The 72,089-nt window shown below is 48.7% G+C and overlaps 1 protein-coding gene across 1 annotated transcript; it reads left to right on the top strand.

Annotated features, from left to right (window-relative positions):
• Positions 1 to 35,068: 35,068 nt before the first annotated feature.
• Positions 35,069 to 45,425, top strand: LGALS2 (galectin 2). The gene is made up of 4 exons (XM_078684032.1): positions 35,069 to 35,170; positions 37,628 to 37,710; positions 39,276 to 39,435; positions 45,170 to 45,425. Exons 1-4 carry the CDS (start codon positions 35,165 to 35,167, stop codon positions 45,314 to 45,316), a joined length of 396 nt encoding a protein of 131 aa, XP_078540158.1. The 5' UTR covers positions 35,069 to 35,164; the 3' UTR covers positions 45,317 to 45,425.
• Positions 45,426 to 72,089: the final 26,664 nt, after the last annotated feature.

Below are 72,089 nucleotides of genomic sequence, written 5' to 3'. Positions count from 1 at the left end.
TCGTTTTTACCTGCTGCTGGGTCTTTCTTTGTTTTTCATTCTGCGTCTGTGGAATTAAATCAGGTGTTTGGGCATTATCATCTTGTAAATAGGGACACTCGTCTCTCCAGTGTCCAATTTCCCCGCACTGGTGGCAAGGAAATTTCTTCTTAGCTTCCTCTCTACTCATTTTCGGTCTAGGCTTTCCTCCACCCCCACCCCCAGTGCTTTGGTTCGGGGTAGTTTTGTTCATCTTGTTTAACTGCTTTTCCTGTTGTTCTGCGAGCTTTACTTGAGCCCACATAACCTTCTCCTTGAGAGCCTTTTTCTTTTCTGCCATCTCGTCCTCACAGTACTTTGCGTATCGTAGGACCTCATCTATCTTTTTAGTATGCCAACAGATTTTATTATCTTTTATCCATTGACAAATTTCGGGCCTTAAACCGTTTACAAACCTGTAAATGAAGTGTGTCATATCCTTCATCTCGATGTTATCTATACCACTGTATGTTTTGAACACCTGCAACAGCCTTTCATAAAAGGAATGCACTGTCTCGTCTCTTTCTTGCATGGTTCTATCTATCTTGGTCCAATCAGTTTCCTTTGCGGGCACTTTTAGTTTCCGATGCTGAATTACCTGATCATATTTTCTCATTACTTCCTTCGATGGTTCTCCTGTTTTTTCATCTCTCGCGTATTCCTCACTAGGCCAAGCAATGGCTATTTTACACTCGGTCCATAGATCTACAGGGACCACAATGTCGAAGAACCCATACAGGTCCTTCCACAGGCATTTTTGCACTTTTACGAATCTTTCTACCTGCCTATACCAATCCACGGGCTTTTCTCGTAATTTCGTGAAATCATTAGTAAAGGATACAATATCCTGTCTGGACCATGGAACGTGTACATATTTTCCACCTGGCACTTCGCGCATAGGGCATAACTGTTCTGGTTTGTCAGCTTCCTTTAGAACAAATTCGGGAGTTGCCTGCCTGGCCTCATCCTTTTTCTTGGCCCATCTGGCTTTCCATCTTTCCACATCTCCCCATTTTTGTAATACTGTCAATAGTTCCTTTACCTGTGCTTTCTTCCCTGAAACATTCAAGTTTTCCAAATCCTTGTCTGAGAAATCTGCCCTATATGGTTTCTGCAGAGGTTTCGATTTTGAAATATCTATTCCCATGCTAGCAGCAGTGTCGGTCAGTTTTTCATGAAGTACTCGAGTATTTCGGGTGAGACTCTTGCAGATAAATAGCATTTCGTCTTCGGAGTAGGTATTTAATCTGTCTAATCCTACGTTTCCTGCCATCAATTCCTCTATTTCTATTCTCAGCTTGTAGAGATCTAAAGGTTTCGTTGGGGACGCTTGTTTTTCAAATTCTTGACTCCATCTTTCTATTTCTTCAGGAGTCACCAATGTGACACTCTTAGTACCTGAGGTCGATTCCATTTGAATTTCCCTCGCATTAAAAGGATTATGTCTTTTCTGCATCCTTTTTCCTGTATTTCTAATGGGCAGATCTAGCAGCGAGACCTCCGACTCGCACTCACTTGTCTGGTCATCTACAATTAAGGGTTCTGGTCTGGTCGGTGCAATGACAGGAGTAATTACTGGAGTTTTCGGAGTCCCTTGACGGTCCCCGTACAACGGAACCACTGGTCCGATAGTTACTGGGATCGTCAAGGCTTCAGGACTGGTATTTAGCTGTGACATTTTCTGTATTATCTCAGCTCTCTGCTTTGCTAGCGCTTCTCGCTCTTTCTCTTCTAATAACCTGTCCAAAGATTGGTCATGTAATACCTGTGGGGTTAGAGTGGGAGCATAACTCGGGGCAGTGGGATGTGTCTCACTCGGTCCTCCTCCATAATTAGGTTTTTGAAACAGACTCCCTGTGCCTAGAATTCTCGGATCTTCCTCATCCTGTGGCTTTAATAACGGCATTCCTGAACCTAAGGACCTCACCTCACCTCCGTAGGGGGGACGAGAGCAAAAATCTCCTTCACGTGAATATCCCATCTCCCCACCCACGGGTCTCCTGGGGTATATACTTCTGGTTTCTATGGGTCCTAGATTCTCAGTATAAGGAGGAATTAGATAACCCCCTCCTACACTTGCGGACCTGACCTCTTCCCTTTGTAGAGGTCTCCGGGGAATATCCCCTGCACTCGAAGGTCGGTGTCCTTCATTATAAGGAGGGGACTTCTCATGCACATGTCATCTAATAATTCGTCATCTGATTCTCCTAGGGGCCCCCAGTGTTTGGATTTCTCTGTCCTTTTTCCCTCCCCAGGAGGATCTTCTGCTGGCATCATGGGAAACAGTCCCTCAACAATCATACTCTGCCTCCACTGTTTCATCTTTTGGGCTCTGGCTTCTTGCTTCAGTTTTGGATAAAATTTTGTCAATCCTTTATCCAATCGGGGCTTGTCCCTTTCAAAAGCCTCAATCTCCCATTCCTCTAGTGCTTCATACTGCGTTAACCTAGGTCTGGGATGCAAATCATTCATTCGGGTTCTTAGATTAAATAGAATCCTGCTGTTAAATGTTCCGTCTAACGGAAAAGCCAATACTCCGTCATCTTTTGTGTATTCTGCCCAATTTTCCAACCATACACAGGTATTGTACCCTTTATCGAACATCATAAAAGATGCGGGAGTATTCGGTGGTGGAATGACAACACCTTCTCTAGTTTTAATCTGCTTGTCCTTTTTGAAATAATTCTTCACTTTGTTTACAAGGGACAATTTTCTCTTATTTCCGTACATAATGTCGTGCTTTATGCCTTTAAACTGATCCCTTTCAAATCCCAAATCTCTCGGATCGGGTCTAGTATGCGGTCTGTACGAGTGCCACATACGATTCCTACGCTTAACTTTGTTTACAAAACTACTCCCAATCAGAACGCGTCTTGTAATTCCGTGCGACCAATGGGGTGCACGAGTTCAAAGAATATCGACCAATGGGTGCGCGGCCCTTTCGTGAGACAGTTCTCACGCTTCGGTGCTCACCCGTCCTTTGCAATTCCAGCTCCACTACCAGCCCGCTGCGTCTACCAATCCCAGCGCGGCACGGAGTGACGTCAGAGCGGCTTCGCGACTGACTCCCTCCTTCACAAGGTAACGGAAACTTTCTTACTTTCTAAAGTGCTTAGTGCTTGGTTATTTGACAACGAATACACATTCGCCACTGTGCTCAAGTGTCTAGACAGGAAAGATTTGTTTTACTGCAAGTAAACTACTTCCATTTACTTTTCATTCACTACGAGTAGATCTTCTCTGCCTTCCCTTCCCTCTAGCATCGGAGAACCTGTTACTCCCCTAGACTCATCCACTTTACCGGGATATATCCGAGACTAAGGTTTCCCCAGCGAGCCCCTTTGCTTTCACCCAAGCTCCGATGAACCCGCTACTCTTCCGATGTGACCCTAAATAGGTTTATGCCACAATGGGAATTTTGCCAATGAACCTCGTTACTAACATTTATTCAAACATGCATTCGGAAAAACCCTAGTTAGTGCTTCCAGTTCTGCCTAACCTGCACCAACTTTCCTTGAAAGCCAGTGACCTCAAAGCAAGTGGATTCTATTCACCACTCGCTATTCAATTCCCCGGGGATTCCTAACAACATATAACAATTACGAACGAATGGGTTAATACATATATCAATACAATAATAAGAAAAACACTTTAAAACATCTCATAATTTTTCAAAGCAAACATTTCAAGTGAGTGATCAGTTCTCCTGAAGTGCCTACTCTTGTAGCAGCATCAATATACTAGCAGCTTCCGATTTAGCTAGACTAACTAGTCCTACCTAACCTTTAACTATTCCCTAACCATAACTCTGCTACCAGAAAATTACTGCTAGAGATCGCGGGTCACCCGACCAATAAATTTCGCCACTTCCGGCTTCGGGCCCATATATTTTAAATCACCAGATACATTGATCGGATGACGTCACAATCTACTACCAATAATTATGAGTTCCTTTTCTATTTATTCTAGTGTACCTGACTTACCATCCACTGTTACGGGTACCTATGACCACAATGGATCAGGGAGCTAGCTGTAAAAGGAAAGGCAGCAAAATATACTATTCAACATTTGACTTTAATTCTCATGAAATGACCACGGACAACTAGAAGTTTTATAAAATTTATATAAAGTTCAGGTCAGTGTGAAAATCCAACTTACATTGAGCCGATAGTCAGTAAGCAAGATAACAAAACATTTGGATTCACAAGAAATGCGACTGGGAACCTGCTAAGCTAGTAAACTAACCATACAAGAGTGAACATGGGTGATGAAGAATTTACTAGGGCAAGTATCATTATGCTATGGAATGGGAAAACTTAGAAATCTAAACAGTTCGGTTAACGTAGAAAATAGGATACGCTATAACTTCAGAAAATCTCTTCATTCAGTTTAGTGAGGAAATGTATAGAACACATCAAACAAGTTATAAACTGCAAAATGGAGGGGGAAAAAATGATTTGCAAAAGGAAGGGCAACATAGGAACACGCTATGAAAATAAATGCATACGTTTCATGAGAGGCAATGAGTTGCGGAAAGCATGGAAAACTTTTCATATGCAAAGATATGTCTTTATTGAAGCAAAGACAGAAAAATAGAAAGGTGCAGTTTCAAGAGATTCAGAGCAATATTTACCTAGACTGGTGTGAAAAACCAAACCCTGGCCACGGGTCAGTTAAGGACAGGAAACCCTCAAGGAAGGATACCCCTCAATGGACAGCAGGTGCAGAATGGACACCCAGGACAGGACAGGAAACCCTCAGATTAGGATCAGGACAGGACCACCAGGACACGACCAGCACCCGCAGTTTGGAAGCAACGCCTGCGCTCCACCCTCTCTGCAGCTATCAGTCAGGACCCCGATTGGGTCAGCGAACTCCCAGCAAAGTGCTCCGCCAGCACTTTTAAGGTTTAGTAAAACCTTAGTCTATGGTCAAATTCGGACAGAGTGCTCCGCAGCGCTCTGTATCAAGTCACCTATTGAGTGCGTTGGGTCAGTGACAGGTCAGCTATTCAGACAAGTCGGACAATTTCCCTAGGTGAACCCAGGGTAGATATACTGTTTTGGGACAGGGTACCACCCCCCAAATGTTGCAAAGCGTCAGAATCCCCAATTTCGATTGGTCCTAAGGTAGGATTTGGTTAACACACCAATCAGAACAGACTATTACAAGTCCTACTTAGCATCCTAGGGTGCCGCCTAGCAAGATTGGGGTTCGAACGAGAAGTCGCAGAGAATACAATGAAAAGAATACATTTCGTTACAATAGAATACAATCATGATGCCTTGGCTGGGTGAAGGTGCACGTTCCCATGCTGGCTCTGGCATCAACCTTCTTTGGCTTGGTTTCAATGTCACCACACCATGGCTGATCATGCGCGATGCTGCCCTCCAAGATGGACTCCCCAGCCCCATCACCCCTCAGTGTCGAGGATACATGAAAAGTAAGCGAAAACAAATTAATACATAGAAATAAATGAATGTATTACATGTTATAAGTTCGTACTTTAGTTTCATCATTATAAAAATATACTATGCATTAGTGAATAAGTGCAACGAATAACATCACAGGAGCAGCAGCACAAAGGTTCAGCACGTTATTGCTATTACGCATGCGCACCTTTTCCCTCTCGAATTCTGACTGCGTCATGTCAGCTGACTATGCCTCACGCATGCGCAGAAACGAAAAGCCAAGCAGCGGCCATTTTAGGGACGAGGATTAATCGTATTAGTAGAACACATAGGCAAGCTTCGCTACCTTTCACGCATCTCCAAAATAAAGATATTAATAATAACGTACGTTTGTTATGAGGTTATGACAAAATCAAGGTTCATGAATCGAGCAAGTCGCGATGCGAAATCTTGCTCTATCAGCTCCACTCAAAAACAAAAGGTTAAGGCCCACCCCCTCAGCACCTTGGTTCAACAAATCCCTCTTTGAAGAAAGGAAGCAGCTAAGATTCCTGGAGAAACAATGGAGGCAAGTGCCCTCCACCGATAACTTGTCCATGCTTCGCTCCGCAAGATCCAAGTACCGCAAACACATCTTCCTTGGGAAAGCGGCGCACTTCAAAACCCTCCTTGACTCAGCCAAAAATAGACCCAAAAAACTATTTGATCTCATCAAGAGTCCTGACTGCTCTCCCACTTCCTCCAAGCTGACGGATTCTGCAAAGAGAGCAGCGGATATCGCTATATTCTTCGACGAAAAAGTGAAATCACTTGTGAATCAGGTCGCTCATCCTACCCCTCCAGAGGAGTGCAAATCCTTAGCCATTTGGCAAAACTTTGACCCCATATCTGAAGATGCCCTTCTCAAGTGCATCCGCGAAACAAAGCCCTCCAACCATCATCTGGACCCCATCCCCAGTGCCATTGCCATTGACTTTTATACCCTTTCCCTCTCCTACTGGACCACTCTGGTCAACCTCTCCCTCTATCAAGGCTCCCTTCCTGTCTCCTTCAAAACTGGGCAGGTCACCCCGCTTCTTAAAAAACCAACTGCTGATGCGTCTGACCTCAACAACTTCCGCCCCATCACTAACTTACCCTTTCTTGCGAAGATTACAGAAAGATGTGTAGCGAAACAACTCTCTCGTCATATCAAGGACAATGATCTTCTTGACAATTTCCAGTCTGGCTTCATTCAAAACTGCAGCACTGAAACAGCCCTACTGCAAGTGGTTGATGACACGCTGAGGATCCTCGACCACGGGGGTCCTGTCTTCTGATTCTCCTTGACCTTTCTGCAGCCTTTGACACTGTCAATCACAACACCCTCCTCAACATTCTTAAACAGAGAATGGGCATGGAGGGCACTGTGCTTAAATGGTTTGCCTCCTTCCTCTCTGATAGATCACAAATGATCAAAATAGCGAACAATCTTTCATCTCCCATGGCGGTAGGTCAAGGTGTTCCTCAAGGCTCTATACTTGCACCCACATTGTTCAACCTCTATTTAGAACCACTAGGAAATCTCCTAAGTAAATCCGGGATCCACTATCATCTCTATGCTGACGACACTCAAATCTACCTCAAGGTTGCCTCCACTCACGATCTCTCTATCCTAAGCTCTACTCTCGACTCCATTCATAACTGGATGTTTACTCATCAACTGATTCTGAATCCCTCCAAAATCGAATTCCTCCTCTTCTCCTCTTCAATCACTCCTCCCCCGGTGCAATCATGGATGGATCAGTTGAATCTACTGAACACTAAACCCATCATTGCCGACAGCGCAAAATCCCTGGGTGTCATTCTCGACAAAAAACTCAATCTAACCCCCCACATCAATTCCATTGCAAAGTCTGCTCGATACCATCTGCGCCTTCTTTGGGGAATCCGTTGCTTCTTCCCCGAGCAGGACCTTATAACCCTGGTGCAATCGTTGGTCCCCTCCAGACTTGACTACTGCAATTCTCTTCTTACTGGCCTCCCCAAATCCCACCTGTCCCCCCTTAAATCTGTTTTCCATTCAGCAGCTCATTTCATTTATGGGGCCAAAAGAAGCGACCACATCACACCGATGTTATCCACCCTCCGCTGGCTTCCAATCGAGGCTAGAGCTATCTACAAGACTGCTTGTATCACCCACAAAGCTTTGCACTCCTCCTCTCCTCGCTACCTGGCGAATAAACTGAAACTCTCTGGAGGCTCTAGACCATCACGTAAAGCGGAAAATCTTCTGCTTGAACCTCCCACTTTCAAGAAGGAAAGAACGATGGCACAATCCTTTTCAGGCAACGCGGTGAGAATCTGGAACTCCCTTCCGCCGCAGCTCCGGACCACCACCTCCTACCAGGCCTTCAAAACTAACCTCAAAGTTCTCCTCCTTCAAAGACACTTCCAAATGTAATCCATGCCCTCTCTATTATCTGAAGGAAGCCCTTCCATTATAGAAACATCTACTGTACATGACTATGGAAGTGTCTTCCCAGTGTGTTCTTGTGGTATGAGAGTCTGCCATTTATTGCGGTATTATCTTTCTACCTGTGTTTGGTACTCGTGTGTAACATGCACCCGTCACTTTCTCTTGTAACACACTGTTTTCTACCTCTTACATTTGTTTATTTTCAAAACCTGCACAAGTGCCACCATGGCCTACGTAACATTTGTTCTTGTGCTTGAGGGCCCTCCATATATTGCAGTATTATACCTCTATGTTTACTTTGTACGCTTTTGTAACCTGCACACGTCACTTTTTTCTCCTGTAATGCACCGTTTGCTACCTCTTGTATTTTGTTGGTTCACGATTGTCACTTTTGTAATGCACCGTTTGCTACCTCTTGTATTTTGTTGGCTCACGATTGTCATTATTGCTTCATTTAATGTAACGTTTGCTTTTGTATTTTGTTCACTTGTAATGTTCTCATGTATCAGTTCTGTTCCTATTGTCAAGCGCTATGACACCTTCGGGTAAAGTCCGCGCTATATAAAAACGCACAAATAAATAAATAAATAAACAATGGCCTTTGGAAGGGGGATCGTGCGGCCCCCCTCATTTAAGTTTACTTTATTTAAAACAATATAGTGGCCATGCCTCGGGGGATGGGGTCTCCAGGGCCCAAAAATAATTAAGGTGAGGGGGGCCAAACAGCCCCCCTTCCAAAAAGAAAAGAAAAAAAGAAGCCGGCGTGTCGCCGGAGGCCCCGCCCCTTCCTTGCACCACTCTGCAAACACGCCTCCTGGCGCGTTCTGGGTTGGGGGATTAAGTCTCCTTGAATCCTAAGGGTCCTTAGGGGCCAACTAGCCCACCAGGTACATCCAGTAAGCCCTACATAGTGGGATTGCTGAGAGGTGTTCCTAGGCCACGCCCCTTTTTATACCACTCTGACAATGCACCTCTTGGCGCACTCCTGGTGGGGTGATGAGATCTTCTTGTGTCCTGAGGACCTCAGGAGTAAAGTGGACTTCATCCCCAGAGCAGCAGTACACCAGAGGCGTGTTTGCAGAGTGGTGTAAAAAGGGGGTGTGGCCCGGACCACTCTCAGTAATACAGCTGTATGGGGCTTACTAGAGATAACAGGAGGACTAGTTGGCCCAGAGGCACCCTCAGGAGGCAAGGGGACTTCATCCCCCAACCAAGAGCGCGCCAGGAGGGGTGTTTGCAAAGTGGTGGCGAAAGGGGACGTGGCCTGTGTCCACTTCTCAGCAATCCACTGTGTGGGGTTACTGGAGGTAACAGGTAGGCTAGTTGGCCCTTAAGGACCCCCAGCCGCAAAGGGGACTTCACTCCCCATCCAAGAGAGCGCCAGGAAGCGCGTTTGCAAAGTGGTGGGAAAAGGGGGCGTGTCCTGCTATGAGAACTTAGCAATCCTGCTGTGTGGGACTTACTGGAGGTCATAGGAGGGGTAGCAGGCCCCCAAGGTTGTCCTTGGTGGCAAATACCCCTCCTGTTACCTCCAGTAAGTCCCACACAGTGAGATTGCTAAGAGGGCTTCGGAGGCCACGCCCCCCTTTCTCCACCACTCTGCAAACTCACCTCCTGGCACACTTCGGGTTGGGGGATGAAGTCCACTTTACTCCTGAGGAACTTTGGGGACCAAAATGCCATCCTGGTTCCTCCTGAAAGTCCTTCGCAGTGGAATTCCTGAGCGCTGGTCAGAGGCCCGGCCCCATTTCTGCACCACTTAGAAATTCACTGAAAAAACATAGGTTTCAGGGATGTTATAGTTAGTTGGACATTTCACTCGTACAAAACCAGAGAAATTCGGCTGTTATAGTTAGTTGAGCTAACTATAACTCGGGCCCCCGCAATGCACTGCTGATGATGTCACATAGTATATCACTCATGACATGGTCAGTGACATCACTCATGACATCACTCATGACATCTCAAATGACATCACCCACTTAATATCTGATGCACCTCCTCACACCCGAATATAACCTTTCATACACCCACGCTAAAATACACACTACCATTCTCAAAACCATAGACAGACCAATACCAGTTAGTACATACCCATTCACTGATTCATAGGTCTACACACATCCACTCACTCACAGATACAGTAACTCAAACACACAGTCAGTCATCAATACAGCCTCTGATATATGCCCTCATACACCCATACAGATACTCACATTCTGTCACTCATCCACAGAGATATTCACACACCTAGTCAGTCACCCAAAGACTCAATGACACTGCCATCTACTCACCCATACAGTTATACACACACCACCTCACTTATTCAAACAGATACTAACACATATATACTCTTATACAATCACTGACACAAGCACACACTCATCCATACAGCCACTCTCACAATCACTCACTCTCACATATAGTCACTTGTATACTCCAACATTCACATATACTGCCTTTCACATATGTAGTTACTCACACATATACCACCGAGACATCCATTCACTCACCAACACAGCCATACGCACACTCACTCACCCATACAGCCCCCCTCGCAGACTCATACATGAACCCATACACCCACTGAATCACCCACTCACACATCCATGCAGAGAGTCACACACACCCCCACCCACACAGACACTCAGGCACCCATTCAGGTAATCAGACAACCAATCATTAAACCATATAGACACTCATGTAGCTACTCACCAACCCATGCAGCCTCTTACATACCAACTGACAGACTAATGCAGACATTCACACAGATTAGTCACTCTCCCATGCAATCACTAAGACATGTTTAATCACTCACATATACAGTCAGTCATGCACCCACTAAATCACCCATTCAGACATTCATACACCCACACATTCTTCAATACACCTTTGCGTATCTATATATAACATTCTTTAACTTTTAAAAATCACCCAGTCTCTGGATGATGCCATCAGTGATCTCATTTGAGATGTCATTAGTGATGTCATCAGTGATGTCATTGACCATGTCATGAGTGATGTAATATGTGACATCATCAGCAGTACATAACGGGGCGCAAGTTATAGTTAGCTCAACTAACTATAACAGCCGAATTTCTCTGGTTTTGTCCAGCTAACTATAACGTCCCTGAAACCCGTGTTTTTTCAGTGAATATATTATATGTATATTACCTACTGGCAATAGCCAGTAGACAATATAGTTAGGACCAAAGTTTCCAAAGAAAAAGCGTTTTCTGTTTTGTAAACGTTGGCGCCACCTGACAAATCTTCACAAACTTTTCACAAAACTTCCCTTTTTTGGTTCAACTGCTGTGTTGAAAGTTTCGGGGTGATTTGTCAAGTGGAGGCTTAGAAAAAAGAGGGTCCCAAAACACGTTTTCCCCATGTTATGTCAATGGGGGTTTTTCATTTTTTTAACACGACCACAGCCCGAACTGCTGAACGGAATTACACCAAATTTGTCAGAAAGCTAGATGTTGGTTCAGAAAGCGTGCTTTTTGTGATTTGGTGTAAATCAGTTCAGTAGTTTCAGTGATATTTAAGTTTAAAAAATATAGATATCTGAGATCCCAAAATCCGACTGAAATGTGATTGGCTGTCAACACTTCAACCCGGAAGTGTTGGCAGCCATCTTGGGACCAATATAAATGATTACATCCTATTGAAATGCATTGTACTGAATGGCAGATTTTGAGGGTCACAAAAAGGAGAACGTATAAAGGGTGATAACAGATTTTAGTTACAATATAAATCATTTGTTGATGGTTAAATACTAATTTTAGAAATTGTGGCGTGTTCTAAGGTGATTTTACCCTGTGGAAAAGACTTCTGCTGAAATTTCAAGAATTCATGTTTGAGAACATACTGTTTTCTCATGATTTCTCCATAGAGGTTATGGAAGGTGCTCCAGAAGCTAAATGGAGAGCTTGTTTTCTATAAATTCACAACATCTTTCTCAGCCATTTGAAAATGTATTCTATGTCAGGACCAGAGGCAAGGATTATGCATATCTTTCTTCACTCTTTATTAATAGAAAGTTCAAAGGTAAAAGTAAAAACAACACAGCAACAATACTACAACTCCCATGAACCGCAGGGTGTAACCATGGTCACCAATAGTCCATTCCAGGCTGTATAGCACAGAACACATTGTTGTCCTTCCTCTTTCTTCACTGCTCTTTGTTAGTTAAGTCGTCTTTACTTTCCTTACTGACTTTAGTTAGTGGGATAGTGGGGCATTCTGGCGTAGCATTATTGATACTAGTGTTTACTACAGATTTCTTTGCCTTATTAATGAGAATTTGCTCCGCTTTGTTATATTGATAGCCTACTTGCTTCAGGCTCTCCGTGCGGCAGGCAAACTGAGCGAGCACATCTCTCAAGTACCGCACAGGTGTGCTAGGTAGTGCTCTTTCACGCTTTGCAATGCATTCTTCGCGTCGCGGAGCAGCTCTGTCAGTGCTCCGGTGGCTGTGTAGCACCGCCGAGAGGTTAAGCAGTCTCCCTCTGTGTGGCTCCTTTCTCCAACCCTCCCCTGACATGGCAGAGGGGTTAGGACAACAGGGCTTAGCCCAATTTATTCTAGCTATCTGGTGGCATGCAGCGAGTGTGGCAAGAGGACTGAAATACATCCCTGAAATTAATTATTGCTACACCACTTCAGAGAATCGGCGCGTGGGCTGCCCATTTATAACAACTTAGGGCGTATTGGTGCTCTCATCTTTATTAAAAAATGCAACCACAGAGAGAACACCACTATGCACCCTCGTGTGCTTCTGAGGAGGTTTGGCCCCCCCAAAAACCCCCTTCCTGCAGAGGTGGATAAGTTCCTTACCCAAGCCATATCTTAGGCACTTACCCCTCTGCAGGATAGTGTCGCCAAGCTGCCGGCCCATGTATACAAGGGCACTGGTATTCTGGGGAACGGGGGCGACCTTGGACCCCACACGCAAGGGGGACAAACATGATGTGGGGCACCTGGAAGGTGTTAGCCATTTGACTGAAGTCTCCCATAAGAGAACGCGCACGTTGAAGGATGCACCCAACCAGGAGGAGGAAACACCGGGAGTAATGGGTGATGATGTTGTAACGGATTTTAACCCTAAGGAGGGGTTCCCCGATTTGGGGGAGGGTGATGTTGAGGATGACGAAACTTCCGCTGATGAGACCCAATACTCGCGCAGATTCTAGTGCCCACACGCCACCTGCTCAGACCCCGCAGAGGGAGACCCTGCCCCCAATGACATGTTCGACCCAGAAGGAATCTATCGACCACACTCTGCAGAGTAAGTCCTGGAGAGGGAAGTGGCGGAATACATGGCGAGCCAGATCCGCCAGCTTCTCAGTAAGGAAGTAAGGGCATGCCTACGGGTGGAATGCCCCAGACCTTTCTTGGCGATAAGGGGACAACGACTCCAGAGATCGATCGCAAATTATGCACCTTATTCGCCAAGTACATGAGGGATCGTGAAAAAGGGATAAACCGGTCTTAGCGAGTGTGCTAGGACAAACTCCTGGACGTGGTGGGGCCCTTAACCAAGATCATCGAACTAGCGGAACAGGCTAGACAGTCAGGGAACCCCCTCCCCACAAATGATGTGGCGGGCTGGGCGCAAAGGGCGATCTGCCTCTTGGGCAACACCAAATGCGCCCTCTCAGCAGAACGTCGCCAGTCCCTTCTGATAAAAATTGACCCCAAGCTGGGAGAACTTTTATCCTCAGAGGCAGGCCCGATTGCGCAGGGTTCTCTGTTCGGTGACCCTTTTGTCAAAGAACTAGAAAAGTTTGTCATCACATTTTCAGCCTTCAACAAAGTGACCAGGCCCTAACTGAGCCACGGAGAGGAGGAACAATGTATGGCACAACGACCATCAGGGAACCTTCTACCCCTCCCGCAGCAGTGGTTGAGGAAACAGAACCGACCACGAGGAGGACCAAACAACAATGGATACAACAGTTAGCCCTGTTCTGGCATCACCTCTCCATTTGGGGGGGAGGTTATGCCTTTTTGCGCACAAACGGGCAGAAATAATGGTGGACCAGTGGGTACTGGAGACCGTCCAGGGGTACCATATAGAATTCTACAGAACCCGTCACAAACTGCGAGACCCCGCCCTCTAGCCTTTTCCACCCAGGAAATGTACCTAATAGACCAAGAGGTACAGTACCTTCTGGCCAAGAGTGCGATATGCTTCTCCCACCTTCATCCCAGTAGCTTCCTCAGCAATTTGTTTCTGATACAAAAGAGGGACGGGGTATTCTGCCCGGTGATCAACCTCAGGTCCTTCAACGAGTGGCTGGTTTATCGGCACTTCAAGATGGATGGTATTCACCTCCTCAGGGACATGCTGCTTCCACAAGACTGGTTGGCATGTTTGGATCTAAAAGACGGCTACCTGATGGGCCCCATATTCCCACCTCACGGCAAGTACCTCCAATATCGAATGGAGAGGGCATATTTTCGAGTTCCAGACTCTCCCGTTTGGCCTACCTTCGGCAACTTGGTGCTTCACGAAGCTCCTCAAGCCAGTAGTGGAGTACCTCCGGACTCTGGGCATCAGGTAATGATCTACCTGGACGACATCCTGCTGATGGACCAATCACGGAACTGTATAGTAGCCCACCTGAACACCACCAGGTCTCTTCCCGGGCCCATTACACTACCGGGCTCTCTAGAGGCTGAAGGCAGCTCACCTTCAGAGGGGCCTTACCTATTCGGAGTTGGTGACGTTGACGTCAGAAGCCAGACTGGAGATGCAATGGTGGATAGACCACATGGAAGGCTGCGTGGGCAATCTTGGGATCCCGTCCAGACCTGGTGATAGAGTCGGACGCCAGTCGTCTGTGTTGGGGAACCAGATGTGGCTTGATCTCCATGGGAGGCAGGTGAACGGAGGAGGTGCTCACCCTCCACATCAATTGCCTTGAGTTTCTGGTGGGCTCGTTTGCTATTCAATCCCTCAAGAGGGACAGGATATCCTGCTGCATACTGTTGAGGGTAGACAACACGACAGCAGTGCAATATGTCAATTGGTTAGGCGGTACCCGTTCACGGGATCTGGTGGAAGTAGCCAAGGACATCTGATGTTTCAGTGCTCCGTCCATCATCTCCTTGTGTTTGCTTTGTACGCCCTAAGTTGGCAGGGTATGCCCAGACGTGGGTCCCTTGCTCACTTTGCCACTGGATTCAAGCTAGCCTGGCTGATGAAGGGTGTTACCCAGAAACCGGTCCCTGGATGCTTGTTTCTGGTTCAGGGAAGACCTGGCTTGGCAGTTCAGGCTGGACTGTTCCCATGAGGCACACGGTCAAGACTGATTTGCATATAGCTGGGTCTGAACTGAGGTGGCAAAGTGAGCTAAAGAATGATGATGGATTCAACCCAGATCTGTGACTGGGGGTGAGTGCCTGAAAAGTTTCAGCGCTCCGCCCATCAGGAGCTCACCATGCCAGCCCCAGGAGGACCTGGCCTGGCAGTTTGGGCTGGACTGTTCCCTTTGGGCGCAGGGTCAAGACTGATTTGCATATGGCTGGGTCCAAACAGGAATGGCATGGTGAGCAAAAAAACGACGGATTTAGGCCCAGATCTCTGTTCTGGGGGGAATGTATGACATTGTTCTGCATTCTGGCCATTAATTGTTCTTTTTTGCATTTGTCACCCTGAGTGGGACGAGTATGCTCAGACGTGAGTCCCGTGCTCTCCATGCCACTGGAGTCAAGCTATCCTGGCTGATGAGGGCTGAAAGCCTTAAAACGGTCGTAGGATGCTTGTTTCCAATCCAGGGAGGACCTATCAGTTCGGGCTGGACTGTTCCCATTGGGCGCAGGGTCAAGACTGATTTGCATATGGCTGGGTCCAAACTGGAATGGCATGGTGAGCAAAAAAACGATGGATTTAGGCCCAGATCTCTGTACTGGGGTGAATGTATGACATTGCAATGAGCATCTTTTTCCTATTAAAAAAAGCCTTAGAATTTCACTGGAAAAACCAAAGGTTGCAGGGGCGTTATAGTTTGGCTCAGATTCCACTCATACAAAACCAGTGAAATTCAGCAGTTATAGTTAGCTGAGCAAACTGTAACTCGCGCCCCCGCAATGCACTGCTTAGGACCTCACATATTACATCACTCATGACATGGTCAGTGAAATCACTGATGACATCTCAAATGCCATCACTCATGACATCAATGATGACATCAACCACAAAATCACCAATGCACCCACTCATACCCCCAAAGAACCTTTCATAAACCAACTCTTACACAACGATTCACAAACCCCTTCACAGACCCATAACAGCACTTACACACCCACTCACTGATTCATAGATCTACACACTGATCCACTCACTCACCCATACAGACACTCATGCACCCACTCACTCACTAATGCAGCCACTGATACATCCACACATACACCCATACAGACACTCACACACTGAGTCAGCAACTCATAGAGCTACTCACACCCCTACTCACTCACCCATAGAGTCAATCACACAGCCACTTACTCACCCATACAGTTACAGACACACCCACTTACGTATTCATACATATGCTAACACAGCTGCAACAGGTGTGGAAAGCAAAGAAGGAGCAACCTTGGTACCAGCATGGTCCAAGGGACTCGCCACAAGCAGGAGAGTCAGACTAGGTCTGAGCAAGCAAGGGAACTCACTGGACAGTAGAAGACCCTCGAGCGGACCCACAGGCCAAAGGCACAGGAGTCCCAAGAGGATCTTGAGCAGCTCCCCAAAGATGAATCCCACAGTGCAGAGGATGTGATGAGGATGCTGATCTTGGTAGGAAGAGATGCTGGAGGCTGGAACCTCTTGTAGCGTGAAGATCTCTGGAGTGCAGAGCCAACAAGCCTTGGCAACGGCAAGTTGATGCGGTGCACAGGGGTACAGTCACAGTGGTTCCGACAAGAGATACAGGCCTCAAACTTGCTGAGAGGACAGGGCAGGCCTTGAAGGAGATGCAGAACCACCCCCTGTGTTGTAAAGCCTTTTAAAATCCGTGGGACATCAGGAGCAGCAGATCGGTCAGCTTCGTTGCGGTGACTTCGGGAGATTACTTTGGGTGTCCTTCATGCCCACAGGTCTGTTGAATGTCTTGGAACAGCACAGACGCAGGCGACAAAGAAGACTTGCAGAACAGCGAGACCAGGAGCAGCAGGATTCTTCCTTGATGCAGTCTTGGTTCCAGGCAATGTCCAGTGAAGTCCAAGTGTCTAGACAGTCGAAGGGTGATGTGGGTTCACTCACAAGTAAGCTCTTTCATGCCCTAAGGAAGGGGTTAAGACGACTCAGAGGTCCCCCCCGGAGGAGGGCCTGGATAGAGGGGAGGATACTGCCATGTCCTTTGTCCAGTTTCGCACCAGAGTGGGAGCCAAGGGCTCCCTGAACTGGATCAAACTGGAGTATGTGAGGAGGGCACCAAATGTGTCCTTTAAAGCAGTCTGGTGTCGCTGGCAAGCACCCCCACCCCGGCCCAATACAATAAGTCCTGCCTGGAAGGTGGTCACACCTCCCTGTGACAGGAAACCAATTGCTCTACCTTTCCCTGCTCAAGCTCAGCTCAGCAGCAAGAGGGCAGAATTGTGTCTGGGGTCGGTAGCAGCACTAGCTTGCTAGCAGACCCTGGAAGGCTGTTACCAGGAGTACTGGGGGCTTTCCGGAGGAGCGCCCCAGTGCAGGGAATCATACCACCAACACCAGCAATGGAATTGGGGTATGATTCCAACATTCTTGATACCAAACATGCCCAGGGTCAGCACAGTCACTATGTAGTTAGCTAACGCGTAGTGACGGATGGCTACTATACATATATATATATATATATATATATATATATATATATATATATATATATATATATATATATATATATATATATATATATCAAAATGGCTGACCGCACTTACAAAGCCTGGATAATTGACTTCAGGGTTTGTAGAGGTGTCCTGCTCTTGCAGGGACACCCACACACTTATAAACCAGCACCCTAGCTTCAGGATTGAAAGGTCTGCCTTAGGGGTGGCTTATAGGTTTTAGGTTTAGTGACCTCAGATATAAGAAAACTTATATCTGTTGTAAGTGGTGCTAGCATCAGCTTACACAGGCTTCAATGGCAGACCTGTAGTTACAGCTTGAGTGATCTCTCATGGGTGGCCCAATACATGCTGCAGAGCATGGGAGACTTCTGGTGTACCTATGCCCTGGGTACCTCAGTACCATATACTAGGGTCTTACAGGGGTACACCATTAGCCAATAGTGGGGGTATAAAAGTGCTTACCAAGTCAAATTTAGCGAGGAAGCACCGTGACTGAGGTCCTGATTAGCAGGATCCCAGTCAGGCTAGTCAAAAAAACAAACTGACACCAGCAAAAAAGTGGGGGCAACCTTGAAAGCAGATCCTACTTTCCGTCAATAGAGCATGGGATAGTCAGTCATCCCACTTCATCCATTTGATGACTAGCACTGTGAGTGACTCTGATTCGACTGATTACATCAGCATAGCTGCCTGAAAAGCAGTTCCATACCAGGGCTAACATGTCTTGGTTGTTGAGCCAGTCCTTTCTTTATCTATTATTTATGCACGCTAACTGAATTCGTTTCATAAAGCATAAGTTAGAAAAATTAAAGAAATGCACACTTAGACAACACCAGTCCTACTAGCTATGCCAGTGCTTGTTTGTGTGAGAGGGGATCTTTGGGAACATGGAAACATTAGAGTATTCTGGAGCCACAAGGACTGTGTAAGGTCCTGGGCATGCGTAAGTCAGTGGCTCCTGGGGCACAGACGGTGGCACCAGATGACCTAGCTGCCCTTCCTGTGAGGGTGAGACACCCAATCCTTGCCTAGATGGATCTGTAAGCGTAGGAGGCTCCCAGGATCTTTCACGGCTGTTTAGGCAATAATCCACCACTCCTTCTGCCTGGGACGTGGCACCGCCAGAGACAGTGAGGTGATAAACTGGGCCAGGATTGCTGGGATAGCATGGACTTTAAACCGGAAGGGAGGGGTGCCTTTGTGCAGCAGTGTGCAAGGGAGAGTCAAAGGGGGGGGGGGGGGCTCTGCATACTGAGATACTGCTGATACTGAGAGTTCTGTAGAATTCCCCAACCCTGCGTCCAAGTGGCATAAATCAAATGATGTGCCTCTCCAAGATGTGAATAGGTGCCCCTGAGTGTCCCATGTGTCACAGAGACACACGTGTCTTTGATTTAAAGGGGTCCCTGAAATGTTGGTGGGGTCCCTGCACTGCAGGGCGTGCAGGGGATTACGTTATGCCCCTGCTGTACCCTCTGAGAGCATGGCTGAATACCCAGACCTCTACTTACTGGCAGCTCAGCGGAATACTTAGAGGTGCACTCTGGCGTCACTGGGGTTGGTGTCACCCGGTGCGGGTAACTCATGGTGTCACCCCCTCACGACTTACCGCATGGACCACCTCTGTCGGAAATGTACGGTGCTAGGTACTGTCTTACTCCCTCTAGCTCCCTCTCTCTGTCTAGCTCCCTCTCTCTGTATTACTCCCTCTAGCTCCCTCTGTCTCCGTCTCTCTCTGTCTTACTCCCTCTAGCTCCCTCTCTCTCTGCCTTACTCCCTCTAGCTCCCTCTCTCTCTGTCTTACTCCCTCTAGCTCCCTCTCTCTGTCTTGCTCCCTCTAGCTCACTCTCTCCCTCTCTTACTCATTCTAGCTCCCCCTCTCTCTCTGTCTTACTCCCTCTTGCTCCCTCTCTCTCTGTCTTACTCCCTCTAGCTCCCTCTCTCTGTCTTACTCTCTCTAGCTCCCACTCTCTCTCTTACTCTCTCTAGCTCCCACTCTCTCTCTTACTCCCTCTAGCTCCCGCTCTCTCTCTTACTCCCTCTAGCTCCCGCTCTCTCTCTTACTCCCTCTAGCTCCCTCTCTCTCTTACTCCCTCTAGCTCCCTCTCTCTCTGTCTTGCTCCCTCTAGCTCCCTCTCTCTGTCTTACTCCCTCCAGCTTCATCTCTCTCTGTCTTACTCCCTCTAGCCCCCTCTCTCTTACTCCCTCTAGCTCCCCCTCTCTCTCTTACTCCCTCTAGCCCCCTCTCTCTGTGTCTTGCTCCCTCTAGCTCTCTCTCTGTGTCTTACTCCCTCTGTCTTGCTCCCTCTAGCTCCCTCTCTCTCTTACTCCCTCTAGCTACCTCTCTCTGTCAAGAGCCCTCTAGCTCACTCTCTCTCTGTCTTACTCCCTCTCTCTGTCTAGCTCCCTCTCTCTCTGTCTTGCTCCCTCTAGCTCCCTCTGTCTCCCTCTCTCTGTCTTACTCCCTCTAGCTCCCTCTCTCTCTGTCTTACTCCCTCTAGCTCCATCTCTCTGTCTAGCTCCCTCTCTCTGTATTACTCCCTCTAGCTCCCTCTGTCTCCGTCTCTCTCTGTCTTACTCCCTCTAGCTCCCTCTCTCTCTGCCTTACTCCCTCTAGCTCCCTCTCTCTCTCTGTCTTACTCCCTCTAGCTCCCTCTCTCTGTCTTGCTCCCTCTAGCTCACTCTCTCCCTCTCTTACTCCTTCTAGCTCCCTCTCTCTCTCTGTCTTACTCCCTCTTGCTCCCTCTCTCTCTGTCTTACTCCCTCTAGCTCCCTCTCTCTGTCTTACTCTCTCTAGCTCCCACTCTCTCTCTTACTCCCTCTAGCTCCCGCTCTCTCTCTTACTCCCTCTAGCTCCCGCTCTCTCTCTTACTCCCTCTAGCTCCCTCTCTCTCTTACTCCCTCTAGCTCCCTCTCTCTCTGTCTTGCTCCCTCTAACTCCCTCTCTCTGTCTTACTCCCTCCAGCTTCATCTCTCTCTGTCTTACTCCCTCTAGCCCCCTCTCTCTTACTCCCTCTAGCTCCCCCTCTCTCTCTTACTCCCTCTAGCCCCCTCTCTCTGTGTCTTGCTCCCTCTAGCTCTCTCTCTCTCTGTGTCTTACTCCCTCTGTCTTGCTCCCTCTAGCTCCCTCTCTCTCTTACTCCCTCTAGCTACCTCTCTCTGTCAAGAGCCCTCTAGCTCACTCTCTCTCTGTCTTACTCCCTCTCTCTGTCTAGCTCCCTCTCTCTCTGTCTTGCTCCCTCTAGCTCCCTCTGTCTCCCTCTCTCTGTCTTACTCCCTCTAGCTCCCTCTCTCTCTGTCTTACTCCCTCTAGCTCCATCTCTCTGTCTAGCTCCCTCTAGCTCCCTCTCTCTCTTACTCCCTCTAGCTCCCTCTCCCTCTGTCTTGCTCCCTCTCTCTCTATCTTAATCCCTCTAGCTCCCTCTCTCTGTCTAGCTCCCTCTCTCCCTGTCTTACTCCCTCTGTCTCCCTCTCTGTCTTACTCCCTCTAGCTCCCTCTCTATCTGTCTTACTCCCTCTAGCTCCCTCTCTCTGTCTAGCTCCCTCTCTCTGTCTTACTCCCTCTAGCTCCCTCTGTCTCCCTCTCTCTCTGTCTTACTCCCTCTAGCTCCCTCTCTCTCTACCTTACTCCCTCTAGCTCCCTCTCTCTCTGTCCTACTCCCTCTAGCTCCCTCTCTCTGTCTTGCTCCCTCCAGCTCCCTCTCTCCCTCTCTTACTCCTTCTAGCTCCCTCTCTCTCTGTCTTACTCCCTCTTGCTCCCTCTCTCTCTGTCTTACTCCCTCTAGCTCCCTCTCTCTGTCTTACTCTCTCTAGCTCCCTCTCTCTGTCTTACTCTCTCTAGCTCCCACTCTCTCTCTTACCCCCTCTAGCTCCCGCTCACTCTCTTACTCCCTCTAGCTCCCTCTCTCTCTCTTACTCCCTCTAGCTCCCTCTCTCTCTGTCTTGCTCCCTCTAGCTCCCTCTCTGTCTTACTCCCTCTAGCTTCCTCTCTCTCTGTCTTACTCCCTCTAGCCCCCTCTCTCTTACTCCCTCTAGCTCCCCCTCTAGCTCCCCCTCTCTCTCTTACTCCCTCTAGCCCCCTATCTCTCTGTCTTGCTCCCTCTAGCTCTCTCTCTCTCTGTCTTACTCCCTCTAGCTCCCTCTCGCTCTGTCTTGCTCCCTCTAGCTCCCTCTCTCTCTTACTCCCTCTAGCTCCCTCTCTCTGTCAAGAGCCCTCTAGCTCACTCTCTCTCTGTCTTACTCCCTCTCTCTGTCTAGCTCCCTCTCTCTCTGTCTTGCTCCCTCTCGCTCCCTCTGTCTCCCTCTCTCTGTCTTACTCCCTCTAGCTCCCTCTCTCTCTGTCTTACTCCCTCTAGCTCCATCTCTCTGTCTAGCTCCCTCTAGCTCCCTCTCTCTCTCTTACTCCCTCTAGCTCCCTCTCCCCCTGTCTTGCTCCCTCTCTCTCTATCTTAATCCCTCTAGCTCCCTCTCTCTCTCTGTCTAGCTCCCTCTCTCCCTATCTTACTCCCTCTGTCTCCCTCTCTGTCTTACTCCCTCTAGCCCCCTCTCTCTCTGTCTTACTCCCTATAGCTCCCTCTCTCTCTGTCTTACTCCCTCTAGCTCCCTCTCTCTTACTCCCTCTAGCTCCCTCTCTGTTTTGCTCCCTCTAGCTCCCTCTCTATCTGTCTTGCTCCGCCTAGCTCCCTCTCTCTCTGTCTTACTCCCTCTAGCTCCCTCTAGCTCCCACTCTCTCCGGCATGGTCCCTCTAGCTCCCTCTCTCTGTCTTGCTCCCTCTAGCTCCCTCTCTCTCTCTCTTACTCCCTCTCTCTCTGTCTTGCTCGCTCTAGCTCCCTGTAGCTCCCTCTCTCTCTATCTTACTCCCTCTAGCTCCCTCTCTCTGTCTAGCTCCCTCTCTCTATGTCTTTCTCTCTCCAGCTCCCTCTCTCTCTGTCTTACTCCCTCTAGCTCCCTCTCTCTGTCTAGCTCCCTCTAGCTCCCTCTCTGTCTTGCTCCCTCTAGCTCCCTCTCTATCTGTCTTGCTCCGCCTAGCTCCCTCTCTGTCTTACTCCCTCTAGCTCCCTCTCTCTCCGGCATGGTCCCTCTAGCTCCCTCTCTCTGTCTTGCTCCCTCTAGCTCCCTCTCTATCTGTCTTGCTCCCCCTAGCTCCCTCTCTCTCTGTCTTACTCCCTCTAGCTCCCTCTCTCTCCGGCATGGTCCCTCTAGCTCCCTCTCTCTGTCTTGCTCCCTCTCTCTCTCTTACTCCCTCTCTCTCTGTCTTGCTCGCTCTAGCTCCCTGTAGCTCCCTCTCTCTCTATCTTACTCTCTCTAGCTCCCTCTCTCTGTCTAGCTCCCTCTCTCGCTGTCTTACTCTCTCTAGCTCCCTCTCTCTCTGTCTTACTCCCTCTAGCTCCCTCTCTCTCTGTCTTACTCCCTCTAGCTCCCCCTCTCTCTGTCGTACTCCCTCGAGCTCCTCTCTCTGTCTTCCTCCCTCTAGCTCCCTCTCTCTCTCTTACTCCCTCTAGCTCCCTCTCTCTCCGTCTTACTCCCTTTAGCTCCCTCTCTCTCTATCTTACTCCCTCTAGCTCGCTCTCTCTGTCTAGCTCCCTCTCTTTCTGTCTTGCTCCCTCTAGCTCCCTCTGACTCCCTCTCTCTCTGTCTTACTCCCTCTAGTTCCCTCTCTCTGTCTAGCTCCCTCTAGCTCCCTCTCTCTCTGTCTTACTCCCTCTAGCTCCCTCTCTCTGTCTAGCTCCCTCGAGCTCCCTCTCTGTCTTACTCCCTCTAACTCTCTCTGTCTAGCTCCCTCTCTCTCTCTGTCTTACTCCCTCTAGCTCCCTCTGTCTCCCTCTCTCTCTGTCTTACTCCCTCTAGCTCCCTCTCTCTCTGTCTTACTCCCTCTAGCGCCCTCTCTCTCTGTCTTGCTCCCTCTAGCTCCCTCTCTCTTATTCCCTCTAGCTCCCTTTCTCTCTGTCTTGCTCCCTCTCTCTCTGTCTTGCTCCCTCTCTCTCTGTCTTGCTCCCTCTAGCTCCCTCTCTATCGTACTCCCCCTAGCTCCCTCTCTCTGTCTAGCTCCCTCTCTCTCTCTCTGTCTTACTTCCTCTAGCTACCTCTGTCTCCCTCTCTCTGTCTTACTCCCTCTAGCTCCCTCTCTCTCTGTCTTTCTCACTCTAGCTCCCTCTCTCTCTGTCTTTTTCACTCTAACTCTCTCTCTGTCTTCTTACTCCCTCTAGCTCCCTCTCTCTCGCACATTAAACCCGGGGGGGGGGGGGGAGGAGGGGGGGCCAGGACCCCCTCCCTTTTACACTCTCTGCCGCTTTCATGTGGTTTCTCTTTTAAAGCTTTTCAAAATGCAAAAAGAAATCTGTGTACAAGGCACCAGCGAGTTTGTAGATGTGAGAATTTTACGATATGAAACAGCTAAAGTCAAAGCTAATTTCAAAGCGGTTAATACCACCCCTCCCCGGCCCCCCCTCTTTAGCACCGTGTCTTTTTCCATATAAATGGCGGGGGGCCCTTATTACTACACTTTTCAAACTTTAACTAATGAGAACATTTTAATTCGAATAGGTGAGAAGATATCTCTGTTCGCTTTTGTTTTTAAAGCGGATCGAGTCTCTCCGAGGCCTTCGGGTGCGGTGCAGGGGGTGCCATGTACAGAGGCCTGCTGGGGGGGGGCGCAACCAGATGGTGTCACCCCCATGTGAGGGTGTCACCCGGTGCGGTCCGCACCCCCCGCACCCCCCTAGTTACGCCACTGTCCGGGAGATCAGCAGAATACCAAGCCCTGCCAGTGGCATAGCTACACCTTACACCACCCGGGGTGATCCCTGCATTTGCCGCCCAGTCGCAGCCGAGGGGGACTGGTGGTGGGGGTGCTTCTGCCCTCAAAACACGTGCTGTCGGACCGCTCCAACCAGGCGGCCCATATTAATATCTATGGGTGCCCCTACTGAAATTATCCATCTGCTAGCTCGCCTGTATAGTAATCTATCATGCAAAGTAAGGTTTGGAATAGATGGAGAGTGTACCCCTTTCTTTGAAGTCAAGCGAGGCATCCGTCAAGGATGCGTATTAGCTCCTTTATTATTTTCACTTTTTATTAATCATGTGGATACATTTCTGAAACTGACTAATACAGATGCTCCAACTATAAATGGTAACCCCGTCCCTGTCCTTTTATATGCGGACGATACGGTCCTCCTTTCTAGGACACAGAATGGTCTACAACAACTAATTGACCAATTTCAAATTTTTATTAAGAACAGGAATTTGAAAATCAACAAAGGGAAGACCGTCACCATGGTTTGTGGTAAGAAACCTAGAAAACACAAACCTTTTTTCTTAGATGGAGAGAAATTAGAATCTGTTAATAGTTTTTGCTATTTAGGAATCAATTTTTCGGGTAATGGGAAATGGACAAATGAACAAAATAGCGTCCTTTTCAAAATGGCCCGGAATACAAACTGTATTTTCAGATTCGCAGCGAAACTGGGGGATCGCAGAATTTGTGAAATGTTAACCCTTTTTAACGCTAGATGCATCTCCTCTGCTATCTACGGGGCTGGAGTATGGGGGTATGATGCACAGTGTACTAAATCTATCCAGGTGAGGGAGAATGCGTTTTTAAAAAGATTAATTTGTGCTCCAGTTATGGCTTCAACAGAGTTAATACACAAGGAATTAGATATGTACTACATCAATGATCTAATTGCCCTTCGTCCTCTATCCCTGTGGCGCTCAATATGGGTAAAGGAGGAAACCAGGTTCACACAGGACGTAATAACAGATTGTATTAAACTTGATTGCCGATCGAACATTCCTTGGCTGAAGCATATACATTATTGGTATAAAACTTTATATGGACTGGACATTTATAATGATTTAACAATGGACCCTCTTTTATCAAAACGGGAGTTGAAGGTCTCGTTTATGAAATATGCTGAAGAGACCAGGCTGGAAAAATATACTAAACAGAGCACATTCATTTTTTATCAACGATATAATAATAATGTTGGTTTTCAAACTTATCTTGTAACAGTTAGTATTCCATCCCACCGTTTCGTTTTAACCCGTCTCCGCCTAGGAATTGTGCATCATCTTGTGGCTTTTCCTGTGCCCAAAAAACCTGGAACTAGTGTATGCCCATGTGATGGTAAATCAAAGCAGAGCACATGTCACTTTATACTATCTTGTACTTTTTATACTTTAAGGAAATATTACTTGAAACCCATCTTTTTAAAATATAATACGCATCATCTACAAACAGCAATGTCACTAGTATTTAATCTAGAGTCTTCAGATGTATGCTTTTATGTGGCTACTTATATTTTAAAATGCATCTCTGTAAGAAAATCAATTATTGTATGAATTTTGTTAGTTGTTAATTGTACTATGCACTTTAAACTTGATGCTGCTGAACTACGTATTTGTATTTTGCACAAAACCATGGTGCACTTTGAATTTGATGCTGCTGAATCATATAATTGCATTTTGCACATATATTGTTGTTGGACTAATTGCTGCTACCAATATTTTTCGTGTGTAGGATTGTCTTATTACCTGCAATTTATTCATTATTATTTTAAGCCAATAGTCAGTTTAGGTGCTGCTAATTGGATATGCACTTTAGAATTGTTAATTTGCACATATACTAATCTTGAGATAATACTTAGCACTTTAAATTGTATATTTGCACATAACCAAAGGTCGTAGGATTGTTAAGTTTTTAGCCAAATTTGTTGATCCTATGACTATGCATTTTTAATATTGTTAAAATGTTTTTATCATGAGTGCTATTATGCAAGATTATTTTTGAGATAGCTTAATTTAGTATTGTGTTAAAAAATTCTCTTGTGTGTATGCTGCTATATGGTTGTATTTCTTTTACAAACCGAATAAAGCATCTTTGAACTTGAACTTGAACCAGGCGGCCAACTAGAGCCAAAATTCGGGGGGGCTGAAAAAGATTTTTTGGGGGGGGCTAATTCTTCCAGCCGTAACCAGAGTGGCTGTAGGAAGGGGTGAAAACATAATAAAAGCCTCATTTACAAGTAAATGGCCTTTAACAGACGTGTGAAGTACTCGGGTGCGGCTGCAATTTGACGTCGCCAGTCCGCGAAGCTGTTTCAGACGGGCTGACACACACGACGGGGGTGGCGGGGGGGGGGGGTCTGAAGCCCCGTGAGCCCAATGGGTGTTGCTCCCCTGGCTCCAACCCCCCCCCCCTCCCCCCTTGCTATGCCACTGAGCCCTGCACCCTCTGGGAGCTCAGCGGAATACTCTGCCATGCATGGCACCCTCCGGGAGATTAGCAGAATGCCAACCCCTGAACCCTTCAGGAGCTCAGCAGAATAGCTAGAACTGCACCTGTTGGGAGCTTAGCAGATTTACAAACCATGCGCGCTGTAGGAACTCTTACGACTACCAAGCACTACACGCTCAGGAGCTCATCAGAATACGAAGCACTAGTCTGCACTCTTTGGGAGTTCGGCAAAATACTAAGCCCTGCACCCTCGAGGATCTCTTCACAATACCAAGTCCTCCACCCTACAGGAGCTCGCCAGAGTACCAAGCCCTGCACGATCCGGAACTCAGCAAAATACCAAACCATGCACCCACTGGGAGCTCATCAGAATACCAAGCCCTACACCATCGTGAGCTAAGCAAAATAACAAGCCCTGCACCCTCCAGGAGATCAAAGGAATATCAAGCCCTGCACCCTCCAGGAGATCAAAGGAATATCAAGCCCTGCACCCTCCAGGAGATCAAAGGAATATCAAGCCCTGTACCCTCCAGGAGCTCAGCATAATACCAAGCCCTGCAGCGGTTGGCAGCTCAGCAGAATACCCAGCCTTGCACCCTCTGGGAGGTCAGCAGAGTACCCAGCCCTACACCCTCTGGGAGCTCAGCAGAAAACCCATCCCTCGACCCTCTGTGAGCTAAGCAGAATACCCAGCCCTGCACCCTCATGGAGATCATCAGAATACCAAGCCCTGCAACCATTGGGAGCTCTGCAGAATGCCAAGCCCTGCACCCTCTGGGAGCTTGGCAAATTACCAAACCCTGACGCCTCTGGGTGCTCGGCAGAATACCAAGTCCCGCACCCTCCAGGAGATCACAGGAATACCGAGCCTTGCACCCTTTAGGAGCTCAGCAGACTTCCCAGCCATGCACCCTCCGGGAACTCACCAGAATAACTAGAACTTCACCCATTGTGAGCTCAGCAGATTCCCAAGTCACACAAGTTCTGGGAGCTGAGCAGACTGCCCAGCCCTGCACCCATTGGAAAGTCAGCAGAGTATCAAGCCCTGCACCCTCCGGGAGGTCAGCAGAATACCGGAAACCTGCTCCCTCCGGGAGCTCAGCAGAATTCTGAGCCCTGCACCCTCAGGGAGCTCAGAAGAATATCCAGCCCTGCACCATCAGGGAACTCAGTAGAATACCAAGCCCTGCAGCCGTTGGGAGCTCAGCAGAACACCAAGCCCTGCACCCTCTAGGATCTCAGCAGATTACCAAGTCCCGCACCCTCTGGGAGCTCATCAGAATACCAAGCCCTGCACCCATTGGGAGCTCAGCAGAATACCAAGTCCTGCATCCTCTAGGGGCTCAGCAGATTACCAAGCCCTGCACACGTTGGGAGCTCAGCAGATTACCAAATCCCGCACCATCAGGGAGCTCATCAGAATACCAAGCCCTGCACCTGTTGAGAGCTCATTAGAATACCAAGCCCTGCCCCTGTTGAGAGCTCATCAGAATACCAAGCCCTGTCCCTGTTGAGAGCTCATCAGAATACCAAGTCCAGCACCTGTTGAGAGCTCATCAAAATACCAAGCCCTGCACCCGTTGGGAGCTCAGCAGATTACCAAATCCCGCACCCTCTTGGAGCTCATCAGAATACCAAGTCCTGCACCCGTTGGGAGCTCAGCAGAATACCAAGCCCTGCCCCTGTTGAGAGCTCAGCAGAATACCAAGCCCTGCACCCGTTGGGAGCTCAGCAGAATACCAAGCCCTGCCCCTGTTGAGAGCTCAGCAGAATACCAAGCCCTGCACCCGTTGGGAGCTCAGCAGAATACCAAGCCCTGCCCCTGTTGAGAGCTCAGCAGAATACCAAGCCCTGCACCTGTTGAGAGCTCATCAGAATACCAAGCCCTGCACCTGTTGAGAGCTCATCAGAATACCAAGCCCTGCCCCTGTTGAGAGCTCATCAAAATACCAAGCCCTGCAACTGTTGAGAGCTCATCAAAATACCAAGCCCTGCACCTGTTGAGAGCTCATCAAAAAACCAAGCCCTGCACCCGTTGGGAGCTCAGCAGATTACCAAATCCTGCACCCTCTGGGAGCTCATCAGAATACCAAGCCCTGCACCCGTTGGGAGCTCAGCAGATTACCAAATCCCGCACCCTCTGGGAGCTCATCAGAATACCAAGCCCTGCACCCGTTGGGAGCTCAGCAGATTACCAAATCCCGCACCCTCTGGGAGCTCATCAGAATACCAAGCCCTGCCCCTGTTGAGAGCTCATCAGAATACCAAGCCCTGCCCCTGTTGAGAGCTCATCAGAATACCAAGCCCTGCCCCTGTTGAGAGCTCATCAGAATACCAAGCCCTGCCCCTGTTGAGAGCTCATCAAAATACCAAGCCCTGCACCCGTTGGGAGCTCAGCAGATTTACAAACCATGCGCGCTGTAGGAACTCTTACGACTACCAAGCACTACACGCTCAGGAGCTCATCAGAATACGAAGCACTAGTCTGCACTCTTTGGGAGTTCGGCAAAATACTAAGCCCTGCACCCTCGAGGATCTCTTCACAATACCAAGTCCTCCACCCTACAGGAGCTCGCCAGAGTACCAAGCCCTGCACGATCCGGAACTCAGCAAAATACCAAACCATGCACCCACTGGGAGCTCATCAGAATACCAAGCCCTACACCATCGTGAGCTAAGCAAAATAACAAGCCCTGCACCCTCCAGGAGATCAAAGGAATATCAAGCCCTGCACCCTCCAGGAGATCAAAGGAATATCAAGCCCTGCACCCTCCAGGAGATCAAAGGAATATCAAGCCCTGTACCCTCCAGGAGCTCAGCATAATACCAAGCCCTGCACCGGTTGGCAGCTCAGCAGAATACCCAGCCTTGCACCCTCTGGGAGGTCAGCAGAGTACCCAGCCCTACACCCTCTGGGAAGCTCAGCAGAAAACCCATCCCTCGACCCTCTGTGAGCTAAGCAGAATACCCAGCCCTGCACCCTCTTGGAGATAATCAGAATACCAAGCCCTGCAACCATTGGGAGCTCTGCAGAATGCCAAGCCCTGCACCCTCTGGGAGCTTGGCAAATTACCAAACCCTGACGCCTCTGGGTGCTCGGCAGAATACCAAGTCCCGCACCCTCCAGGAGATCACAGGAATACCGAGCCTTGCACCCTTTAGGAGCTCAGCAGACTTCCCAGCCATGCACCCTCCGGGAACTCAGCAGAATAACTAGAACTTCACCCATTGTGAGCTCAGCAGATTCCCAAGTCACACAAGTTCTGGGAGCTGAGCAGACTGCCCAGCCCTGCACCCATTGGAAAGTCAGCAGAGTATCAAGCCCTGCACCCTCCGAGAGGTCAGCAGAATACCGGAAACCTGCTCCCTCCGGGAGCTCAGCAGAATTCTGAGCCCTGCACCCTCAGGGAGCTCAGAAGAATATCCAGCCCTGCACCATCAGGGAACTCAGTAGAATACCAAGCCCTGCAGCCGTTGGGAGCTCAGCAGAACACCAAGCCCTGCACCCTCTAGGATCTCAGCAGATTACCAAGTCCCGCACCCTCTGGGAGCTCATCAGAATACCAAGCCCTGCACCCATTGGGAGCTCAGCAGAATACCAAGTCCTGCATCCTCTAGGGGCTCAGCAGATTACCAAGCCCTGCACACGTTGGGAGCTCAGCAGATTACCAAATCCCACACCATCAGGGAGCTCATCAGAATACCAAGCCCTGCACCTGTTGAGAGCTCATTAGAATACCAAGCCCTGCCCCTGTTGAGAGCTCATCAGAATACCAAGCCCTGTCCCTGTTGAGAGCTCATCAGAATACCAAGTCCAGCACCTGTTGAGAGCTCATCAAAATACCAAGCCCTGCACCCGTTGGGAGCTCAGCAGATTACCAAATCCCACACCCTCTGGGAGCTCATCAGAATACCAAGCCCTGCACCCGTTGGGAGCTCAGCAGAATACCAAGCCCTGCACCTGTTGAGAGCTCAGCAGAATACCAAGCCCTGCCCCTGTTGAGCGCTCATCAGAATACCAAGCCCTGCCCCTGTTGAGAGCTCATCAGAATACCAAGTCCAGCACCTGTTGAGAGCTCATCAAAATACCAAGCCCTGCACCCGTTGGGAGCTCAGCAGATTACCAAATCCCGCACCCTCTTGGAGCTCATCAGAATACCAAGTCCTGCACCTGTTGGGAGCTCAGCAGAATACCAAGCCCTGCACCTGTTGCGAGCTCATCAGAATACCAAGCCCTGCCCCTGTTGAGAGCTCAGCAGAATACCAAGCCCTGCACCTGTTGAGAGCTCATCAGAATACCAAGCCCTGCACCTGTTGAGAGCTCATCAGAATACCAAGCCCTGCCCCTGTTTAGAGCTTATCAAAATACCAAGCCCTGCACCTGTTGAGAGCTCATCAAAAAACCAAGCCCTGCACCCGTTGGGAGCTCAGCAGATTACCAAATCCTGCACCCTCTGGGAGCTCATCAGAATACCAAGCCCTGCACCCGTTGGGAGCTCAGCAGATTACCAAATCCCACACCCTCTGGGAGCTCATCAGAATACCAAGCCCTGCACCCGTTGGGAGCTCAGCAGATTACCAAATCCCACACCCTCTGGGAGCTCATCAGAATACCAAGCCCTGCCCCTGTTGAGAGCTCAGCAGAATACCAAGCCCTGCCCCTGTTGAGAGCTCAGCAGAATACCAAGCCCTGCACCCGTTGGGAGCTCAGCAGAATACCAAGCCCTGCCCCTGTTGAGAGCTCAGCAGAATACCAAGCCCTGCACCCGTTGGGAGCTCAGCAGAATACCAAGCCCTGCCCCTGTTGAGAGCTCAGCAGAATACCAAGCCCTGCACCTGTTGAGAGCTCATCTGAATACCAAGCCCTGCACCTGTTGAGAGCTCATCAGAATACCAAGCCCTGCCCCTGTTGAGAGCTCATCAAAATACCAAGCCCTGCAACTGTTGAGAGCTCATCAAAATACCAAGCCCTGCACCTGTTGAGAGCTCATCAAAAAACCAAGCCCTGCACCCGTTGGGAGCTCAGCAGATTACCAAATCCCGCACCCTCTGGGAGCTCATCAGAATACCAAGCCCTGCACCCGTTGGGAGCTCAGCAGATTACCAAATCCCGCACCCTCTGGGAGCTCATCAGAATACCAAGCCCTGCACCCGTTGGGAGCTCAGCAGATTACCAAATCCCGCACCCTCTGGGAGCTCATCAGAATACCAAGCCCTGCCCCTGTTGAGAGCTCATCAGAATACCAAGCCCTGCCCCTGTTGAGAGCTCATCAGAATACCAAGCCCTGCCCCTGTTGAGAGCTCATCAGAATACCAAGCCCTGCCCCTGTTGAGAGCTCATCAGAATACCAAGCCCTGCCCCTGTTGAGAGCTCATCAAAATACCAAGCCCTGCACCTGTTGAGAGCTCATCAGAATCCCAAGCCCTGCACCTGTTGAGAGCTCATCAGAATACCAAGCCCTGCCCCTGTTGAGAGCTCATCAAAATACCAAGCCCTGCAACTGTTGAGAGCTCATCAAAATACCAAGCCCTGCACCTGTTGAGAGCTCATCAAAAAACCAAGCCCTGCACCCGTTGGGAGCTCAGTAGATTACCAAATCCTGCACCCTCTGGGAGCTCATCAGAATACCAAGCCCTGCACCCGTTGGGAGCTCAGCAGATTACCAAATCCCACACCCTCTGGGAGCTCATCAGAATACCAAGCCCTGCACCCGTTGGGAGCTCAGCAGATTACCAAATCCCACACCCTCTGGGAGCTCATCAGAATACCAAGCCCTGCCCCTGTTAAGAGCTCAGCAGAATACCAAGCCCTGCCCCTGTTGAGAGCTCATCAGAATACCAAGCCCTGCCCCTGTTGAGAGCTCATCAGAATACCAAGCCCTGCCCCTGTTGAGAGCTCAGCAGAATACCAAGCCCTGCACCTGTTGAGAGCTCATCAGAATACCAAGCCCTTCACCCTCCGATACCTCAGTAAAATACCAAACCCTGCACCCTCCAGGAGTTTAGGGGAATACCAAACTCTGCAACCGATAGGAGCTCTTCAAGCCCTTCAATATAATGCACGCCAAATGGCCGATCCTGACGCTTCCGAAGACTAATTGCTGTCTGGAGTTGTTTTCATTCCATGTTTACACTGGTGGGGGTAGCCTGTTGTTGCTGATACCCCTTTTTCTGGCTGTATCCTCAACGGCAAACTCCCTGCACTAGCATCCAGGAGCTTGCCTTGGGCTTGCTTATGCCCTTCAGGGAAGAGCAAACCTGAGTTTACGGTGACCCTACAGGTAATCTCAACACTATTCCTCAGTGGATTTCTAGATGACGCCCTCACTACCCGGGTGCAAGAGATCTCTGATGCTGTTGGTGGCAGTACTATATGAATACTGCCAGTTCAACTAGACCTCCATGGGGTCGCTGGGCACGGCCACACGGACAGCAGCTTGCTAGTTTCCATATCCATGAGGAAGTACAAAGACAACGTGAAAAGGGGTTATCACACTCGCACACACACCTCATATACAAATATTACCCACCAAACACACATACATAATCTCTCTCTCACTTTAACACTGTCAATTAGGCAGTCAAAGGGTTACAGAATAACTTCTACAATGGAGGACCAATGGACAGACTCCAAACCAAGCCCTGTGCCCCTGGCTGAAACCATGATCAGCTTCCATCAATCGCAGTCACTCGCTATCAAGGGCATGAGCATCCTTTAGGATGGGTGAGGGCACACTTTGGATGCCTCCTAAACAGCAGATCTTTGTCCTATCCTGGCACATGAACATTCCTTTCACTGTGGAGGAAATCACAGGGTGGACAAGGAAAATTCAAACAGAGCAAGGTGACACTGATTTCCGAGCCACAAGAGGATTTTACTTACATCACCTATCTACCAGTTTTTGCATCCGCACGCATGCACATGGTCTCTGCTTTTAGCCAGTACGTGTGGCTCACATATTTGTGATTCTACTGAATTTCACAACAAAATAAAGACAGAAAATGATTTGTTCCCCTGTCTTCATTCGTTTTTGAAAACAGAACCATAGAAAACAGATTTTCTTTTGTTCTTTCCGCTGTCAATTGTGTATGCTAGTGCAATATCGACTCAGACTGACAAATGGAGAGGTAAAAATCTACTAGTTGGGAATATTCTTGCACTGCAAGACTAATTCTTCCAGACGACTAGGTTGTTGTATGGCTACTTCTAACCCTAGGCTAGAACCCTAATGGGATTTACGTAGAGTTAAATGTATGTGAAAAAATACCATCTCCAGAGGTTACTTTTCGATAAATGAAAAATAAACACAGCTAAATCCTGGTAAGTGAAACAATAGGGATAAATACTGACAGAAAGATCGGGAGCCCTATGTAAAAGTTATTTGTGGAATATGTACAAGTACAACCTGTGTGCCAATAGGCACGCACATACACCGGACATGACTAGGGGAGTGCGAAATTGCATGCAATCTTGCATTTGGCGCTATATTTCAGCAAATACTGCATTCTCGTGTCAACTTTTACATGGGGGTGCATTTTATGCTAAAATATATCATGGAAAAAGCACAAGTGCTACTAAAGACTGCCACGCATTTTCTGATTGTTCGTGTTGATCCAGTACAACAATTTGGTTGTGAACGGAGTAATTACACAACGTGGCATCATTTTTGAATGTTTGCAAAACAAACGTAACGCTGAATTACCAAAGGGGAATGCAAGCTACGGTGGCATGATTTACATTTCACCGGGGGGAGTAATCATGACACAACTCTAAGCAGTGGGGTGGGGGCCTCATGTTCACCCCCAGGTTCCTGTTGCCAGATCCTGCCTTGTGATCACGTGGCAGGGAGCGAGGGGTCACTCGCAGGTGACATTGCTGCACCTCCTTCCTCATCCTCACGCCCAGACCTCTCCCTGCTGTTCCACATTACCAGGCCGTGCCTGGGAGGGTGTGCTGAAACCCCCACCAACACACACTTTTATGATATTGATTGAGGAAGTTTAGCAAGTGAACAGGTGGGGGTTCAAAGTTCTTCCTTTGTTGCAGATGGGTAATGGTACCGAGGTAATGAGGGGGAGGGATAGTTAATGAATGACAGGTGGGATATCATCCCAGCGGGTGGTTATAAAGGCGGCAGTGCAGTGAGCAGTCCATCCCCGTCCTCGCCAGAAGATCCAGAGCTGCCCCGAGACAACCTGCCATCATGTCGGTGAGTGCACCCTCGTGCAGTGTCGATGTAGAGTGGGTAAGGGGTTATGACCAGCGCCAGCCTCCACTGTGATAGGAGCCTCCCTCGGCTGAGCTCCACCCGCTGCCTTTGCATGGCTCCAAACCTGCCGTCGCATACCCCATGGAGATTCAGACCCTCCCCTGACTCAGGGTGCTCCCCACCCTGGTTTAGCTCTAGCCTAGGAGTTGCAATTGGCGCGATGCTAAGACAGACGTACCCTCAGCTCTAAACTCTGCAGCCCTGAGATCAGGACCGTACTGACTTCCAAACCCTGCAGAGCCCTAGATCATCCCATGAAGTAGCCCCAGCCATGCAGTACTGACCTCCAGGCTCTATCACGGCAGATCTCTGCACCCTAGGACCCTTGCAAGCAGGACCTCCCTTGGCAGAGCTCCAGACTAGCATGGGGGAGAGGCTTGAACCAAGACCACACCAATTATTTATGAAAAGGTAGCAGTTTACAAGGAAATAGGTTTCAGCGCTACAACAGCATGAGCAGCCCTGGCTTCAAAGTCTTACAGACTAATCTAATCAATAACCCGGATACAAAAATCACACCTACTCCAGTGTCCTCCCCTGAGTAACCCACCCTCTGGATGCTACCGGCCTTTCTTCCCCTGCAAGGCCAAAATCAACCTGCTCTGCCAGTCTTAAAAGCACTTTTATTCTGTCATCTCCTCCTTGTGTTAAATGTCCCTTCATCTTTCCCAAATCATACATAAATGTCCGTCCCTGCACTGCCCCCCTTCAATGACACATAACGGGTTACACGTAAGTCGCACCACTCACCGAAAATGTCAGGAGGAAGACTTAATTTCCTGGCTTAACCCGGGGCTCCCATCTCCTGGTCCCACTGAGCATCAAACCCTGCTGACATCCACACTCTGGCCTCACAGAGCGCCAGAGCCCATCCTGCCGAACTACCGACATGACCCCAACAGCGCTATGGGCCCCACCCAACTGACCACTGGACACTGCCTTTATTGAAATCCAGAACCCCGCCCATTAGGCATCGATATTCCCTTTTCTGAGACCCAACCTCACCTTGCTTACCTATATGTTGCTTCTCTGGAGCCATGTCCCATGATGCCAATCTGCTCTGGTCATTGCTGACAGTGACCCCAGAATCCGACCGACCTCTCACAGCCGCCACTCGGGAGAGCTCAAGTAATTCCATCAGCTCCAGAGCACTCCCCTACTGAGATTTGGAGAATGCATGTACTGAGTCCCAGACGAGGCCTCAGTCAGCTCCGACTCCAACACCCCTCCAGTAGCACAAACCATGCTTTGCCTCGGACCCTCACCCACATGAGCTCCACACTCCCATATGGGCTGCAGAATGCATCCCATAGGAGCTCCAGACCTCACCCCACATGGGCTGCAGACCACAATCAGTCCTACCCCATTGAGCTCTGGACATTGCTTACTCTTAGCTTTAAAACCCACCACATATGGGCTGCATATCCCATCTTGCATGAGCGCAGGACTCCACAGCTTCAGTTTCCACTCCATAAAAACTATAGATCCCCCCCCATTATATAAGCTCCAACCCCAATTCCACGTGAAATTCGGACTATACTCTGCCCTCACACTGAGCTCAGGATATTGTCCACACTGAGCTCCAATCCCCACCTCACTTGCGCTGTATTCCTCACCCAACCCCAGCCCACTGAGCTCTGGAATCTGCCTCTGCTGCATCCCAGAACCGCCCCCCCCCCCCTTTAGTTCTGGGACTCCTCTGCTCCAGCTGAACTCCGGAGTCCGTCCCTCATAAAATTCTGGACATTGCCTCTACTGAGCTACAGATGGCAACCCATATGAGCTGCAGATCCTACCCCCGCCCAGTGCTCAGCATTGCCTCTGATGAGTGAACGCCAGATTTTAACCCCCAGATAAACCCCAGACCCCACCTCACTGACCATCAATCAGCAGAGCTCCGGGTCCTACTCGACTCAGGACAGTGACTCAAAATGAATTTTTGTCTCTGAGCATGGGCCGGTCTTGTATTAACCCTCACACACTCTTGTCCTGTCTCTGAACAGGAGCCGGTCTTGCACTAACGCGTGTAACTACCAAGTTGTGTGAAAGGGCAGAGACGTGCATTTCTGTATCTCAACCTTTAATGCATAATTCAGTATTGTTCACTCACATAGGGCTTGAATTAGCAGGAAAATGGGTGATAAAACTCGAAGGTGTTCCATACAAGCGCCCCAAAATATTTCTTGTACAGTACCTTCCAAAATCCTTAAGATTTTGATTTGATTTGATGCGGATTTATATAGCGCGAATTGCTGCCCGGAGGCGTCCAAGCGCTGATCATACTGATGAACGGGTGGAGGCTGAGGCACACAGGATGTACTACTGGACTATGAGTGTGAATGTAAGGTTATTCCAGCTTCTATTGTAGTGACATTCGAGACTCTTGTTTGATTGCAGGAGAAGTTTGAAATGGTGAATCTGGACATTAAGCAAGGAGAGTCGGTGAAGGTGAAGTGCAAGCTCCCCGGAGACTGCAAGAAGTAAGTGGGGAAAATGGGGTGCAGTGTGCTAGTTATGTAGATTAGAGGGTTGCGGTATGGGGGTGTTGGACCAGAAAAATATGAAGTGGATTGGGCAACTTGTATTTAGAAAGAAAGCAACAAAAAAAAAGAGGAGTAATTGCCGTGGTTTGGTAGGTCAGTGGCATGGGGTCTTGGGGGTTGGTAGGGGAGCAGTTATGTTCCCCCATCCTTTTGATGCTCTTCATGTGCTTCCATTTTCGCCCTTTGCACTTGAGAAACTTCTGCTGAGGTATCAGCCTGGTTGTTTGTCATTCTGATGATAAAGAAAATTGATGACTCCTGATCTAGTGCATTCTTCTCCAAAGGCTTATTTCCTCGATTTTTTTTTTTTTTTACAAATGAATGGCATTTCCAGGATAGCAAATGTATCCTGGCAAATGCCTTTCACGAAAAAACAAATCCTCTGGTCGCTATACTTGTTCTTCCCTGTCAAAACTATTTGTTGGGGGGCGGGGGGTGGGGGGGGAGACCTGCAATATCCTTCCTTATTGTCTAATCTTCTCTTTTCTTTTTTAAACAAAGTGGTTACTTCATTTTGGATAGTCTCCAAAATGGAAGCCTGGGGTCGTCAGGCTAGTGTTCTCCATTTGGTTTTTTCTCAGGAATGAGGTAGAGCCATTTGTCTGACATGTCGAGCCCCTCAAATTCTCTCTTCCTTCTATTCAAAAGCTTCCAATAGTCAGCAGAGAAAGCAGGACTATGTGGGAATTTTCACTCTGAACTCATTCACCTGGCAACTCTACTAACAGAAAGAAACTACAACTTGGCAGTTCACCCAACCAACCCCTGACTGTGGCTGAACACCTAGCACCATTTTGATGCCAAGCTGGCTCCTCTGAAATTATCAGTACATACGTTTTATGGCGTGTACTGGCACCTCTCAGCAGAGGGGTCATCACTGCTTTATTTGTAAAAGAGCCAGTGTTGAGGCAAAAGTTCCAGGAAGAAGCCCTTGGGTTGTGTTTCCGAATGCCAGGGCTGCCGAATACCAAGCCTTAATAGTCTTTATTCCACCCGATACATCCTTCGTCCAGCACCACACACTCTCTGCCGTTTTAGTTCACTCTTACAGGTTCTTTTGTGTCCCTGCTTTCTCCCTTTTTCAGTTGTACTCCTCCTTTCTCTTGCTCCTTTCTTCCCCTTTCATGTCTTTGTCTTGCTCTGGGTCAAAATCTGATTTTGAAAATAAGTGCCGCCAGTGGACCCACCTGCAACCACTGGCTCAAATTAGTCACTGGATGCAATATTTCTAATGGGTCGAGAAAAGTCCTCCTCACCAGCAGCAGCAATGAGCCCTTCATGACTGACTGCTGGGACTGAACTTGGAAATCCCTCACTCTTCATCACTCACTCATCATCCTTCACTTCTCACTCCGGAGCCTTCACTCTTTATTTTTCACTCCTTGTTCCCCATCAGAAGTGTTCGCTGTTCATATTGCTTTGCTGGTGGTTATTCATGGGATGAGGCTGTTCACAACTTGGAGCTTATCTGATTTTTGCACTTCCGTCCATCTACATCACAGTTTCTCCATCAACTTGGGCAAGAATCCTTCGGACGTGGGTCTGCACTTCAACCCCCGCCTCCATGAAAATGTCATTGTGTGCAACTCCAAGAACAGCAACAACTGGCAGTCTGAGCAACGCAGCAACCACATGTGCTTCCAACCAGGGTCAGAGGTCAAGGTGAGTGACATGAGAGAGTATGTGTGTGCGAGTGTGTGTGCGCGCGCACAAGCTCACTCTCACCTTTGCGTGTAGAGGGCTGGAGGCAACCAGCAAGTTTGAGTCCAAGCTCAGTTGTAGACTCTCTGGGGCAAATTTATCAGGACTTTGAGCCTCCCAAAGTCAAGCAAAGTGGCACAAAGTCTTGACGAAGTATTTATTTTCCAGGTCTAAACTTTTTTTTGTGCTTCTTTGCATCAAGGGTCGTTCCATGGGTGGTTCTTGGGCATTACAATGATACCACACATGGTTTTTAATGCAAAGGCAGATCTAGAGAGATTGTCAGACCAATTTTACGTAAAAAACACAAGGCCTCTTTGAGGCAGGTGCAAAGTCAGGGAACTGTTTTAATTCCACCTAACATTTAGCTTATTGCATATGTCTTTGCACTGTGCATCACACATCCAATGTTTGAAATTTTTTTAAAAAAATGCCCAACGTAGGTTTTTGTACGGGAAGGGTATCCTTCCAGTACAAAACCTATGCTATATATATATATATATATATATATATATATATATATATATATATATTACACAACTAAATTATTTCAGCGAATTGTTATCATTACTTTTTATGTTACCCTTCTCAAAAGTTCTCGTTATCGGCCGCTGAAGGACAAAAGGCTGATACAGATACACCAAGACTCAAACGTGAGACTGACAGCATGCATATATGCAGCAAGCATGTTAACACACTGATCCATCTTGTCAGCTACATCTTCCTCTGCTATTCATTTCTGACGTTGTTCCTGGACAAGGGTGGTTCAGAAGGCTTATGGTAGTCCATCAACAATGAGCAGCCACACGGTCCTCCTTCTCTGGTGGTTCAGCAGGTTAATCCACCTGCCACAGAGACATGTATGTCACCTGTAGGTGACAGGTTTTAAGTGCTTTCTACAGACACATGTCTGTATTCAGCATTCATGACACATGCTTGAATCAGGGTAGAAAAGTTTAGGGATGTAATGTTCCGCCTGCAGAAATCTATGTGTGGCCTGAAATCCCAATACATATACTTAGTGCATTCATGTGTCTGCTTCAGCGATCTGTGTGTAACCTGGATGTCACAAGTTTGAACATGGAGAGAGCTGATATAGCATTTACTTCTTTCTGAGGCCGATAAAATGAGTAGCAAGTTGTTTGGAAAACATTACTTTTGTAACAGAATTTGAAAAGTGTCTAGTTGATATAGAAAATTAAATAAAACATTTCTTGGTCTTCTTCACAACACTAAAAAAGCCTGTGTTTTGTCTGGTTATCTCAATCCTGCCCCTAGAAAGACCTTGTGAGCTCCAACTCTCCTGTTAGTAATGATGTTTGCTCATCTATTCCCATAAGAATGACACACGCCTACCTCACTTATGAGTAAAACCACTTTTGCTCTTCTCTTCTCCTAGTAATACACCGTGTTGCCACCTTTTCTAAGTAAAACATGTCAGTTCTTATTTTCTTTCAGGAATACAGTTTGCCCATCTCTTCTTTTAATAACACCCTGTATTACTAGGATTACCGTTTGCTCATCTTGCCTCTTAGTAACACTCTATCGGTTCATCTCTTCTCTTAGTATCCCTGTTACCTCATCGCCTCTTATAGTAGTTTACCATATGCTCATTTCTTCTCCCTGTGATACCCTGCTTATTCATTTCTTTTATCAGTATAACTGCTAGCTCATCTTGTGTCTTAGGTATGCACAGTTTGCTCCTCGCGTCATCGATACATAGTATTAATGTTTGCTCACTTTGTCTCTTAGTAATACCTCTTTGTTCATCTTGTCCCTTAGTAATACCCTGTATTCGTCTTTTCTTAGTATTATGGTTAGCTCATTTTGCTTTTATTAGTACTTTGTGCGTTCATCTCTTTTCCTAGTTATAACCATTTTGTTCATCTGTCGTTATAATTATACCATGATTGCTCACCAGTGAGCCCAGTAATACCCGGTTTCCTCGTCTTTTCTCCTAATAAGACCATGTGTGTTCATATTTTTTTAATAGTACTCTTTTTATACATTTCTTCTACTAGTAATACCCTGTTAGTCCATAACTTCCCACAGTAATACTCTGTAGCACACTCTATTTTCTTAGAAATGCCGACGTTATTCATCTCTACTCCTAGCAATACTCTGTTTGCTCATCTTTTGTCATAATAATTCCATGTTTACACATCTCTTTCCTAAGTAATACCCTGCATGCTCTCTTCTTTCCCTAGTAATACCCTGCTTGCTTGTCTCTTTTCTAAGAAATATGCTTTTTGTTCAATCTTTGTCCCCATTATTCTAGTCCTCTGCATTGCTGCCATTAGTAGTTCCATGTTCTCCTTTTTTACTCCATAACCCATACTAGTGCCCTCTCCTCCTTTAGGGAGCCCGTTCGCTCCATCTGTACCTTTAGTAGTCTTCTCCCTTGCCCTTCTTTGCACCTCGACATTCTCTCATCCCCTCTGCCTCTAGTAAACTCCCTGTTCCTCCAAGTCCACCTTTGATAATCTTCAAATTCGTAATGCCAAACTGCTTTTATCACCTCCTCTAATAATGTATAGTTCCTTTCCTCTACACCTATAGTAATCTCTAGTTATTATCACCAACCTCTAGTAATCCAGTTTCTTTCCATTCCACCTATAACAATCCCAATTTCCTTTCATCTCCACCTATAGTAATACCTTGTGCCTTTGTCTCCACCTATAGTAATCAGCACCTCCGCTGTATGCCTACTTCTTTTAATTTCCACCTTTAGTAATGAGCTGTTCCTTTCCACTCCACCGCTAGTAGTGCCTGGTTTCTTTACTACCTACCTCTAGTACAGCCCACATTTTTTCCATGCCACATTAAGTAATCCCTGGTTCCTTTACTCTCCACCTTTGTTAATGCTCACTTCCTTCCCATTCCACATTCCGTTAATCTCAACCTGTAGAGATACCTGGTTTATTTCATATCCACTTCCTAAAATACTTGTTTCCATAATGCTTCATGTTTAGTCATCTTGATTCTATTTCATATCCACTCCTAGTAAAGCTTAGCTCATTCAATCTTCACCTTTTATAGCCTCTAGTAATGTTCATTCTCTTTAATCTCCACATCTAGTAATGATCAAGTCCTTTCTTCATCACCTCCAGTAACATCCGGTGTGATCATCTCTACTTACTGTAATGCGTGGTTCCTTTAATCTGCACGTCTAGTAATACCTGGTTATTTTAATAAATACCCCTAGTAGAGCTCCATTCCTTTCCAATCAAATTTTAGTAATGTCTGGTTCATGTTATTTCCGCCCTTAGAAATGTCTGTCTTTTTTAATCTCTACCTCTGCTAATGCCTAGTTCATCTCATCTCTACCTCTAATAATCTCTATTTTCTTATATATTTGCCTTACGTAGTGCCCATTCCCTATGACCTACACCTCATGCAATCGTATGCCTTCTTCGTCTTCACCTCTAGTTATCCCTGGTTCCTTGGTCGTCCACCTTTGATAATATTCTTGTTTACTTCTTATCTGCCTCTACTTTCCCCCACCATCTATGCCTTTCATATTCCCATGCTTCCCCTCAAAGTCTTTAGTAATCCAATTTTTTCTCTGCCCACCCTCTAGTAATCTCCTGTTTGCTCTACTTGCACTTCCAGTAATCCACCATGTGAAAGATTCCCCAACCCTACAAATACTTGGCATGTGCCATCCACACCTCTACTAATCTCCTAATTGCTCTAATCTCACCGCAAGTAATCTCCGGTCTGCTTTACCCCACCTCTAACAATCCCTCGTTTGCTCTATTCCCTCCTCTAATAATCCCATTTATGAGATACCCACCACTACTAATCCCACATTTGTGTAATCTCATCCACACCTTTAGTAATCCCCAGTTTCTTCTCCCCTCACCTCTAGTAACACCCCTTTGCTCTACTCCCATCTCTTTAAGTCAAGTTTGTGAAATCCCAACCACTACTAATTCCGCACTTGTGTCATACTCACCTCTAGTAATCCCCTGTCTGCTCTACCCTACTACTAGCAATCCCTGCTTGCACTATGCCCGCTTCTAGTAACACTTTATTGTCCCTTCCGTAGAAATACGTTTGTTCATTGCTGCTACTGGTAATTTTGTTTGCTCCTATTCAACCTCTAGTAACCCTGTTGCTTCACTTCTAGTATCCCCATTTGCACCACCTTTAGTAACACAGCTTACTCCACCTCTAGTAACCCTGCTTGGTCGGCCTCCAGTAAGCCTGTTTGCTCCACTGTAGTAATCATTATTGCTCCGCCTCTAGTAAACCATCTTATTGCGCTCCTAGTAATTCCATTTGCTCAACCTCTAGTAACACAACATTCTCCACCTCTAGTCATGCTGCTTGCTACATCTCTAGTACCCCCACTTGCTCTGCCTGTAGTAACTCTGCTGGCTCCACCTCCAGTTAATCCATTTGCTCCACATCCAGTCACCCCGCTCCACCTCCAGTAACCTTGCTTGCTCCATCTCTGGTAATGCTGCTTGCTCCAAGTTTAGTAACCCTGCTTGCTCTGGCTTTAGAACCCCCACTTGCTCCACCTCCAGTAACGCCACGCCCCCAAACCCAGATTGCTCCTCCTCCACCAATCCTGATTGCTCCTCCTTTAGTAATCCCATTTGCTGCATGTCTAGTAAGGCCACTTGCTCCATCTCTACTAACCGCTCTTCCTCTGCCTTCATCAACCCCGCTTGTTTCCCCTCCAGTAACCCTGCTTGTTTCCTGTCCAGTAACCCTGCTTGCTTTGCCTCCAGTAAAACTGATTGCCTCCCCTCCAGTTATCCAGCTAGCTTCCTCTCCAGTAACCCTTCTTGCTTCCCCTCCGGTAACTCTGCTTGTTTCCCCTCCAGTAACCCTGCTTGCCTCCCCTGAAGAAACCCCACTTGCTTCCCCTCCAGTAACCTTGCTTGCCTCCCCTGAAGAAACCCCACTTGCTTCCCCTCCAGTAACCCTGTTTGCTTCCCCTCTGGTAACCTTGCTTGCTTCCCCTTCAGTAACCCTGCTTGCCTCCCCTGAAGAAACCCCACTTGCTTCCCCTCCAGTAACCCTGTTTGCTTCCCCTCCAGTAACCTTGCTTGCTTCCCCTCCAGTAACCTTGCTTGCTTCCCCTTCAGTAACCCTGCTTGCCTCCCCTGTAGAAACCCTGCTTGCTTCCCCTCCAGTAACCCTGTTTGCTTCCCCTCCCGTAACCCTGCTTGCCTCCCCTGAAGAAACACCGCTTGCTTCCCCTCCAGTAACCCTTCTTGCTTCCCCTCCAGTAACTTTGCTTGCTTCCCTTCCAGTAACCCTGTTTGCTTCCACTCCGGTAACCTTGCTTGCTTCCCCTCCAGTAACCCTATTTGCTTCCCCTCCGGTAACCCTACTTGCTTCCCTTGAAGAAACCTTGCTTGCTTCCCCTCCGGTAACCCTGCTTGCTTCCCCTCCGGTAACCCTGTTTGCTTCCTCTCCGGTAACCCTGCTTGCTTCCCCTCCAGCAACACTGCTTGTTTCCCCTCCGGTAACCCTGCTTGCTCCGCCTCCAGTAACCCCACTTGTTGCACCTCTAGTAACCTTGCTTGTTCTACCTCTAGCAATGCTGTTTCCTTTTTTTTTTTCCTATATCCACTTCTTTTTTTTATTTCAACAATTTTTATTTAAAAGATTATTATATTTACAGTACAGTGTCTATAACATTCCTCTCTCAAACTCTCTCTGGCTCTGCCCACAGATCAGCATCAAGCACTGTGGAGACAAGTTCGAGGTCAAGCTTCCCGACGGCCACGAGATCACCTTCCCCAACAGGCACGGCTACGACAAGCTGAGCTACATGTCCGTCAAGGGGGACGTCAAAATCACCTCCTTCAAGTACGAGTGAAGGCTTCCGTCCACGTGGTGCCCGTCTCAACTCAAGCCCAGTGCGCTGTGAGGTGCCACTCACACCTGTAATAAAGATCTCACCAGGGATGTCAACTTTTGTACCATAATTATGGCGTCCGTCTTAATTCTTCCAATTGAAGAGGCCTTCCACTTTCTGGGGTATGGGGTTTCAATGATTGAGAAGGAAGTAGTGTGGTGGAAGGATGTCTCAATCACCAGTGCTGTTGCTACCTGAAATGAAATGAAATGAAATGAAATGAAATGAAACAAATATTTATAAGAGCGCACTGCGGCCAAGCGGCTTCCTGGCGCTGAGGAACACAGCCATAATTTGGAAGGGAACCGGGGGGAAGTTAGACAGGAAAAGCCTGAAGGAAGAGAAAAGTTTTCAGAGCTTTATGGAAATGGGAAAAAATAGGAATAGAGCGAATCGAGAGAGGAAGAGAATTCCAGATCTGGGGGGCCCGCACCGAGAAGCGGGTGCCTCCGGTGCGGGATTTACGGAAGCGGGGAACGTGAAGAAGAGAGAGAGAGGACGAGCGAAGAGAGCGACAAGGGGCATGAGAGGAAACTAAAGAATTGATAAAGAGGGGAGCAGATCGGGCATGAGCCCGGAAAGCCAAACAGGCGAGTTTAAAGTGAGATCTGAGGTGAACAGGGAGCCAGTGGAGGGATTTAAGGGCAGGGGTGATGTGGGAAAACTTAGGAAGACGCAAAACAAGACGGGCTGCCTGGTTCTGGATGGCCTGAAGGCGGCGAATTTCGTAGGCCGGAATACCTACGAACAGGCCATTGCCATAATCCAGGCGGGAGGTGATAAGGGCAGAAATAATAATTTTAAGGGCATCAACAGAAAAAAACCGGGAAATCTTGCGAATGAGGCGGAGGGAAAGGAAACAAGCGGAGACGACGGCGCTGATATGCGCATGCATAGTAAGATCATTGCTGATCTTAATGCCCAAGGTCCGGACAGAGGAGACTGGGGAGGGAGGGGGGCCAAAGGAAAGGGGCCAGTGAACAGCAGACCAAGGGTTAGAAGGACCACCAGTGAGGACAAGCTCAGTCTTGTCAGGATTGAGCTTTAAGTGATTAAAGCTCATCCATTGGGAAATGAAGAGTAGAGTAGAACTGAACTTAGAAAGAGAGTGAGTAGGAGAGGACAGATCAAAAACGAGCTGGAGGTCATCTGCGTAATTGTACACAGAGACCCCCAGCTCGAGAAGGGAGGAGATAAGAGGGCGGATATAGACGTTGAATAGAAGGGGGGACAGAGAAGAACCTTGGGGAACCCCACAGGTGACCGGGAGAGAGGGGGCAGAAAAGTCAGAGAGGTGAACTGCCTGTGATCTGCCCTGAAGAAAGGACGCGATCCAGGAGAGGGCGGTTCCCTGGATGCCCGCTGCGCCGACACGGTCGAGAAGAATGGTATGATCGACCGTGTCAAACGCAGCGGACAAGTCCAAGAGAACTAAGGCCTGGGGGAGATTGCTGTCAGCCTTCCCCTTCAGTTCATCCAGGACCGCGAGGACCACACTCTCAGTGGAGTGGCCAGGTCGAAAACCAGCCTGGCGAGCGGCCAAGATGTTGTTCTCCTCGATGAAATTCGAGAGACAAGAAGTTACATAGCTCTCGAGGATCTTCCCGAGGTAGGGGAGGAGGGAGATCGGCCTAAAGTTCGATGGAAGGGAAGGGTCCAGGCCAGCTTTCTTCAGGATAGGAAGCACGATGGCAGTTTTGAAGAGAGAAGGAACAGAACCCAAAGCCAGGCAAGAATTAAGAAGAGTTAAGGGAGGAGTGGGGCAGGAAGTGTAGAGGGATCTAAGGATCCGAGCAGGAGCACAATCCGCCGGAGAGCCGGACTTGACCTTAACAAGGAGGTCACGGAAGAGCTCAAGTGAAATAGGTTGAAAGTGATCAAAAACAGAAGAACAACAGAAAGAGTGGTCCGGGAAGTTGGGTTCAGGTACAGTCGGAATGTTGGACTTGATGGTGATTATTTTATTAATAAAATAATCATTGAGGGAGTGACAGAGAGATAGAGAGGGGGCGGGGGACAAACTAGCACGATCGGAGGTGGCAAGACTACGCACCAGTGAGAAGATCTCACGCGATTTATTGGCCGAAAGAGCTACGCGCTCCGAGAAATACTTGGATTTAGCCGCTAAGATGGCCGATTTGTAGCTGTTCAGAAGAGCTTTATAGGTGAGGCGAAGATCAGGACAGTAGTTGCGGCGCCAGCGACGCTCAGAGCGCCTAAGTTCTAATTTCAGCGATCTGAGGTCGCTGGAGAACCACTTATGCGCATCATGGGGGCGGGCTGATCTGATCTTTCTGAGGGGGGCGGCCCGGTCACAGGCCGAGAAGAGCCAGTTGTTGATGGCAACCACCTGGTTCTCCACAGGGAGGTTAGTCAGGGTGGGAGCCGATGAAAGTAGAGAAGAAGAGAGATCAGTTAGGTCCGTCTTGTTCCAGCTCCGAGCCCAGATGTTTTTGGGACGGGAGGCTTTCTCGGGTTGACCTAGGCTGATAGAAAAATAAATCAAAAAATGATCGGACCAGATACAGGGGGAGATCGAGGTAACCGAAGAGTTACAGCGTAAAGACCAGATCTGGTCCAATACGTGACCGTGGGTGTGGGTGGGGGCCAAAACAAGAGGGAGAAAATTGAGGCAACGAAGGGTGGCAGAAAAGTCTTTGGAGGAAGAATCCTCCCTCGGGTCACCCGGCCAAAAGTTAAAATCCCCGAGCAGAAGTAACGAGGAATTGTTAACAGCCAGCGTGGCCAGGAGATCCTGCAGGGTGGACACAAAAGACGGCATACTTTGAGGGGGACGGTAGAGAAGAATCACCGTGAGGGGAGCCGGGAGGTTAAGCGAGCGGGCCACCAAGAAATCCACACCAGAAATGCCAGGGTGCGGCAGGAGCTGGAATTGGAAGGAGCGGCGGACTATCATAGCCACTCCACCTCCAGTTTTACCATCAGGGCGGTCGGCACGAAGAGCGTAATGGGTATCAGGGAGAATGGCCAGCAGATCGGGAAGAGAGTCCGAAGAAAACCAAGTTTCTGTAAGGAACAGAAAGTCCGGGGCATCAGTGTCCAGAAGATTGAAAAGAGCGGATTGATTTTTCACAGCAGAGCGAGTATTGAGGAGAAAGGCAGAAGCAAGGGGGAAACCGGGGGAAATACAAGTGGGGGGAGGCAGGGAGGATGTTAGAGGCGGGGAAAAGGGCAAGACTGGGCCAGTGGGAGGGGGGACGTAAATACCATGCGAGGATAAAAGTTTAACTGTGGATGGAGAGGGAGGGGTAGAGGCAGGAAACGAAGTGAGTTGGGCAGAAGAATACATCAGAGGACGGGCAGGGTCTGTGGCCCCTGGTCCCGGCCGGTCGCGGACGGGCGCAGACGGGCTTGCCTTAGGCGCGCCTTCGGCGCGCAAACGCTGCGCCCGTCCGCTGCGCGAACGGTAGAGGCACATGATTTATTAGAGGGAAAAGGGGGCGTGGCCAGGAAGTGGGCGTGGCCGGAGGAGCGTCCGCTGAAGGCGGCGGGCAGGTCAGAGTGAAGCCGCGGCAGCGTCCAACTCGGCTGCGCGGAAGGGAGGAATGAGAGCAAGGTCCCTATGACAGGTAAGGGGACAGTGAGTTAAAAAGCGCGCTGAGGCGCTGCGAGGTGAAAGTGCTAATTAAAAAACAAAATGTGGCTGAGAGCTCCCGCGGATGGCAGGGGAGCGATCCTGTTGAGGAAGCGAGCTCGTAATCAGCTCCTAAGTAGATAGCAGCCCCAAAGGGGCGTGGCCAGGAAGTGGGCGTGGCCGGAGGAGCGTCCGCTGAAGGCGGCGGGCAGGTCAGAGTGAAGCCGCGGCAGCGTCCAACTCGGCTGCGCGGAAGGGAGGAATGAGAGCAAGGTCCCTATGACAGGTAAGGGGACAGTGAGTTAAAAAGCGCGCTGAGGCGCTGCGAGGTGAAAGTGCTAATTAAAAAACAAAATGTGGCTGAGAGCTCCCGCGGATGGCAGGGGAGCGATCCTGTTGAGGAAGCGAGCTCGTAATCAGCTCCTAAGTAGATAGCAGCCCCAAAGGGGCGTGGCCAGGAAGTGGGCGTGGCCGGAGGAGCGTCCGCTGAAGGCGGCGGGCAGGTCAGAGTGAAGCCGCGGCAGCGTCCAACTCGGCTGCGCGGAAGGGAGGAATGAGAGCAAGGTCCCTATGACAGGTAAGGGGACAGTGAGTTAAAAAGCGCGCTGAGGCGCTGCGAGGTGAAAGTGCTAATTAAAAAACAAAATGTGGCTGAGAGCTCCCGCGGATGGCAGGGGAGCGATCCTGTTGAGGAAGCGAGCTCGTAATCAGCTCCTAAGTAGATAGCAGCCCCAAAGGGGCGTGGCCAGGAAGTGGGCGTGGCCGGAGGAGCGTCCGCTGAAGGCGGTGGGCAGGTCAGAGTGAAGCCGCGGCAGCGTCCAACTCGGCTGCGCGGAAGGGAGGAATGAGAGCAAGGTCCCTATGACAGGTAAGGGGACAGTGAGTTAAAAAGCGCGCTGAGGCGCTGCGAGGTGAAAGTGCTAATTAAAAAACAAAATGTGGCTGAGAGCTCCCGCGGATGGCAGGGGAGCGATCCTGTTGAGGAAGCGAGCTCGTAATCAGCTCCTAAGTAGATAGCAGCCCCAAAGGGGCGTGGCCAGGAAGTGGGCGTGGCCGGAGGAGCGTCCGCTGAAGGCGGCGGGCAGGTCAGAGTGAAGCCGCGGCAGCGTCCAACTCGGCTGCGCGGAAGGGAGGAATGAGAGCAAGGTCCCTATGACAGGTAAGGGGACAGTGAGTTAAAAAGCGCGCTGAGGCGCTGCGAGGTGAAAGTGCTAATTAAAAAACAAAATGTGGCTGAGAGCTCCCGCGGATGGCAGGGGAGCGATCCTGTTGAGGAAGCGAGCTCGTAATCAGCTCCTAAGTAGATAGCAGCCCCAAAGGGGCGTGGCCAGGAAGTGGGCGTGGCCGGAGGAGCGTCCGCTGAAGGCGGCGGGCAGGTCAGAGTGAAGCCGCGGCAGCGTCCAACTCGGCTGCGCGGAAGGGAGGAATGAGAGCAAGGTCCCTATGACAGGTAAGGGGACAGTGAGTTAAAAAGCGCGCTGAGGCGCTGCGAGGTGAAAGTGCTAATTAAAAAACAAAATGTGGCTGAGAGCTCCCGCGGATGGCAGGGGAGCGATCCTGTTGAGGAAGCGAGCTCGTAATCAGCTCCTAAGTAGATAGCAGCCCCAAAGGGGCGTGGCCAGGAAGTGGGCGTGGCCGGAGGAGCGTCCGCTGAAGGCGGCGGGCAGGTCAGAGTGAAGCCGCGGCAGCGTCCAACTCGGCTGCGCGGAAGGGAGGAATGAGAGCAAGGTCCCTATGACAGGTAAGGGGACAGTGAGTTAAAAAGCGCGCTGAGGCGCTGCGAGGTGAAAGTGCTAATTAAAAAACAAAATGTGGCTGAGAGCTCCCGCGGATGGCAGGGGAGCGATCCATCTGTGTTTGTAAAAATATTGTCCCGTTGGAGTTCATAGTAGAAAAACTACACTCAATGGGACAATACTTCTGTAAACAACATCTATGTTAACAATATTTATGTCAGACGAAATTTCGGACTACAATATGCTATGCTTTTCGTTCGCTTAAGCTTCTAGCGTAGCTGACATCAGACTGCTCTGCATAAGTGTTATGCTGCTGCGCGTTTGCCTAACTGCCCACGGTTTAAGGGTTTTATAGATCACCGTGAAGCACCTTGGCAGCAGCCCCAGGGTATTCTGAGATCATGTAGGCACCAGTGTTGCACTGGCGTCTCAGGCTTTCTAGCAGTCTGGCGCTAGCAGATGGGCCAGTTTGTGGGCTGTTTTTTTTGTCCCGTCACAAGCGTCAGACTGCTAAAAAGACTGAAAGGCCAGTCCAACACTGGCAGGCATAAAGGCATAAAACAAAAATAGCAGGATGCATAAAAAGAGCGAAGTGCTTCGAAGGATGTGAGCAGGGCGATGACAGATGCGTGTAGGCTGCGACACACCAGAGGGCCCCCTGTTCACCAGGATTCTTAGAAAGTGCTTCAGCTGAGTCACACCATGCCTTTCTACGTGTGTCATCTTCAGCTTAATTCAGTGGTGTAGCAAGGTTGCCATCATCTCTGGTGCAAGGAAGGCTCCCCTGTCTGAATATTAAAATACAGTCATAATAGGGATGCAGTGCCCCCCCTAAACCCCCTTGGCCCCAATGTTCCTGCACCTGCTGTACTACTAAAAGCTATGCCCATGATTTAATTACAGCGTAATGGTACAAAGGAGAGACGAAGACAGGTTGTTCTATCCTACATTCAACTCTCGTCTTCGGGCCACAAAATCTCCCAGATGTGATCAGATTCCTCCCAGGCACGGCTCACCAGGGTTGGGCACTAAGGCATGGCTCGGAGGTTGGCCAGAAACATGGCAGACCAGGTAAATCCTTCACCAGGCTGTGTGAGATCATGCCTCTTGTCACTGGACTTTGTCAGATGAGTTTGTCCCTCAAGACATGTTAAAAACCCACAGGCAAACCGCATCATGGGCACCATGTGCCTAGCACAGTCTTCTGGGAACTCTTTAATTGGCTACTCTTGTGAGTGTAGCTGCATAGCCATTCTAATACAAACCTACGACTCTCAACCTCTCCTGCTCAATATGTAATCTTTAACCTCTGCCCCATCCAGTAATCCTCAACCTCCTATCCCCATCTTCCAAATTGTTCAACTATGACAGACCCCCCAGGATATAGCGGCATGAACTAGTAAATTTAGCGGCACAAATCAGGAAATTTAGCAGCACAAATCTGGGAATTTAGCGGCATTTAGCAGCATTTTATTTTGGGTTTTTTTCGACAACAAACACAGATATCTTATTGTTTGAGTGATTTTACAACATGGAGCTATGTATATTTTGTTTATTTACAATTCAGGCCATTTGTTTTGGTTAAAAGGCTACATATAGGACATAACTTGTTACTGAATAAATGGCCACGGAACATGTATGCTTGGCATGTTAATCTTGGCCATGTACGTCCAGTTCTTCTGAGCACTCCAAATCTAGCCCAGTATTGTGCTGCTGGTTATAATGCAAAAACAATAATGCCCGGATGGATTGCTCTGAAAGGGACCGTCGTCTGGATGACAGAATGATTTTGTAGATGCTGTTGCTCCTTTCAGCATCTGCAGAACTGGTCACACAGTCCTTGCACACAGCTGCAAGTTGGGAAAGAGCTGGAATGCGGTCAGCCAGCCCACGCCAAAAGATGTATGTGTCAATCACTCCAGAAACAGATGCTTGCACTGCTTCTGGGCCTACATTTTCAAAATAGAGGCGAAGCTCCTGATCGGGAACTTCTCTCAAACCAGGGATGGCTGAATATGCACTCTTCTCATTAGGCAGGATGCAGAGTCGCGCAGGATTGAAAAGGCGCACTTGTTTCAAGAATTGTATGCCTGTCTGGGCCTACCCCATGTATTTGCCCACATTTTACAGTGAATGTTCAAAAGCTTCATTAAGCTGGGCTGTTATCTTTTTTTCTGTGCCAGACTTAATTTTGCCCCTGCAGTGGTCTCTAGAAATGGTTGTAGTGTCTCCACAGTGAGGACTGAATTGTTTGTTAGGTTCATGTGGAGGTCCTCCAAATAATCATATATCTTCAAGGTCACTGGTGTCTGACTCTGGAATAACTCCATCAGGTTTAAAATGCTTTGGCATTTTTCTGCCACAATGTCCAATTGGACTTTAATGCAGTTTCTTTGGTCGCTGTTCAAAATCTTCTGTAGATTTTCAAGGGAATCTGGGGGAGACTTGCTGAGTTGCATCTCAGACTCAACAAACCCAGCATAGGCCTCAAAGTGCTTGCAGTGGTACTGGACAGCAGCAAACCAAGAATTCCAGCGGGTACTGCAAGGGTCAGGTGACACCCGTGCTTTCATCCCATGGTTCTCAGCAAGATGGTGCAGGTACCTTCTCTTTCTGCTACCGGCCATGTAAAAGATGTGCGAGAAGTACAGAAGGAAAGCAGTTAGCTCCACAAAAGGCTTCCTAAATGACTCTCCAACAAGATTCATTATGTGTGCCAAGCAGGTGATGTGTATGGAGTTTGTATACAGATTCCTCAACACCGTGTTGTATGCCTTGAGCATGTATGCCACGTTGTCAGTGTTAAAGGAAATAACGTTCTGGAAGTCTATGCTGTACTCTGTGAGCACCTTTACAACAGCTTGCGCTACAGTCCCATGGTTGCACTGTGATAGGAAAACTGTGTCTACCAGGTGGGTATGGATCGGACGGGCACCCTGCGGAGAGACTACTGCAACTAACACATTCAATACACACCGCCCTTCGACATCTGGTGTTTCATCAAATATAACACTGATCTTCTGATCTTTCAATAGTTCTTTCAGCTCGTTCTTGGCTCCTATATATCTCTCTGGGAGATAACGTTCTTGAAGCTGATGACTTCCAAGTATCGCTCCACCATTCCGTACTCGCTCGTGGAGAAACTTGCGCAACACAGGGTGGTCGGTTTTGTTCAGCGGAATGTTCAGCGCTGTGAAGACATTGACCCACTCACTTATAATTTCATGGTTTGAGGCACCTGCAGCTGTACTCTTTGTGAATAGCGAGTTCACAGTCATCTGACGTGCACATTTTGGCGAAGATTGAGGGTCAGAAGCATCTGAACAGCGCTTCAAGTGCTTTTGGGACCGCACATGCATATCCACAGTGTGTTTCCGGATGTGGTCCACCGCCACATTGCACACACTGCAAAACAGCACGCCACCATCAGCATGCATCACGGTACTGTAGTCTCTGGCCCGATCTGCTGCGGTTATCTGGGTAGGCAGATGTGATCGGTGCTTCACAGGCTGAAGAAACTTCTCCATCCTGCTTTTGTTGTGGTGGTTTGTTGCTCCCTTGGAATACAGAAGATCTCGGGGTTGTGGTGCAGTCAGTTAGCTCACCTACAAATATATTTGGTGTTACTAGATGCATTTCAAGGGAGGGAAAAGGCAATTGTTGAATGGTAAGTTAAGAAAGCGCCGGGGATCAATAATTAAAAATGAATGCAACAATGAAGCACTACACATGGCCAAAAATTGGAAAACTTTTTAGGCCGCAACTGCAATGGGAAATGCCGAACGGCGTTGAGCAAACAGTGTTAAAACAGCATGGTCAGTCGCCTACAAATATATTTGGTGTTAGATGTGTTTCAAAGGGGAAAAAGGCATTGCAATTGTCGAAAAAACCTAAGGCAAAAATGTTTTCCGAAAAACAAGCAATCCTGGCCCTAAGTGCTAGCAAATAAAAAATACTATGACAAAGGTTGCATGGCTGGAGAAAATGGACCAAAAAGAGCACGATCAGCTACCTGCAAAGAAAGTCAAACCTAAGCGCCGAAAACAAATTTGTACAAGTGTGTTTTGTAGGAGCACATAAGCTAGGCGTTGACACTCAGGAGAGGAGAAGAATAGGACCAGTCAAGTGCTATCTGGTATGTACGGAAAATCCTACAATTGCCCAAAACCAAAATAAAGAATTATGAAAGTCCCCAGAAGTGTACAGAACCCCAAACTTACCAGCGCTGTGCATCATGCGGCCCAATTCTGGCTCTTGAAACAGCAGATTTTTTTCCTCCGAGACTCTGCAAAAGAACCAAAATAAAGATTTATGAAAGTCCCCAGAAGTATACAGAACCCCAAACTTACCCGTGCTGTGCAGCAGGTGGCCCAATTCCGGCGCTTGAAACAGCAGTTCCTTTCCCCAAAGACACTACAAAAGACCCAAACCCAAAATAAAGAATTATGAAACTCCCCAGAAGTGTACTGAACCACAAACTTACCAGCGCTGTGCATCATGCGGCCCAATTCTGGCTCTTGAAACAGCAGATTTTTTTCCTCCGAGACTCTGCAAAAGAACCAAAATAAAGATTTATGAAAGTCCCCAGAAGTATACAGAACCCCAAACTTACCCGTGCTGTGCAGCAGGTGGCCCAATTCCGGCGCTTGAAACAGCAGTTCCTTTCCCCAAAGACACTACAAAAGACCCAAACCCAAAATAAAGAATTATGAAACTCCCCAGAAGTGTACTGAACCACAAACTTACCAGCGCTGTGCAGCAGGCGGCCCAATTCTGGCTCTTGAAACAGCGGATTTTTTCCTCCGAGACTCTGCAAAAGAACCAAAATGAAGGTTTATGAAAGTCCCCAGAAGTGTACAGAACCCCAAACGTACCCGCGCTGTGCAGCAGGCGGCCCAATTCTGGCGCTTGAAATAGCAGTTCCTTTCCCCATAGACACTACAAAAGACCCAAACCCAAAATAAAGAATTATGAAACTCCCCAGAAGTGTACAGAACCCCAAACTTACCAGCGCTGTGCAGCAGGCGGCCCAATTCTGGCTCTTGAAACAGCAGATTTTTTCCTCCGAGACTCTGCAAAAGAACCAAAATAAAGGTTTATGAAAGTCCCCAGCAGTGTACAGAACCCCAAACTTACCCGCACTGTGCAGCAGGCGGCACAATTCTGGCGCTTGAAACAGCAGTTCCTTTCTCCATAGACACTATAAAAGACCCAAACCCAAAATAAAGAATTATGAAACTCCCCAGAAGTGTACAGAACCCCAAACTTACCAGCGCTGTGCAGCAGGCGGCCCAATTCTGGCTCTTGAAACAGCAGATTTTTTCCTCTGAGACTCTGCAAAAGAACCAAAAAGAAAGAATTATGAAACTCCCCAGAAGTGTACAGAACCACAAACTTACCAGCTAGGAAGTGTGAGAGTGACCCCCCCCCCCCCCCCAACAGTAAACATAAAAAAAAAAAAGACCCCCCCCGGGCCCGCCGCACACCGGGCACGCGGCGGGACCGAAGGCCCAATACTTTTTTTTTAAATGTGCCCCCGGGGCCCGCCGCGTGCCCCATGTGCGGCGGGCCCCCACAGAATGTGGCCCCTGGGCCCGCCGCACACCGCGCACGCGGTGGGACCCAAGGCCCAATACTTTTTTGTTTTTAAATGTGCCCCGGGGCCCGCCGCGTGCCCCATGTGCGGCGGGCCCCCACAGAATGTGGCCCCTGGGCCCACCGCACACCGGGCACGCGGCAGGACCCAAGGCCCAATACTTTTTTAAAATGTGCCCCCGGGGCCCGCCGCGTGCCCCCTGTGCGGCGGGCCCCCACAGAATGTGGCCCCTGGGCCTGCCGCACACCGGGCACACGGCGGGACCCAAGGCCCAATACTTTTATTTTTTTAAATGTGCCCCCGGGGCCCGCCGCGTGCCCCATGTGTGGCTGGCCCCCACAGAATGTGGCCCCTGGGCCCGCCGCACACCGGGCACGCGGCGGGACCCAAGGCCCAATACTTTTTTTAAATGTGCCCCCGGGGCCCGCCGCGTGCCCCATGTGCGGCTGGTCCCCACAGAATGTGGCCCCTGGGCCCGCCGCACACCGGGCACGCGGCGGGACCCAAGGCCCAATACTTTTGTATTTAAATACCCCGCGGCTACACATACCGATGTCATCTGCTGTCCCCGCCAACGCCAAGCAGCCGCCGCGAAATCCTGGTAGGGAGGGTCAGCAGCCTCAGGAGTCAGGAGCAGCAGGATCAGGGCAGCACACAGGTGAGGCACAGGTGAGGGTGAGGGGGGTATACATGCACGGGCGAGACCGCCCTGACCTGAGAGACTCTTTCTATTAGCTCCGTGGTGACGAGAGCCACGGAGCCAATAGAAAGTGCCGGATTTCGCGGGCAGTTTTGTAAAAATCACGGCATTTTTACAAAACTGCCGATTTCGCGATTTTTTTGCAAATTGCGAAATCGCGATATCCTGGAGGGTCCTCAAAGGGCTCAGCCAGACAATAAAAAATGCGCTACCTCACAAACAGGGGTGGTCTTGGCCTTTGGGGATAAGGTGCGTTCAGCATAGATGCGCAAAATAGGCCATGACCAACAGACGGGAGGCCATTGCCAACACAGCAGTACACATAGCGAGTACATGGTAGTTAGGAGGCAAAATTACTATAAATGTAGTTGTTTTCTTCTTAAACCACCAAAGTATCACAGTTACTATGAAGGAATAATCTGTTGTTGTCAGGCCTCCTGCTGAAGAAGAGGTTATACAACAGAAAGTATTTCTTTAGCGGAGTGAGCCGATGCAGGCCTTTTTTTATTCTTATTTTTTATCTATTTATGACCATGTCTTGCCCACTTTAGAGTTCATAGTGAACTTGCAAAACACCAGTCTGGGCTTTTCTCAGAAAATATTTGTCAGGCAATTACAGATCAGAAAGCACAATGACTTACCCGTTATTGCTGGAAACTAGTCTATTTCTTCATCAGGATAATTTCAGACTCAATAGTTACATTTGAAGATATTCAAGAATCTGTTAAGCGTGATGGCCTTGAGTTCTTTTTGTAGTACTGTTTTCTTGATCCTCTCACTGCAGGAATGGCTTGATGCCAATTAAGGTCAAGATTTAAACACACTGGTATAGTCAGGTGTTAGATACACAACAGCCAGCCTCTGCAGAGACCAAATAAATCAGATAACTTACTTAAATGTATCAGGAATAAATTCACCAAATACATTCAACAAAGGAACCTCTGCTCCAGATTGGCACCTCGCCTCAAAATCCCACCATACAAGAGAAAAAACATTGGCGACATATTTCCCTGTTCAAGCAGCCATACTATGGAATGCATTACTCCCAAACATAACATCCACGGATAACTATCTTATCTTCAGAATACTACTCATGAATTGGCTTTTTCCTACATAACCACCATACTCAAACACAAATGTACAGCATATCCCTGTGTATATAAACATTTAATTTGATTATATATATGTATCTAGATATGTGTCTTTTTTTATATAAATATGTACTTTTGTAGCCATGTATTTATTACTTTAATCCTACGGTAAAAAAAGAGAACTTTGATTCTCTCCGATGCACTATCCTATATTTTCACCCTATACCTCTCTAAATATATCCTCTACCTCCACTCTCCGGCTCATCCAAAACTCATTCTTCTATTATGATCTCCAAAATAACCCTTTCTAGACTCTTCCCTCCTCTATCCCTCCTTGGATCACCCCACACCTAATTGTAATACTATGATTTCCCAAACAACCCTTCTAAATTCTTCCCTCACCTATCCCTCCTTTGACTCATCCCAAAATTCAAATTACTACTATGATCACCCAATAAACTCTTTCTAGGCTCTTCCCGCTTCTATGCCCCATTTCCCCCATTATCCTTTTCAATCTGTTTCACATGCCCACCACTCACATTAACTCAAATGTCACTATACTAATCCACCACTAATCTTTTTTGGTTTCCCGAGTAGCGTGCTAATTGCCAAAAATCGCTTTGATGCCTCATCGGGGTAGTGAGCGCTTCATAAATACAATTACAATACAATAGGATGAACAAGCCTATACTTAGTATATAGACGAAGTCACAGCTAACAACACAAAGTAAAGACTAGCCATTACACTGGAACAAGGGAGCTAATAGCCTAAGCCAACTCACTGAGGAAGCCAAGGAGAAAGGTCTGGCCACCATCCGGACACAAGGATGCAATTGTCAACAATTAAGGACGCCTAACACACAGGGGAGCGATAGAGGTCTGGCCAGCCCTTGCCTAACGAAACTTAGACTGTAATAACTGCATTATCTCGAATATCTCGTGGTTATGCCACCATCTACTGGTGAAACACATTAGTACATCTTCGAACCAGTGGCTTTGAGCAGCTTTAAGCAAGATGTGAGTGCACACGTCCCCAAGCAGGGTTTTGTTGGTATCAGGAAACAGAATAAGTGAGGGGTCCAAAGATTTCCTCTGAAGTGGCGGTGCTTTCAAATTCAAAGGTCGGGGTGCCTAATGCCAAGACTGCGTAGTCTGGATTCCAGCTGATGCTTCTTTCATCCACCACGACACATTCTTGCCTGTTTGAGTCACTCTTACATGTTCTTTTTACTCTCTGCTTCCTCCCTGTCTTGTGCTGGTGCTCCCAAAAATGAATGCCCGTGGGCGCCAACCGCAACCAAAACCTCAAAGGAGAATCCGCCTTTCTCCCCTTGTGCTCTCTCTCTCCTGGAGCCCTTGTGCCTGTTTCAAGTAATCTCAGGGGCTGGAGAAAGGGGCAGAGGCACCAGCAGCGGCCCTGGACTTTCAAAACCAGCTCCCAATGGCTCCAGCCCACCGGGGAAATGCCCAACAGAGAAGGCCTGTCCGGCCCTGCTCGGCATTACACTGCATCATCAGTTAGAGGAAGACTATGATAAAATCTAGAGGCGATTATAAACTAAGTATTTTAGTCGAAGTTACAAGATATACTGCAGTTATATTTGCTGGTACTAGTTAACGCATGACTGGCTCGTCCCCAGTCCACCCACCATTTTCCCGAACTGTCAGGGAAACACTGTTTGCATTGGCACACTCTGCCTTTCGCACTTTGGAATTGCAAGGTTCACAGCTACTCACACTGCACCGGTGGGCGATGCGCAAAAAAAAAAAACAGGACATTAACTGTAATCAACACAAATGTTGGCAGAAGAAGTGAATAACACCTGGAAGGGTTGAGGAGGCGGCAGCAGAAGCATGAGTGAAAAGAGCACCCTATGCAGACCTTTAATATCACACTTCTTTTCACTAACCATTAACTCTCCATAGTATATTGTTGAAACTGCACGCTCCGCTGAAGGCTGCACGTTCATTTGATTGAAATAGGATATTTAATTGACAATGCTTTTGTAATCTAAGAATTGAATTATGGATGAAATTTACCCTTAAGTTAGTATCCATGTCCAATGTCTGATATATCGTCGGCCTCTCTGGGTGAGAAGTGCCAGGAAGGAAGGTAAACTGCCAGAGTAAAAGAGCCCTGCAGCTCTCCCTTGTCTACCCAGTGATTGCCTCCCTGCATTTTCTCCTAGGTTTTCATGACGTTTCTGCAAGAGATGGGTCATTGCTTCTGGGTGCCTCTTCTGTTTTTGCCAGGGACCATAAACACTTATTTCAATTAAAACAACAAAAACGGACTCCTAGGATAGAAAACTTGGCCTCGCGCACCATCTAGTGGCACGGCCATGAAAGCTTTTCTGAAGGCACATGAAAAGAGCGGGCTACATGGGCGACAGTTATCAGAGACCGCCTGCTACCAGGATGGCCGCCAACATTTCGCTTGAGCCTATTTCTGAAAGACGTGTGGATGCAAAAAAAAAAAAAAAAATGAATAAACAGAAAGTGATAAAAATCAGAATACGCTCTTGGGCTTTCTAGCAAACAGCACAATATGCACATTGTTGCTGTTGCTGTTTTTATATAGCAAGAAGTTGGCCAAGGCTTTGATAGATCGTTGAAATTGCAACAATGCTTTTTTTAGACACGTAGGTTTGCCCAGAATCACATATGCTGAGCCGTGACTGGATTCGTGTCTGGTTCCCCAGATCCCAAGTCGACAGCTCTTGCGATTAGGCCACATTGCTTCCCAATTGACCGAGTGAGGGCATAGTTCAGAGTCAGTGATACTTCAGGAGTAATTTTGAAAGGACCGTTGGCCTCAGGACCGTCCGCCCTCACTATACCTCGCCGTCCCTCTTCTTTTTTGTGACCAATGAACATGGTCGGACTCGGACAGCTATGATGACGTGGCCATGCATGCATTGGACTAGCCATACGAGAGACGTGGAAAACACGGGTAGGCTGAGGATCAGGGGCTGCTTTTAGGGGATCAGCAGCTGTACGGTCTTGGCAAAGAATCACAAGGCAATATACACAATTTTCTCGTCAATACCTATATAATCTATGTGCCGAGGGCTCGAGTCGGGGTACCACGCGGGTGGACGGCGTCCGCCCACTTATTTTACTGGGTGGACGGCGTCCCCCCTGCTCAAAAGCTGGGCTTTCTGCGATGCCCTCACTTGCCCGCAGGGCACAACGTTAGGGCTGGCTACCGAGTAGTTTCAACACACTACGGGACTTTAATCCTGGTTTACGGGCGTTCTCTACTTCCTGCTGGTAACCTTTAGGTTCCTGCCCGTGCCCGAGTCTCGGGCTGACAAATGCAAAAACATCAATTGATGGACGAAATGTTGCACAATGGCAAAACAATCCCCCCCAGTCAGAGACCTGGGTTTAATCCATCGTTATTTTGCTCACCACACCACCCTAGTTCAGACATGGCCATATGAAAATCAGTCTTGACCCTGTGCCCCATGGGAACAGTCCAGCCCGAACTGCCAGCTGATGCTGAAGCCCGAGGGAAAGGTGTCTGATCGCTCACCGCGGAGGAGCTCACGATGCGCCATCAGACAGGTGTGCAAATTCTATCGGGCACCTGCAAAAGTGTGGCCAGAACCAAACACAGTTCTAGGTCATAGCTGTCAAATGTCTCTTGTTATGTGTGACATACAAGTCCTGCTCATTTTTACAAGCCACATGTGTCAATTGAAAGCTATGAATAGGTCAGTTGCGGCAAATATTTCCCCACTTCACGTGAAACAATGTTTTTTTTTTTTTTTTAAAACCTTTATTAGCAAAATTATGGAAGTACAGATTCTCGCCTACAACCCTTCGGGCCGGCCAGGAAAACATCACAAGGTATAACATAATACACAGCTCATCAGCCGACAACCAGGGGTCCGGCAGCCATGGTAAGAAGATCGATAAGTTCCAAACGACAGGATACGAGCGGTTTCATTTTATAACATTCAAACAACAAAAGAAACAAGGCTGCACTCCGATCATTATGGTCGTTTTGTGTGTGACAGGAGGAGGCGGTCAGAAATCAATAAGGGAGACAGGAGATGGTTCAGGACAGGAAAAAGAAAGGGAGGGAGGGACAGAACGGGAGCCCAGAGCCGATGAAAATATCGATAAATCTGTACATATGAGAGCCGGAGTGTACAGTCAAGGGGAACAAGGAGTACCAGGGGGATCTACGAAGGGGGGTTCACAGATGTCCCCACGGAAGGCATTCCACTGGTTCCATATCCTACCCCACTTTTGGGGCCTGCCACGGGAAATGTAGGCAATTTTCTCTCTGAACATGCACCAGTCCATGTTGTCTTCCCATCCGGAGACCAAGGGAGCCCTCTGAGACCCCCATAACTGCGCAATGTCCCTCTTTGCGATCATGTTGCCTAGGGTCACCCATTGAGTCTGAGAAACATTACAGTCGGTCGGTTCCCACACATTCAAGAGACAGCGTCTAGGTTCAGGTATCAGTCGAACATTCGTGACTTCATACATCACGTCATGCACTCCCCTCCAGAAGGACTCAACCACCGGGCACTCCCATACAATATGAAGGAAAGTAGCAAGCATACCACAACCCCGCCGACACAGTCCATCATCAGAAAAACCCATACGCATCAGTCGAGGACCAGTGACATAGACGCGGTGCAGGACTTTCAGCTGAACAAGTCGCAAGCGCGCCGGAATCGCGACCTCCTTAGGAGAGGACACCGCAGCCTGCCAATCTTCATCGTCTAGCTCCAGCCCATCGGCAGTCCAGGCGCCACGCAAATGGACCAGCAAGTCCGACCGAACATTAATGAGTTTTTTATAAATAAGAGAAATAGTGCTGTCTGGAACATGACCGTCCAGCACCCTATCCTCCAGGGGGGAACTCTCCGGAATATCAGAACCGGCCGGAAAAACCGACCCAACGGCGTGGCGAACCTGAAGATATCGAAAAAATTCCGAGTCGTGCAGACCATACTCCTGCTGTAGTTCCGCAAAGGTCTTCACTCTATCTTGAACCCAAAGATCGCTCAATTTACTAATCCCGATGAGATCCCATCTATCGAACCCCTTTGACGTCCATAGTTCACCCAGCCTCTCCGCAGCAAATAAAGGGTTCGCCCTGGTAAGCCTATCTGTCCACCCGGTAGCCGCGGTCGCGCTGCTCCAAACCCGCACCGCCACTGCCGTGGGACCCGTCAAGTTCCTCCTAGCATTCCTAGAATAAAATGCCCTATAGTAATCCCCCCCAGGTAAAAGCCAGCGGTCCATTTCAAAAGCCGGATTCGGGACTGGACCATACATAGCATGGTTCACGGCACTCAACTGGGATGCCCAATAGAATCGTCGTATGTCGGGTAACGCGATGCCCCCGTCATACCAGGGTAGCGTGAGTTTGGCCAATGCTATACGGGGCCGACCAGCCCACACCAGCTTCCTCTGGAGGGACTCTATTTCACAAAAATAGTTAGCCGGCACCAAATCTAGCGTGTTTTGGACGGCATACAAGAACCTGGGGAGGGACATCATTTTGAACAATGCCGCACGTCCCAAGGGGGATAGGGGCAGATTACACCACGCCGCAACGTCCGACCGGAGCCGAGCGAGCGGAGGCAGCAAATTCCGATCATAACGCAGCACAGGGTCAAGTGAAATATAAATCCCCAAATATTTAAAACCATCAGTGCAGACCGGGATCGGGCATATTCGGGGCAGAGAAAGAGGGTTACTAGTAAGCGGAAAGATACAGGATTTAGACCAATTGATAACCAGCCCGGAGTTGCGGCCAAAAGAGCGCAATACGTCAATGAGAACTCCCAGCGATTTGCGGGGGGACATCAGATATAACAGGATGTCATCGGCATAGAGAGAGACTCGGTCCTCAAAATCCGGAGACCAACGAATACCTTTTAGAGAGGGTTCCCACCGAAGCCAGGCGGCCAGCGGTTCAAGCACAAGCGCAAACAACAACGGCGACAAAGGACAGCCCTGCCTCGTGCCATGCCCGAGGGCGAAGGGCGCCGAGGCTCTGCCATTAACCACCACCTGCGCAAGCGGCTGTTCATACAGGAGTTTAACCCAGGTTATGAATTTAGGGCCAAAACCGAACTTGGCGAGGGTGGCCCACAAATACGGCCACTCAACCGTGTCAAAGGCCATCGAAGCATCGAGAGAAACCAAGATGGCCGGCTCACGAAGAGATCCCGCCCTCGCGATGACGCCATGCAGATGGCGAAGATTGAGAGCAGTATTGCGCTGGGGGATAAAACCGGACTGATCTGGATGAACCAGTCCGCTGATCACCGTGACCAGTCGATTTGCCAGCATTTTTGCCAATATCTTTGGTTCAGCGTTCAGAAGGGAGATTGGACGATACGAGGAGCAACGCTCGCGGGGCTTACCATCTTTATGAATGACCACGATGGAAGCCAGCCTCTGGTCCCTGGGAAGGGAGCCAAGATCTCGCGAGGCCGCGAACATGCGCAGCAAATACGGCGCCATTTTGTCTGGACACAACTTATACAACTCAACCGGTAGACCATTAGGGCCCGAAGCCTTCCCCGAACGAAGGGAGCGAATGGCAAGCGCAACCTCATCAGCGGAAAAATCAGCCTCCATTAACACCCCGTCAGACTCCGAGAGACTGGGCAGCGCAAGGTCGCGAAGTAACAAGCACGAGTCCTCCTCCGGGAGGCCCGAGACCGGGGCATATACGACCCGAAAATGCTGAGCAAACACCTCAACTATCTCCACCGGGTCCACGACTCGCACTCCATCATCTCTCTCAATCACTGGCACCACACGATTCAATCTGTCTCTCTTGTCCAGCCACGCAATCAACTTCCCGGCCTTATCACCCACATCATAAAGTCGCCCCTGCTGCACGCGATGCATCGCCTCAGCAGCAGCAGTCACAAGTGCCCTATATTCAGTTTGCTTAAGAGCCAAAACATGCAGAATCTCAGGCGTCACTCCAGCCTCCAATCGCCCCTCAAGCACCGCAATCTCAGATTCCAAACTCACCACCTCCTCTTGGTTGCGCCGTTTCTCATCGGCCACAAGGGACAAGGTCTGACCTCGGATCACCGTCTTATAGGCCTCCCACAATGAAACAGGGGAGGACACAGATCCCTCATTTTCTGCAAAATAATAGTCCACACATTTGACCACCTCGGATCTGAGTCTAGGGTTCTGGAAATGCCACGGATTGATCGGGGCGATACGGCCCCCCGTTCCCAAACAAACGTCTAAATGAAACCATATCGGGGAATGGTCCGAGATTCCCCTAGCCAAGTGCCTGATTTCACGCACCGAGGCCAACTGCACCATAGGCACAACAATATAATCAAGTCTCGAGAGACTTCATGAGCCCCCGAATGAAAGGTATACTGAAGTTGGCCAGGGTGCAGCTGCCTCCAACAATCGGCCAACCCAAAGGCATCAAGGAATTTCCCCAACCACAACTGCGATGCAGGGAGGAGCCGGGGGGGGCTACGATCACTCTCACCATTTGCCACTGAATTGAAGTCTCCGCCCAGCACAAGCAAGCCTTCGGGCAAGCCCAGAATGACCTCGCCCAAGTCAGCGAACGTAGTAGACTGCAGCCCAGGCGGAACATAAATAGACAGTATGGAGATCAATTTCCCCTCCCATCTCCCGGTAATGCCAGCATAGCGGCCCCTATCATCTAACAGTGTGGTATCCACCTCCAAGGGAAGGAAATGCCTGACCAGGATACCAGCCCCTCTCGATCCCGAGGTGAAGCCGGAGTGCGCCACCAAACGATAGCCTCTCCTGTGCAAAGCGTGGCACGTGTTGCCCACCAAATGGGTCTCCTGAAGCAGGACCACATCCGGGGAGCACCTCTTCAAATATTGCAGCACAATCCCACGTTTTATCCTGTCCCCAAGACCATTAACATTCCAGCTCAAAACCCTGAGCCCCCTCCCCCCCATCCCTGAAGCAAACCGACCGCACTCCCCACCTCGAAACAGTCAAGTGAAAGCAAGTGATAAACAGAGCACAGCCTCGAAACAAACAAAAAGAAAAAGCCCCCCCCACCCCCAAGGAACCCAATAGGAACAAACCCCCCACCCTGCACCCCTGCGGTAGACCCAAAAGCCACCCCAACTTGCAGTGTGCCTGTCGCCCCATTAAACTAACCTACAGAAAGAGAGAAAAAAATCCCCAGAGGAGGAAGATCCCTCAGACCCCCCCACACCCCCGGGCATTCACATAATACGCAAAACACAGTCCAACAGCCCCTGCGATGTATTCCGGCTTGCCAACGTAGACTCACTGCTCCTGGTCCTCCACGCCCCCCTCGGCTCCTCTCGAGTCTTCCGGGCCCTCGGTACGCCTCGGTAAAGTGTCCAAACAGTCACTCACCACCTCAGGGCGGTCGAAGAAAAAGGCACGCTCAGCATGTTCGATTCTCAGGCGAGCCGGGAAAAGCATGGCATATTTCAGTCCCAAGTCCCTGAGGCGCCTCTTAATGCCCGTAAAGCCCATCCTCTGTTTCTGGACAGCTTGCGTGAAGTCTGGATAGAAACTAATCGAAGCATTCTCAAATTTAATGGGCCCAGTGGTTCGCGATGCTTGCAGGATAGCGTCTCTATCGCGAAAGTTAAATAGTCTAGCAATAATAGGCCGTGGAGCGGCACCCAGCTTCGGCTTGCCTCCCGGAACACGATGGGCCCTTTCGACTGCAAAAAATTTACTTAGGCCCTTCGCCGCAAGATGTTTCAACACAAGGTCCTCCACCAGGATATCAACAGGCATATCGGCAGAATTCTCCGGGACACCAACGATGCGGACGTTGTTGCGCCTGGCCCGGCCCTCAAAATCCTCCAACCGATTGGCAAATAGGTCACAAGTGGTCCGAAGATTACGGACCGTGGTCTGGAGGTCAGAGACATCCGTGGTCAGACTAGCGGTCTTAAGATCAAGAGACTTGACACGCTCGTTTGTTTTCCCAAGGTCCGCTCTGATGAGGGAAACATCAACCGCCACTGTGTCTATTTTAGCAGCCAGGGTTTCATACTGCTGGCCCATACTGGATTGAATACTCGCAATGGCGCCCATCACGTCTTTCAGAGTAGGCTCCTCGTCATCAGGAGCACCGTCCCCAGTTTCCTCCAGGGCACCACTCGATCTGCCCGGGGAGCCCTTAGGTCGAGTAAAGCGATCAATAGTCTGAGAGTGGGTGGCCCCCCCTCGGGACGAACCTCGTGCGCCGCGTCTCTCGACAACTGTCCTGCCCGTCATGACCGGGGAGAAACTCCAACTGGAAGTGCGAAACTCGGGCAAAACAACCTCCGTCGTGGCAGGCACCAAGTTGCGAGTGAATAAGGGCACAGCACAAGCACTAGGCTGGCAGTTGCAGAGTAAGAACCCCGATCGGGAAGTGGGCTGGCACAAGGAGCAGAAACGAAACCGAAAGCACACCAAGGGCAGAGGGCGTGGCCTACCAGCCGTTGTTGTTCGATTGCCACCTGGGTACCTCGGGGACTTGAGCCCCCGGTTGGCATACGTGGTAGGCCTCAAAGTTCAGGTCGCAGTAAGTTCAGCGTACGACGGCCAAAACAAGTCACGAAAAGAGCACTGGCATCAGCAGGGCGTCAATGAAAAACATCCATCGGCAGAATCAGGATAGATGACAGGATAGTCGCCGGAGGTGGAAGGGGTCCCGGGAGCTCTTAGCTCACGCGTCCATCTTGGAATCGCGCGAAGCTCCTCCCCTCACGTGAAACACTGTTAATGACAGCCCAAAGATAGGCTTTCGAAATGCCGTTTGTTCCTTGAGGTTTAAGCTTCGCAGACAAATGAGATATGTTTTACAGAGTTGCCACTAACATGCAATGAAAAAGAAAATCCGTTTTATTGAAGGGCATGCGTCAAAATAAAGAGACATACGTTCTGATTTAGAGATGTAGTCTGTCTGATTTAAAGACTTGTTGATTTAAGGATATCTTGGATTTGGTTAACGGTCCCACTCGTTATCTTACAGTATCGGCAGTGGTGAGCGGGATCTGGCCGAGCTCAAGGCCTCCCGGGTCAGCGAGTCCGAGGGCAGGCTGTAATAAGAGGGAACTACTGGGGACTAACTTTCATGACGTCACTTCCTGTTGTGACGTCACTTCCAGTGATACCACCTAACCTGGAGCGTCCCCCCATTTATTTTTTTTAGGACTTGTGCCCTGTATGTGCCCCACATAACCTTTCTCAAGACAGTCTGACACACTCGGTACACTGCTTCGGTTCAATATGGGGCAGGCAGAAACACATTTTTCAGGCCTGCTTTTAGCTCCAAGTCTACCATTGAGTGTAGGCATGCTTTAAATGGACAGGCACTGTCCAGTACTAAGTACCTGCACTACTTTAATTTGAAAGAGAGAGTACCTGCACTTCTCAGCACTGCTTTAATACATTAAAGGGACAGTACCACAACTCTTTAGAAGCAAACAGGCACTCAGCAGCAGTGAGGACCTGCACTTCTATATTTTCGTTTCAAGCACTGAGTGCCGGTAACCAAACCATGTCCTATGGCAGCCTCTCCCTGCCGCCCCCAGTGGAGCCCAAGGTCACGCCACTGATACAGGCATTCATTCACACGACTGACTGGCCTTCAAAGGACATTCCAGAGAGAAGGAATTTTCTAAATATGGTGTGCGCTGGGGAACCGGTGACGTCAGCTGGTTAATGTGTAACTAAGGTACATTTCAGATGGCCTCACAATCAAATAAAGCTGTCGACGGGTAGGCCAGTGGTGCCAGCCTCCAACACTGCCAAGGTTAAGTCAATTTAGTCGATAACACCCGGGAGTTGCAAAAAACGAGACTGTTTCACAAAATGTGCACAGGTGCAAACCAAAAAGTACATTGAAATATTTGTGTTGCGTGTGCAAAAGGGAATGTCACAAATGATATTTGTAAAGCAGTAAAAAACAGATGGAGCCAACTAATTTGAGGTTATTTTTGCCCGGTTTCCATATTAAGCATTGAAAAAAATACATTTGCTGCACCTCTCCGAGCTGGAAGATGAGAGTGTGTTTGTGGCAAAATCATTTTGTTTTTCACGATAAAGATTGCAAAAATAGAGCAAACTATGTTTTTTCTTCTTTTAAAGGGTTATTCTTGTACGTACATATCTGTTTGTTAAAATCTCTTTGACTCATTTTAAACGATGTGTACCCAACGTGTGATGTGAAGTAGTTTTGCATTCCTTTTCCTTCATTTTTACACTGATGAAAAAACCTGCATGTGAAGTTGACAGGAACAAAATCTAGTGGCCCTTTTCGATCTGCTGAAGCAGCAACGACGGTCCAAAGGACTCTTTCTTCTTTGCAATAGTGCAAAGTTTCTTTAAAATTAACTAGACTTTGGAGCGCACTGACCGCTGCCTGTGAGACTGCCACTGTACACTGACATTGTAGGGGTGCGAGGCAGATGGGAGGGGAAACTGAACAGTGACAGTGTGTTTGTTCTCTGTACGTTGGCAGGAGGAGGTGCTCTCCCTCTCACTTACAGCAGAGGGCGCTAGGTCTATTGACCACAAGGGAGCTCACACTTTGCTGACAGTAGGAAACTGTTTGTAGGCTATCAGGAGGTGCCCTCTGCAGAGTGACAGTGAAGGCTGTTCTGTACATAGACAGGATGTACTCTTCCTATACTGACAGCAGAGGGCGCTGGGTACATTATATTGTCAGAAGAGATGAGCAGTCTATGCTGACAGCAAAAAGTGCGTTTTAATCGAGCAGTGTTCTATTGTGCACTGATAGCAGGGGTGCACGCTTTAAACTAACCGCAGAAGATGTTCGGCACACTGACATTACTGGTGTCTTTGTACAGTGACACCAGAAGTTACTCTGTCTTTTTATTTATTTATTAATAAACTGCATGATTACTTAAAATCTTTACAGTATAAAAAAATAAAAAGCTTTATGAACGTCCCGACTCCCCCCTCACCCAAGTTCCATCCAAACATAAAAATGAAAATCACTTTAAGTTAAAATACTAACATATTAATCCTGATTAGCTGTCCGAAACAGAGTTCTTTTTTAAAAGGAGTGATGTATAGGTTGTACAAGTGTTTCCCAGCTGATAAGGGGAGGCACATGAAAGTTCGGTAGAGTCAATTCATGAACCAGGGGCTGTTAACGAAAGATGGACTCTTCGTAGATCTTTAAACCAGCCCAGGTAGGATAACTGGGGCGGAAGGCTTCCGGTTACTTTACAGACAATGCCATTAAGTGGGAGTCGAGTGCCAGTTTTACCTGGTATATAAATTTCCCAACTCTGGCTATCAAACAGGTCGTGGAGACTGAGAGGCACCAGTCCGAAGCCTCTCTGCAAGTTCTATAGTCCGTGTTCCGTAGAATCGGGAGCAGCAAGCGATGGCGGTCATTGGCCAGCTTTGTGCAGCAGCACAGCAAGTGTAGCCAGGATTCTCTACGGTAATTGCATAGACGACAGGCCAAGGTGCCATCCGTACTGGCCCATTTGGGGTTGAAGTCCATGATCCTGAGGGCCAAAAGTCGAAAGTACAAAATTTTCTTTCTCGTGTAGGTGGATACTGGATCTTGCAGGTAAAGTTGGGGTTTACCTGGAATATATGAATTGTCCAGGGCCTGAGTTAGTGGATTTTGCCGAAGGGATGCAAGGTCAAGTCCAAAGGAGATGATCCGGACTTGTCGCTTAACTGCTTGGGCCCAAGCTGAGAAAGGAATTTCGTGCAGGGACAAACTCCTTCTTTCGATTTTCAATGCTGCAATAGCTTGTCCTACCTTTGAGTACCAGGGGGAGCCCACCTCATCAAAGATTGATTTTAGGGAGTGCTTTAGCGAATGTTCTGGTGCTTTCAATACTCTAATGTAGAGTTTTAAAAGGTCCCCCAGTAATACCAGCTCAGGTCGCTTAAGGCCTATTTCTAGCCTTAATCTAGTGTTCCTTGCGTATCTTTGTAGGGGTGCGAGGCAGATGGAAGGGGAAACTGAACAGTAACAGTGTGTTTGTTCTCTGTACGTTGGCAGGAGGAGGTGCTCTCCCTCTCACTTACAGCAGAGGGCGCTATGTCTATTGACCACAAGGGAGCTCACTCTTTGCTGACAGTAGGAAACTGTTTGTAGGCTATCAGGAGGTGCCCTCTGCAGAGTGACAGTGAAGGCTGTTATGTACATAGACAGGATGTACTCTTCCTATACTGACAGCAGAGGGCGCTGGGTACATTATATTGTCAGAAGAGATAAGCAGTCTATGCTGACAGCAAAAAGTGCGTTTTAATCGAGCAGTGTTCTATTGTGCACTGATAGCAGGGGTGCACGCTTTAAACTAACCGCAGAAGATGCTCGGCACACTGACATTACTGGTGTCTTTGTACAGTGACACCAGAAGTTACTCTGTCGACTTACAACAGGGAGCCTACACCGCAAGAGCTGGATATTGTCCATCAATCAATCAATCAATCAATCAATTAGAGTACTTGTAAAGCGCGCTACTTACCCGTGAGGGTCTCAAAGCGCTGAGGGGAGGGGGTGCCGCTACTGCTCGAAGAGCCAGGTCTTGAGGTGTCTTTTGAAGGCAAGTAGGTCTTGGGTCTGCCGTAGGTGGGTAGGGAGGGTGTTCCAGGTCTTGGCGGCGAGGTAGGAGAAGGATCTGCCGGCGGAGGTTGTTCGTTGGATGCGGGGGACAGCGGCGAGGGCGAGGCAGGCGGAGCGGAGCTTGCGGGTGGGGGTGTAGAAGCTGAGTCTGCTGTTCAGGTAGGCTGGTCTGGCGTTGTGGAGTGCTTTGTGTACGTGGGTGAGGAGCTTGAAGGTGATCCTCTTGTCAACGGGGAGCCAGTGTAGGTCTCTCAGGTGGGGGGTGATGTGGCTGCGGCGGGGGACGTTGATGATCAGTCGGGCGGAGGCGTTTTGGATGCTTTGTAGTCGTCGTAGGTGTTTGGCTGGGATTCCTGCGTAGAGTGCGTTGCCGTAGTCCAGTCTGCTGCTGACGTGGTCCTCTGTCACCGTTCTTCTTG

This window comes from Lissotriton helveticus, chromosome 1_1, assembly GCF_964261635.1.
Source record: "Lissotriton helveticus chromosome 1_1, aLisHel1.1, whole genome shotgun sequence".
Classification (NCBI taxonomy): domain Eukaryota; kingdom Metazoa; phylum Chordata; class Amphibia; order Caudata; family Salamandridae; genus Lissotriton; species Lissotriton helveticus.
This window is presented reverse-complemented; position numbering and strand designations above follow the sequence as displayed.

What these genes read in the sequence shown, in the direction of transcription:
- LGALS2 (XM_078684032.1), top strand. An exon ending in CTCCCCGGAGACTGCAAGAA is followed by an intron (nt 37,711 to 39,275) that starts GTAAGTGGGGAA and finishes TCTACATCACAG; the next exon opens with TTTCTCCATCAACTTGGGCA. An exon ending in AACCAGGGTCAGAGGTCAAG is followed by an intron (nt 39,436 to 45,169) that starts GTGAGTGACATG and finishes CTCTGCCCACAG; the next exon opens with ATCAGCATCAAGCACTGTGG.